Genomic DNA, 72,089 nt, shown 5'->3' on the forward strand with positions numbered 1-72,089 from the left:
GAATATTCCATTTATGACATTGCAGACCCTGTAACTGTAATCCTCAATTCCAAGTCTTAATGTGCTTGAGATCATAAATCCTTTTGTTTGTTATTTCTGTTCAACCCCTATGCACGTATTTTGCGGGAAAAGCTACTCTTGTTCTAATCCCACAACATGCGTACAAGAGGGTGAAACAGTACTCAGCATGGCTAGTCTTCTCATTGTACAGATACTGAAGCTTCTCTGCAGCACTGGAAGATGGTCTATTTGTCTTGATGCAGGCACTGAAGAATTGTTTTAATCCCATATCCACCAAACCTTACATTGTTTTGCAATGTTTTTGACATTTGACTCATTTGAAGTTATATGCTTTTAGAATCCATGGACAGTTTTTTGATGAAACTATTAAAAAGTTTGTAAAACTAAAATTTATTAGAATCAAATATAATATTTCGAATTACATACTTATATAAAAAGGAATTAATTTCCGAGATCATAAACATAAATCTATAGTGCATTAAAAGCTGCAATACATGATTATAATTTTGATTTTATTCTTCACAAGTAACATGAAGACATACTTCAATATCACGGTCTTAGAAAAATTATCACATTAATAATTCATCACAGTAGAAAAACATGTTTTAATACCATAATTTCAAATGTATGCTATTTATGTTGCTTAGTTTTAGTAAATTCTCAGGAGAAAAAAAAATTAAATATATATACAGGGTTGCCACGCTACCTGGAGAACCGGGAAAAGTCAGGGAATTCGAAAATTGACCAAAATATTCAGGGAATTTAAGTATTTTTGTCAAAATCTGGAAAAGTCAGGGAAGTTCATACAACGATCCCGCCAAAAAAAGCGATTTTTGCGCCGACGTCGGAAGAGATAACTTTTTTGGCGAGTTATGTATCACGTGAGTGTCATTCGGGTAGCTGGCATAGAGCCAATTTTCGCAGCTCCAATTTGATTGTCTTTTAGAAAGGCAAAGTAATTTTCCCGCAAGTTTTGGTTTCCAGTATTCTCGAGAATCTCATGTGCAGTGCATGAATTAAAGAAAGTACCTGTTCTCGTATAAAACAAAATGGGTTTAATCCTAGTATACGGTACCATGGAGGTTAGAATCAAAGAACATGTATTGTAAAGAAGGAAAACCTCTCTGCAACAGACGTGGCTGTGGCTCCGTTCCATCATAGAGGGAAACAGCTGTGCATGTCTGATATATCTGTTGCCAAAGCTCGAAACCGGTGTCGAAGTTCGAAGGTCACGTTATCAAGAGTTCATAAAATGAATATCGTTTAAAATTTCTTTAACCACTTGCGCTAAAAAGACGTGCCACGCACGTCGAGATGCTTTTGTCTCAAACCGCGAGCGACGTGAACACCACGTCGATAAGCATTTATCGCGAAAATGAAAATAACGTGGTGCACACGTCGCCTAACAATGAGATTGTTTATTTCTCGAGTTACAGCTCTGGATTGCACTCGCAGATGCGGAGCGGCGTAAATAAGACACTTTACCGCTTGTTATATTGTAGCGCATGGCACCGCAACCGTGAAGTTTAGTCTTAGCGCAAGTGGTTAAACTGTAAAGGAAAAGAAAATATTTTTTGGTGCAAGTAAATTAATTCATGGATTAGTTATTTTCAGGAAAAAAAAAAACTACGAAAATCCGTTTTTAAAATTATTGCGAAAAATCCAAGAAGAAACGCCCTTTGATAAAACATTTCTTCTTGGATTTTTCGCAATAATTTAAAAACGAATTTTCGTAGTTTTCTTTTTGTCAAAGAGCGTTTCTTCTTAACACGTGTTTCTCAATTTCCTGTACACATCGTGGAGAGGGAAATTCTGGCCGCCAGGTTCCGTCGCAAATCCCTTGGCAAATTTTCCCTCCGCATTCTAGCGGCGTAATAGCATTTTACTTGTATGGAACCTTTTCTTCTTTACATAGACGTTCTTTGGTTAGAATAATAATAAGATTTGGCGACATCATGATGCGCAGTAAACGGGTAATTTTTTCTTGGCGACAATTTTCAAAATCGTGCCAAAGCCTTACCATATACTAGAATTTTACCGCAAAATCTTTTTAAACCTTGTTTTTTTTTTTTTTTTTTTAATAAATACCTTGCCATTTTGCAGTAAAATAAAAAAATAGTAATCAGTCATCTAGGCTAGTCATGTAATATAACTATATTCGCTAAAATATAGATGATTATTCTAATTCAATTTTTAAGTAATTATTTTTATGTTATTCATATAATTTAATGTTGCTTCTTCCCTCTAAATTTATTTATTATTAGTAAATAATATTTTCAAATTTCAGGAAATTTTCTCTGGCATAATCCTGAAATTAATTATAGCAGTATGATGACATACCATCACAAAATTTAATGCACATATTTTTTCCTTATGTATGCTGCGAAATTAATATAAAATACCTCAATTTATTAAAATAGATTTCTTTCTTTCGTTTAGCTGCAGAATGTCTGCAAAAAAAGCCTTATTTTATTCCAGATTGGGAAGATTCTAATCTCAATCTTCAGTGGAGAAAACAAAAACTATTATAATTATATTTGTGTTTTCAAGTGTTAAGGTGCCTTTTAAGAACATACCTCACACAAATTAAATTTACCTAAAATCTAACCTAACTATTTAGCATTGCGTTGTGATTTATAAGGACCGGATTAGCCTTGTGTTGAACTGGTGATGATCATGAGTATTAATTAAATAAAACATACATTTGTTATCCAATGTATATATCTTAAATTTTATTAAGTTCCTTAAGTGGAAAACTAAACAAAATTATCAAAGTATACCAAGAATACTTAAGAATAAATGTCCTGGGATTTATTGAATAATTAAGTGAATTTGCTACACAGTACAAGTAATACCATAATTAATTTACCTCTTAGCACAGCCAACATACATTATGCGGATAGACTGGAATTTTCTTGAAACACACCTGGAAAACCTGGAAAAGTCAGGGAATTTCATTCTCCTGTTTGAGTGGCAACCCTGTATATACTATTTTTTTTTTTTTTTTTTCCCCCGTGCTGTAATTCAGCAATGAGAAGAAAAACTCAATTATAATTAATATTGCCTTTATCCAATTATAAGACATCTTCCCTTAATATGTTCGCTTGTTTAAAAAAGAAAGAAAAAATCTTTGCAGCCAATCCATTCACCGGAATATGAACTACCAGCATTCAGTGGTGATATTCATTCAGTTATTTCACTTGAAATACTTTCCTGAAAATCATATCATCAATCATACTCATCTTACACAAAGCTGCATTGCATCGCAGTAATATTTAACGAAAGAAAAAGACAAAACTTCATCTGGCCATTTCCGAGTTACTAGAAATTTGTGGACATATGTTTTATTAAGTTTAAATGGGACAGAAATCATTAAATGAACACAGACACATTCTCACTATTTGGATATATGGCTGTAAAGATACTAGTTGCACTTAATTGTGAATCTAATTAAGCTACACATCAATACTGACCTTTCCTCTGGTGCCCACTTGACATGTTCACCAGCTCATTAATTTCCCACCACCAAGGATAATCTGCTAAACATACCTGAAATTTCAACCAGTGTGAAATGTGTGTTGTCATTCACTCAATATCTAATTTTGAAATTCTCTACTTATATATACAGAGTCTTATGAAGTAGCTTCAACAGCATTATGGCATAATAAACATGTAACATTTTTATTGTTATCACAGAAGCTGTATGCTATTTGGTTTACTAAGAATAAATACTGTGTGGTATAATGGCCAAAACCACTATGCAAACCCTGGGTTGTGACACAGGGTTGAAATGAACTTCTAACTCAAGTTTTAACAATAAAATGAATTTTAATAAGATGAAAACTTAACAGTTGCATATCTTGACAGTATGGGTCTTGGATAAATTTAGTCCCGTAATTTCAGAATTTTGTTTCAGTAAAAATGCTCTAATGCATTATACACGAGGAATGATCGTTCTTCGCAGGCCAACATGCCCATAGCTCTAAACAGAAAAGTTTTTTTAATGCATTATACACGAGGAATGATCGTTCTTAGCAGGCTAACATGTCCATAGCTCTAAACAGGAAAGACTGTTCCCTCTTCTCAGGAAACCACTTTATATATCTCCCTCTGTTTACTTGCGCTGAACTCCCAAGGGGGAAAGATTCTTTCACTTGTACATAACAAAGTGTCCATCTCCTGACCCTGATGAAAAGACTCTTTGTCTCTTTGTCCACTGGAGCGACCTTCGAGGCTGCAACCGGAATCATTAACAAAGGCACAGGATTACATCCCAGATATGAAACTATTGCACTCTGAAAACTCATCCTAGACAAAGAACCTTTATGCCACCTTATCACAAATGGTTTGGACAAATATGAAATGAAATTTATATCCACACATTTGCTGATGGATTCTAATTCAATTGTAATTTTCATATTCACCATATTTTCTTGACATTGTGAGGAAATTTCAGTATCTCCTAACATTAAATCCAGCTGACATGCAGTTATTTAAATCCAACATAAAAATACAGGATGTATTATATGGCATAGTGTGTGCTGCATTGTGAATATAGGTAACAAATGTAAGCCCCATATTAAGTTTTTTACAACATTCAATATGCTACATAATAATCAACTTAATATTCAAGAAATTAAAATTTAATTCATTAAGTAAATTTTAAAATTACACATGTCCAATTAGATTTATTTAAATTAACTAATGCAAGAGAAATATGAATTAAATTACATAACATATAAAAAAAGAGAAAATGAAATCTTAGCAGTAGAAATACAACCAGTATTTGTATATTTCCAAAATTTACTTGCATATATATAGCAGTAGATATAGTGTAACTATACCAGTAGAGTAAATCACATAGTGTGTATCATAACTGACAAGTTATTATACTCACTCACTTTACAGATTCAACACTCATACTAATAAAAGAAATTCCACCCATGCTAAACTTTTCTAAAACAATTTAAATGCTGCTAAAGGTAAAAGAAATGATTATTCTTTTTTTCTGAAAATGAAACACTAAATACTTTATACATGTTAACTAAAATAGCATATAAAAAACAAACATTGGAGATATTGAAGCAAGAGGAAGCTGCTTAAATTTGCAGAATTAGTCTTGAAGGTTATTGAAGCAAAAGTAAGCTGCTTAAATTTGCAGAATTAGTCTTGAAGGTTTGAATAAAATCTTATTCTTCAGCTGTAGGAGTGAAAAAGACGAAGCCTGTACTCATATTATAGCAATAGATCAGCAAATTCGAGAATGCTCTAATTAAGGAAAGAAACGATGCTACTGGCGTGATCTATTGACAAAAAGTGAAAAACAACTGTGAAATAATTTTTTTTTAAGCTGAAGGTAAAAACAGATTAGAATTGGGATCATTAACTAAAACTAGAAGATTTTTATGAATGTGGAATGCCAATAGAATTTTTTTGAATAATTTTGGCTGCAGAAAAATGGAAGATAAACTTTTTTGACCAACTGTGCTAATCAATAGAAGGTTTATGTGTTTCTTAAGATATGCCTCATACTCCTTAGAGTGAACTTTCATGTATTTTATGGAGTTTAACATTTGCATTGTATTTTTTCCTCCTATCAATAAAATTTATAGTTTCAATCTTAAAGACCCATTCCAGATGAACTCCTGAACGATATACAGCATTCCATGACAGTGTGATTTCATATATATTGGACAAAATAAGAATGTAAGATCTAGTTTTCTTTGCTAACATAAACTGCTACTAGACCTACTTAAAAGTCTATTTTATGACTTCTTGCTAAGACTAGAAGATGAATAAAACACAGGAAGGGTGTAAAAGACCCTTTTATTGAGCTCAATTGTTTACACACAGCAGTCTTGCATGCTTACAACTTCAGCATCCACTTGTGGTGAGAAACTTAATCGTAACCAACTAAATTTAAGAGCTAAGCTAGTAGTTCAACACTAGCCAAATTAATTTAACCTAGCAGGTTTACTCAGAAACCTACAGTGGAGTGATACTAAATTCGGAGGCAAGAATGTAGAGCCAAGATCCAAATTTCAAATAGCAAGTAGAAATAACAAGCGCACTCAATAGCAAAAGCATGCTCTGACTGACCTCTTGCAACATCAGTTTAAATACACTCTTGTTCACTCATGTATTCTCCACACACACACACACACTCAAAAAAAAGGGGGGGAGGACAGTTCTACATGTCTCTTTCTACTGGACCGATTAATGAAATTCAAATTGCATTTTTAATATATATCTTAGAATATATATTAGAATTATATATAGCATTATTCTAACATAGGTATTTTGACACAAAAGGGGACTTTTTCTGAAATAATATAATAAATTTTTTCCATACTTCGATTCTACGACTCAAATTATGACTAGATATTAAATTGTGTAATTTTTGGTGAGAAATTTAAATATTTATCTTGCCCATTTTTTTCAGTCGCGCCAAGAATAATTCACTTGGCGGAATTCTTAATTTAGAGTAACCTACTTACTTTCCTTTTTTCCATTGATGGAGGAGAGGATAAAAGATCCATCGTTCATTCCTTCAAATACTGTTAACCAAGTGCGTAAACTGGATTTTCGTTATTAGCGCTTATATTAAATATGCCAAATTTCAAAACGCACCAAAATGTAAATTCACTTATATCTTAGGAAATTTTAAATTAAAAAACTCTTCATTTTTTGCAGGTATGCTTAGAAATACATCTACTTTAAGATGATGGTAAAAACTTTACAGGTTATAATAAAAAAAAAATTTCAAAAAATTTATAAAATTTTTTTTAAATACAAATTTTAAAAATAAATCATAAAAAATGTGCAAGTTATATTTGGAATGAGTTTAAATTTCGAATTCTGGAAGGAATTATATTTAATTAAAAAGAGAGATTAATAAATATATCAAATTCAATTAACATTGAGGAGCTAATATTTTGAGAGTTAATTCTTTAAAAACTACTCTTGCGATTTTTACAAAACTCGGCACTTTGGCATAATTTGAGTGGCAGAATTGAAATATGGAAAAATATTGGCATGCTATTTCAGAAAAAGTCCGATTTTGTGTCAAAATACCTATATTAGAAAAATGCTATATATATAAATCTAATATATATCCTAAGTCGCACTTTCAAAACATAAAAAATGCAAGTGGAATTTCGCCAATTGGCCCAGTAGAACAGGAGATATCGAACTGTCCAGCCCCCCCCCTTTTTTTTGCGCAGTGTACATCCTGGTGAGGAAATACAAGGGAAACAAGGAGTAACAGAAAAGGCTAACAAATTAAAATAACTATTGGTAAAAACCATATAAATCTTAATAAGAGTGTCTTGAAATTTAACACTAAGGAACATGAAGCATAGGCTAAGAAAAAAGAAATATACAAATCCTCTATTGATTTAGGAAAAAAAAAAAACACTTTCCAGTCTTCTGCAGCAAAAAATATTTTTAAAAAACCTTCTGTTGGGGAATCAGAATTTCTAGCACCATTCCACATTCATAAATATCTTCCAGTTTTAGTTCTAAAGAAGCAGCTATTAATCCATATTTACCTTCAGCTTTTAAAGAAATTTTTTAATAGTTGCTTTCACTTTTTATCAATAAATGGTGTCAGTAGCTTTGTTTTTTTTCTTAACCAAAATCTTGAATTTTATAGTCTATTATTATATAGTGAGCACATGTTTCCTCTTCATCACTTTTACTCCTGTAGCAGAAAACATTTTTATTTTAATCTTTGAAACTAGCCCTGCAAAGTTATACAACTTGTGTTGAATCTTGTTGCTTCAGTATCTCCAAAACTTATAGATATATCAAAACTCTTATTAAATCAAATTAATAGCATAGATTCCATATATCTAAAAGAGGTATTAGAATTTGATTTACAAAATGATGGCAACTTCAGAAGGAACTCACAAAAGAGAATTATTACACAGGTCATCAAAATAAAATGATGGATTTAAAAACATATTTAAATATTAAATTTCAAAGAAATATTCCAAGTTTTCTTCATACCTCTATAGGTTTTTGATGTCTCGTCAATCTGTCACATGTCATTAAAAACCTACACCTTGACCTTGAACCAAGTCTGCTGAGTTATGGAGGGAACAGTTGTGATGGATGTAGCAGTCCTCTCTATGATCAGATCACAAATCATTTGTTATTTCTGTTTTACCCCTTTGGACGTATTCTGCGGGAATGATGCTCATGTCCTAATCCCGCAACATACGTACAACAGGGTTAAACAGCATTCTCTTAAACATTGCATTGCTCCACAGCCCATGCAACAGATACTGAGGCTTTTCTGTACCACTGGAAAATTAGGGTTGTCTATCCACCTTGATTCAGATACTAAAGACTTTGATATTCACCAATAGTTAGTTACTTTGTTTCATCATATTTTAACACTTAATTCATTTGATGTTAATATGCTTTTATAAACCAAGCATTCTTTTTATTGACTCTGGTTTCAAATAGAAATTTAACAGAATAAGAAAATAATTCAGTTTTCAGAAATTACTTCACAAGCTTTTCAGGCAATCATTATCAAAAATGTGTTTGTATATTATAAATAAGTCTAAAACAAAAATATATTAAAATCAACTTTAATACTTCATATTTAAATTACATATTTATAAAAAGGGATATTTTTTGAGATCACAGACATAAAAATGTAGTACAATTGTAGCTGCAAAGTATGCTTGCAGTTTTGATTTTTTTTACACATGCACAGGTAGGCAGAAGTAATAGTACCTCTTTACATGAACTTACAGTCAACTTCAAATCTTTTATTACAGGATCAAAATTGTAGATTTCTTACAGATAATACTGAGCATTTAACAATTAAGTATGTCATGATATTATATGAAAAAATGTTCAAAAATGCCCATCTTGTTTGACTATACTACTTAAAAATAGTGTATTACCTCTGCTGAATTTTGTAAAACAAGATTCCTCAAACAATGATACATTACATTATTTTTGATGATACAATTTTTCCCTAATTCCATTTAAAATGCATTGATTTTTAATTGGAAAAATGCTTTCATGATAATAAATATATTTTTTATCCTTATTTATGTGGTATATAATTAAAAAAGTTTCAAAACCCCTGCTACCTAACATGAGAACATTTTGATATAGTCATAGAAAAATGATTGTTGGGTGCTTGGATATAAAATAATCAATACTGGAAAACAATTTTATTGCATTGTTTTTAAAAGTATTTAATTAGTTATGTGACCTAAATGCTTCACAAATTATGTACTTTTTAAACTTAGAAAAACTTATTTATATTTTGCTTATTTCAAAAGTACCATATATGTTCCTGAATTTTTAAAGTAGTATATAAATATAAATATTTAAGTAAATTACAACACAGTATCATCAGTATATTATTCTAGAAAAAAATTTTATATGAATTTAAAATTTATATTTTGCAAATTAATTTCTACAATAAAATATACAGCATGAGATTTGACTAGATATTAGTACATCATTTTATGTAATATATTTTTCAAAGTTAAAAGAGAGCATATTTTTTAAATCAAATAATTCAATTCTACTTTGTCTTAAATTTGAAATAAAGTTCTTAGGAACAGTTTACTCATACATAACATATAAACAAAAATTGTGGAAAAAAAATTAATTGTGACCTATCTTAAATATAATAGTGGCGTTTTCATAACATAATGCAAATCATATGAAATCTGATAAAATCTTCATCATAAAGAAAAATATTCAGCAAATAAATAAAGTAATACACTACACACATAAAAATTAATATATAACAGGTTAAAAAAGTTGCAACATATCTAACAAATACAACCTATAAGCTTTTTAAGTTTTTGCTAAATGACTAAAGCATGAAAACTAATTTTTCAAACAACCTACTTAGCAGTATATGTAAAAAGGGGGAAAAAATAGTCACACTTAACATCATAATAAGTATATAACTTTTTTCTGTTACAAGAGCCTAATATTTATTTATATGGAATATAAAAGGAAAATCACATTAAAATATGCAGAGATAATTTAAAATATTTTTTCTACTTTAATATATACATATATATGTATCTATCTATAATTTATTCATTAGTAAATGGTATATTTCACAAGAAAATAAAATTATGATGACAGAATTATATGAATTATTTTTAAAAATAATTTTACATTTTTTAAATATGAAAAATATTATTCTTTGGTTCCTAAAAAATCTCTTTTCATAGTATTAGCTAGTGTGGCTCTCTCCTTTTAAGAGTAATTTGACAGGACTAGGAGTGCCACGATAAATAAGTACTTGAAGTAATATTAAAAAATCAATAAACACTTGAAGTATACCGCACATCCAAAACTGAACAGGAGCTTCTCGGACAACAAAGTACACAGTCTTGAAAATATCACCAAAAGTCCAGAGAAAAACCATTTTTTTGCTAATATCAAAAATAAAGAAATATAAATTTTTTGTACTTCTTATGCATAATTTCTTTATATAAATATTAATTTTTAAAAGTACTAATATTATAAATTATTGTGAGAGAAAATGTGACTAATTTTTTCCATTATGGAAAACAGACACTAAACTGTTCTTAGCACTAGGCCAAATTATTTCTCATGTCAGGCAGAAGCATATGTGGCCTTGACAAAATCTTTAGTTATATGATATAGTAATTCATAAAATATTCTTATAATAAAGTACGGTTATTTTTAATATTCACTTTAACATCAATGGCTTATAGCTAATGGTAAATTTATATTAAATTGTCCATTATGCCACATTTTTCAAGGCTATTATTTGCCACTTACTGTGTCCCAATTTTTTTGTGTTCAATCATATCCATTCAAAAGCATTTTATAGTGTACTGATAAAAAAATTAAAGGACTGCTTGTTTTGTTGAAGATATCAGTAATTTACAAAAATTGTACTCATAATAAACAACAGCTTTTTTTTAATTTCTAGTTTGGAAATTTCAGAATTATTTTATCTCATTTTTAATAACTTAGGGTTATTAGAGCTTTCCTGAAATAAATTCATAAATGGTATGATTTTTTTAATGCTACAAAACTAATCTATAAATGCTATGAAAAATTTTAAACTAAGGTAAAATTTCATTAAAAGCGCTTAATAGTTAATAGTATGTTCTAGTTTAAATGTTACAGTCAAATCCCGAAAATCCGTCGACCTGAAATCCGCGTTGCCTCTCAAAATATAAATATTCAGTTTATAGGTTCTGGAAACCGCAACACTGAGTACGAAATATTGAAGAAAAAATACTTACCGAATAATGACGTCATAATTACCAAGTAATAATGAGTCATAATGAAAATACCAAATTATTGACATCATGATAAAAGTTTTTCCCCTCTAACCTGCATCGAGGTAAAAAAGCAGACAATCCACTCAGCTCTTCTTTCAAGTTCACGATTCCCATTGTTGTAATTTCTGAGCTTTTTTATTTCATGAGATTATTTAGTGCTGCTTTTTTTTTTATCCGGATATTTTGTAGATAAATTAAGAATATTTTAAATTTCAGCCCTTTTTAATACAATTACAGATTAGATATGCACTCATGATTTTACTGCTTGCAACATTGAAAAACGTAAACATGTTGCATTGACGGTAATGTGAAAAGTGCAAATTCTGCAAAAGATGGAGACAGGTGCTACTCCTCGGTTTATAGCAGAATCTTATAGAATTGTGATACGATTGTGTATGATATACGGAAAAATAAAGAAAAGCTGTTGAAATTTTACAGCAACAGTGATTCTAACACCGGAATCCGAAAGCAGAAATCTTTGCATGAGGCGAAATCGGCAAACCTTGATGCCGTGTATATATAATATAATGAATAATATAATCAATTTATATATGTAATAATAATTTAATGCTTATAATAAGTTATTGCAATAATGTATATAATAATTTAATTAAATGTATCCAATACACCTTATTTATTTTGCACTTTTAGTCTGAATATTACGATTTAACTTTTCTGTCCTAAAATCCGCACAACCTCTGGTCCCAAGCTTTGATGATTTCTGGAATTCTACTGTACTAATTACATTGAAGTATGAAAAACTGCTTTTTTAAATAGCTTGACCTTTTTTTTTTATTATTATTTTGTAAAATTTTCAGATTTATTAAAAATGTTTATTTTCTATTGTTATTTTCATTACACTACAGCTTAAATTAAATCTTCAAAATGGCAAACCATAACTTTTGAAATTATTTGCATTTTAAAAACATGCACAAAACCCATTTATCCTTTCATGTAAAATCATTCAATTTCAGTCAGTATCCTTGATATTGTATTATTAGTCATTAGATATTGTCTATGTAGTTGTAATAGCATATTAAAAGTGTCTATTGGCTATTAAATACTTTTAATATACCAACACAACACTATGAAATACAAGAGTTATCAGTGTCATGTTTAGTATATGAACAGCTATGGTACAGGGTAATTAAAACAAATAGCTATGGTACAAGCATAGGTAAACGACTAAAATTACAATTTTGTTTTAACTAAAAAAACATAAAAAATTAATCTGCTGTACAGGCTATGGATAACCTAAGCTGTACTAGGTTGATCACAGGCCAGATATCTTTAATAGATGAGAGATCCAGTAAACATACTAAAAGCCCGTCTACACGAAGCGATTTTCTCGGCCGACTTTCTCGTAGAGCAACAATTTTAAGGATCTTCGATCATGTTCTCTGCCGCGATTTCAGAACTGGTGTTCACTGCTCACTAGCGTACAATAAAATTGGAGTCTCTAGCCAATAAGATTGCTTTGAGTGATCACGTGCTTTTCTCCTCATTTGGAATAATAAACATGGCTGCATTTCGTTAGAGCGAAACTCAACTAACAGAATTCTATAGAGAAAATGTTGTGTTGTGGAACACGAGTAATGTAAATTTTAAAAATAAAAAATTAAAGGATTCTCTTATTTTGATAAGATTTGTCTTCCCCATTACTTTATATATTCAAATATTTTCTAACTCCGGGTGAAAATGATTTTAACTCCCCCAAGAAAAGTTGCAAAAACTATTAATGATGCCATGTCATGGGTACTAGATGAAAATATTCAGGAACTACTTGAAACTGTGGTCGCACTTATTGAAAAAATTCAAAAAGCAAAATCTCCATTCGAGAATAAAGCAGCACAAAGACTCAATTGACTTTGCCGAAAATGTGAGTTAATCAGGTGCCGAAGTACTACATAGCTTTTGCGACAGCTCCTACACGAGCTATCATAGCCTAACGTTAAAGAGTAGACTAGGTTTTTTTCCGTACGTCAAGATCATGGGTTCGATCCCCCACCTTAATTTTGGACTTTCTGCGCCTGGAAAAACTTTTTAATTTAGTTTCTCCATCACTAAATTCGAACTGCATGACTTAAAAGTCATGTTTTATTTTTTCACCTATGGGTGGGGGTGTTTATTGAATTTTAACGTCTTTCTTTTTATTCTTCGAATGGCCGTTGGCATGTGTTTTAGATCTACTGGTCAAAAGTCACAAACTCAGTTTTGTGTTAATTGAATTTTGTGAAAGCAAATTACAGCCCAATTTAATTCAATATTGATTGCTAAATTTTATTCGCTGATTAACTGATAGAGTCATATAATCATAGTTTTCAGACTGTATTAGTTATTTAATTATGCTGATATTAGTTTTTTAATGTTCAATAAATATACTACTTAAGACTTTGAACTTTTATGATACTTCTTATTTAAAATTTTTGCACTGAAATTACACTGTTGCTTTGTAATGTAGTAATCTTTATTCTTTATTAATACTTTTTACTCATATTGGTTTGATATTCATGATATTATTGTCTATTTATTCATTAATAAAGGTTTTGATTTAAAGCACAGTACTTACTTATTTTTTCTGAAACATGGTTATTTTAAATGCATAAATAGGAGTGCCCAAAAGTGAAATTTAAAAATAAATAAACTAAAAAAGGAGTAATCTGTGTACTCAGTACACACAAAAAAAGCTTTTTTATTATTATTATTTTCCTGCGAACTAAATTTAGCAAAAAATCAAAATCACGCGGCATCATCCGTAAATACTTTCCGAATGGTACTGTGTCTTCAATACGCAACTTCCGGAGCAGGGAATTATGAAGGCACTATGAATTTCTCGTTGTTTGACCCGATTTCTGGTCCAAACGCATTTTTTCCCCTTCTGTAGCAGTAGCTAAGTTCAAAATTGTAGCAGTATCTATAGTAGCAATTTAAAATAGTCACCCATTATTTTGACTATTTGACAACACCGTAAGCTCTGTTTACAAATCGTAGACAGTGTGATGCTGTAGAGGGCGGGAACACTTCCTTTCATAATGATTGGCTGAATGAATTCCTGTACTAACAAGAAAATCGTTCCATGTGGACAGGCGAGCTATCTCAGATATTGTCAGCCAGATAAGTAGGCCAAGAAAATTGCTACATGTAGACGGGCCTTAAGAAACAGATGATGCGTCCCTCCTCCCCAAGAATTGTTTAATGTTACATGTGCAATCACTCATTGTCAATTATAACTGGCCCCAGCTGGACCTCAAGATAACTTCCTTTACATTTTCTTTATTGTGGTACCATTAGACATGAATACAAATACCAAGTGCTACAGACAAATAGTTGAAAATATGATAATGTGCTGTTTGCTCTTCTACCCCATCTGCAACATTTCAGACACTAACACAGCTGCAAATACCTGTATTGCATAATAACCAAAGACAGAGTACCTTGCTTAAAACTTCCTGATACAACATACAAAATTTAAATGCATATGTGAAGACAGATTGCTGTGCATTACACTCTAATTCTCATTAAGATTGTTGGCCATATCATGCATATGATAAGGCAGGTACGCTGCACGAAAAAAAAGGGACAGTTCTATATCTACCATTCTATTGGGCCGATTGACGAAATTCAAATTGCATTTTTCATGTCTCGAAAGCACAACTCAGGATATATATTAGATTTATATATAGCACTGTTCTAACATAGATATTCCGACACAAAAATCGGACTTTTTTCTAAAATAACATTTTTTCCCATATTTTGATTCTATGATTCAGATTATGCCTAGATGTTAAATTTTGTAAAATTTGGTGTGAAATTTAGGGAGAAACTCAAAAATTTATCTGTCACATATCTTTCAGTTTGCACCAAGAATAATTCACTTGGCAAACTTAATATATGGCAACCTATTTTCCTTTGCCTTTTTACTTTGTGCATGACAGAAAAAAATTCACATCTTTCCTACTTTCAAATAATTTTAACAATGTGCCTAAACCACATTTGATGTTACTATAGCTTTCAAGAAATTTGTCAAATTTCAAAATGCACCAATATATAAATTAACATATATCTTCGGAAATTTTGAATAAAAATCTGTAATTTTTTGCAGGTATGCTTAGAAATACATCTACTTTAAGGAGATGGTACAAATTTCATAGATTATAATTCAAATTTTTTTTGAAAAATTTATATAAATTATTTAAAAATACAAATTTTAAAAATTAATCATAAAAAATGGGTGAATTTTATTTGGAATGAACCTGAATTTTGAAATGCAAAAGGAAGAATTAAGAAAGTTTAATAAAAAAAAGAGAGTTTAATAAATATATACCAAACTCAGTTGACATTAAGGAGCCAAAAGTTTGAGAGCTAATTCTTTAAAAACTACTCTTGCAACTTTTACAAAACTTAGCACTTTGGCATAGTTTGAGTCGTAGAATCAAAATACGGAAAAATATTGGCATGTCATTTCAGAAAATGTCTGATTTTGTGTCAAAATACCTATATTAGAAAAATGCTATATATAAATCTAATATATATCCTAAGTCGCACTTCCGAGACATGAAAAACGCAAGTTGAATTTTGTCTATCGGCCTAATAGTACGGGAGATGTAGTAGTATATCTCCTGTACACCCCCCCTTTTTTTTTTTGGCGTAGTGTACATAAAGATGTCCTCTTAGGAAATGTTTTTATACTTCATATTATAGGGATTTCATGTTCTTTTCAGGAGCATTCACAGTAGACCCCTATGTAAAAAGACTTTGTAACGAATTCTCGCCATGCCTTTGAAGAACAGATATTGCAGAAGTAAACCTTTTTATTTGAACATTTTTTTTAAATTTTTTCTTAACCCTTTTATTTGAACATTTTTTTAAAATTTTTTCTTAACTCTTTTATTTGAACTAAACAAAGGTTGCACTCTCTTGGTGTTCACAATTACCATCACTTGTGGCTAAATAACTTGAACAGAAAATAAAAATGTAAAATCACAATAAATTAAGATGGCTAAATAACTGGCTCCTTATTTCTAGAATATCAATATAATCTGAAGAGGATGGCTAACACCAACTATACAGCTATTTCAAAACATGCAGCATGAAATTGGAACTAAATCTGCTACTACTCCTCACGAACTCTTAAAACCACTGCTTAAGTACTGATTCTGGACTCACTTAGATTTGGATACTACGTCATTAAAATTTACATTTTGGCAGGAAACTGAAATCAGAAGGGAAGGGAATGATTCTCAACTTAAAATAATTGGTTAGAATAAAATAAGCTCTTTACAAAATCAGCTAGTTTATCGCTTCCTGACTCACGGAATTCAATATTCGTAATTTTTATAAATGAAAAATAAAATTCAAAATATTTTTACAATTAACATATTTTTCAGCAGATGGGAATTAAATAGTATCAATAAGATAAATATAAATAAATATATAAATTTAATTTCTGATAAAATTATGTTCTTATATTTATTATAAATACAATTATACACATTAAAGTATATTTACTTTTTAATAAATTTGAAGCCTAGGAATAAAAATGGAATAACTCATAAAGTTTTATAAACAAATTCCTAATAATTATTAAGTAACTCATTAATTTCTGTAAAAACTGTTTTTATAACGAATAAACTCCAAAAAATAGATTGTAATTTTCTAGACTTACCTCATACCAAAAGTTGACTTTTTCCTAAGGTTTCGGTAAAATTGAGGTGCTCCTAGCATAGCTTCAATAAAAACAGCAAGAAATCCTATAGTTTCTACTATGATAAATATTTCTATACAAAAATATATCAGTATTCCCATCATGGCAGTAAAGGTAGCCATAAATTCTAAGTAGCTTAAAAAATCTGTCCATTCCCAAAAATATCTTGCATCAAAATCTGAAAGAAGAAATATATAAATACTATTTTGTAGCATGAAAACAGTCCTAAAGCAGAGGTTAGGAAACATTTTACACTAAGAGGTATATTTTATTTAACCAAAATATTAGGTAGCAATGTGCAAATAAAAAAACTTATGTAATTCTTCACGGCAAACTAACTTACACACCAAAGGAGAATGATATATGGGAAAGAGACACAATTAACAATTTTTAAGTTTGGTAGTAAGAGTATAAGATACATTTTGCATTCAAAGAAACAAATAACAGCTCTCAGATGTTCCTTAGAGGAAGCAGATTTCATATGCCTATTTTAAAGGATATAATAATTTTAAGAAATCTTAACCCTTTGCATGTGAGCAATTCAGCTAAATCTTACAGCAAGAATAAATTTTTGAGCCTCTTAAGTAATATATAATTTATTATTTAAAAACAAAAATTATAATTAAAATTTAAAAGCCTACAGTTTTTAAGGTTTATTCTCAATATGATAATTTATTAATATAACTTTCAGTCATAAATTATTTATAATTTTCAAGTGTATGATACTTTTTATAACATGTTGTATACATAAATGCATTTCCTAGCTGTCTATTAAATTACTCGTAAAAATTAACTAAACTACTCATATGTGATACAGAAGTATTAGATCAAACTGACAAACAAGACTGATCAGGCATGCTGTCTTTCTCAAGAATTTGTTAGGAATTACTTAATGAAAGATTTTTCACAATTAGCTGCAGTTTAATTAATACTCATATGTATTAATTATACTCATATATATTTAATTAATACTCATATATTCTGCAGAGTAATCAATTAAATTTTGCCTATTTAATGAATGAATTACAAGACATACAGCACTTATTATACATTATGCCACATGTGAAGCACCTGATATTGCTAACTGGCATTGTAACATTCATTTTTATAGCCTCTAGTTATGCAGATTATTTGTACACACTTTAAGATATTCCCTCAATAAGAAAAAAAAACTGATGGCAGGCTTTCTCTTTTAGTTTAAAGAACTGCTGGTGTTTAATGCTGAGTGTGAAAATGTTATAGAACAAATAAAACAAACAAAAGATTTACACACACACGTTTTATTTTAAATTTGATTTATTATATTTATTCATTCAAAATTATCCTGTGTAAAATTGGTTGATGATATAAGAAATAAGATGCATAATTTAAGATGTCTGCAATTATATTCCTAGTAAATGATAAATCTGTAAAAGAATTGCCAGGTATACTTGGATTGTTACTTAATACTTGGATAGTTATTCATTGAGAATAAAATGTTTCATAAAATCTAATGCGTATTTTTTTCATTAGATGTCTACATTGAAATCCCTCATCATAATAATAGGAATGTCTGTACCTAAGTATCTCTTCATCGATCTATAAAGTTGTCTCAGAATATTTCATCAATGCAATAAACAAGACCATCTTCAAATCTCCTGAACTGACAGCTGGATGAATATATACAGATGTTAAAATAAATCTTGATTGTCCATTTACAATTACAGAAACCTTACAAATATCGCCTGCTTCTGAATCTTGCAATCATTAAATTGTGTAATGATGTCTTGGTATTTACAATATTCCTGTTATTTCAAATACTATTAAGTAACAAAATACTGTTCAGCAATGAAAATCCATTACTTTTAGGAAAACAATATGTCAGCCAAGCAACACAGACACAGCTCTGAGGTTGATGTCATATGACTTTTAAACAGCAGATGGGATGCGAATTCCCTTCAGTATTCCAAAAATACCATAGATCTGTGCTTCTCAACCACCTGTCGCAAGAAATATTTGCCGGTCGGGGAAATATCCAGCTATCTGTCCAAAACCCGAAGCATCATCAGCCGACAACTGATATTACAACAGCACCTACATTACAATAACAATAGTTTACTAGTTTAGAAAATAAAATGATTGATGATGAAAAATATAACAAACTGGCAACTATGTACCTAACCGCTTTTCATAAATTGCCGTGTCGTACACTTAGTAATTGTTAGTGTGTTTCTCTGTCTGCCTTGAGTATTGCTGATTCCTTGAACGCTGAATATCTATTGTAGCGTTTAAAGCATCTTAGGTTAGGTTTCGCTTTTTATCTAGCTTACATTCTTCTGCACGCTTGAACAAGTGCATAAGTCATATCATAATCAGCATAAGTTCTTAATAACCACTGAATTTAATACTGTGCTATAACTACTATTTTTTTAACTTTAGGTAGATTAAAAATCAATAACCATGATGAGTAAGAAGGAAACGAAAGGCACATTACTAAATTTTGTGCGAAGAAAGGTTTCTCCAAAGCCAAGTCCATCCCTTCGAATACAGACGAAGGTGAATTTAGTCCACAATCTCCCAAAAAAAGAAAAAGCTTTGTAAGGCACTATATTGCTGACTATTTGAAATATGATTTTGTCCTTTGGCCAGAATCAGAATAAAATTGTCTAAAATCTGAATGTGTTGTTTGTAGAGATGTTCTTTCCAATGAAAGCATGAAACTTTCCAAGCTTTTGCCGCATTTACAAACGAAGCAAAAACAAATGGAAAGCAAACCCCTGGACTTTTTCCAGAGAAAAAGTTTGGAGATGAAAATTCAAAAGGATGCTTTTAAAAAATGTTTCTTAGTTGATAAATCGCTCTGTCAAACTGTATTATGAAGTGTTGGGCCAATCTGCTGCAGATAAAATGAAAACTTTGTCCAGTGATACTATTGGACGAAGAATATGTGAGTTATCATACAACATAGAAAGTCACTACTGCACTTCGTAAATCGAAATGGTTTGCTTCCAAATGGATGAATCAATTGACCTCTCAAATAGTGCCATATTATTATGTTATGTTTGTTATATTGACTATAATATAACAAACATAACATAATAATATGGATATGACTCCAATCAATTATATTAGAGAAAAATTGATGTGCTGTATCAAACTACCATCCCAAACAACCAGTGTTGAAATATTTAAGACAGTTAACAATTACATTGAAAGTAACTCCACTGACTGGAAAAAATGCATCGGTTTTGTGTACTGATGGCACTGCTGCTATGACTGGAAGACATACAGGTGCTGCAAAGAGAATAACAGACGTAGCATCAGAAGAATTAATAGTCACTCACTGCATTATTCATCATGAACATTTAGCAGCAAAGAAGTTGTCCCCACAACTAAATGACATTCTTCTGGAATCGGTAAAAATTGTAAATTTTATCAGAAGAAACGCCTTAATTCAAGATTGTTTACAACTTTATGTCAAAAAATGAGATCAGATCATGTACAATTATTGTTGCATGCTGAAATACGCTGGCTATCCAGAGGAAAAGTCCTTAACCGGTTGCATGAGTTGAGAAATGAGGTACAATTATTTTTAAACAAGAAGAGACCATCATTGAGCAGACACAGATTGAGCAGCCTTGCTTTCATGCCTATCAAGACATATTTTCACTGATAAACTAATTTAAGTCTTCAAAGTAAAAATAATACCATTTTCAACTTCTACAATAAGATTAATGCTTTCAAGAAGAAATTGAAACTCTGATACGCACGTGCAGAAGAAAACACTTTTGATATGCTTGCTTCTTTCTTTGATTACATTAATGCTAATGACATAGATCAGAAGAACGTTACCAGCATAATTTTGGAACATTTAAATGAACTTTCTATGGCTTTTGATCAGTATTGTCCCCCAGAAGAAGATGTGTGTTCAGGTAATGTGTGGATAATCAATCCATTTACTGATAATTACAATAACAATCTTACTACAGTCGAGGAAGCAGAACTTATTGAACTATCTTCAAATCTAGGACTTAAATCACAGTTCAGTTCAGTAAATATATATCAGTTCTGGATAAAGACTGCAACAGAATACCCCAATCTTCATGCAAAGGCGTTGAAGATTTTATTGCCTTTTCCTTCAACTCATTTGTGTGAAACTACATTTTCGGCTATGACTGTTATTAAAACGAAACATCAAAATTGACTTGCTCTTGTGTCTGCTCTACGTATTGCTGTAACTGGTTTAATGCCTAAGATTGACACTTTAGTCAGCAACAGAGACCAGCAGCAATTTGATTGATTTTATTTTTCATTTCCTTTAATATGGTAAATTATTTTTTGCTTAATTTATATCTACCTATGCTGTTTACATTTCGATTCATTGTTGTTTTTGCTAATATATTAATTAAAAAAAATAAATACATCATTCATATTGGAATTTAAGTTAAGTTTTGGTAGTTTTATTCTCAATGCAATATTTTAAGTAAGTTGAATGTACATATATAAATTATAACAAAATGCTTTTAAAATTATTTTTGTCTTCATGATTTATTTATGTGGAAAAAAAAATGTGCCAATGGGTCGAATTATTAAACTTACCGGTCTATGAGAACGTACTGAAATATTTTACCGGTCCTTGGAGTAAATCCAGTTGAGAAAACTGCCATAGATGATATAATTATCACAAATGCAATTTAACTTAGAATTTACCCATTGCATATAACTTTACAATCACTCCCAATGTTCTGTTACTCTGAATGACCATAGGCTTTCCTGATTATTACTGAAGCTACTTGAGTGCTTTTTTTCCTTCACTGTTAGAGAATAACATATAACTCTCATCTATAATGCAATTTCAGCATCAGAATCACAACATACTTTTCAAAAAATCACTTCCTGAATCATTTTCCCATCAGTCAAAAATAATTTATGTTCCATCATTGCTCTTATCTTGAGGCAAATTATTTGCAATTACATTTTTCTTATCCAATTATTTTAAGGTAATTTTTGATTATCTGAAACCTCAACAAAAAGTCATGAACTTGTTGCCAACTCGTTTTTTTCTTTTCTTTTTTTTCTTTCTTTTTTCTTTTTTTTTTTTTTTTTCCAAGCTATTGTGTAAAAGGCCACAACCATTTTCAAAATGGCAGCACACTAAGAAATTCATACAAGAATAATAAATCAACAAAATTAAAATTGAAAGAAACATTAGCAATAGTGCACTTTTTGAGAAATACATAATTTTTGCATGATTGTTTTCCTCAAGAATGCAAAGTTTTTCCTTAACCCTTCGCGGCTCAGTGTTCCACTACATGGAACACCCAAATTGAATCGCTTCTGAAACCTTTAAATACAACCGTAAATAGATAAAAATGCCTTTATAATATACTTTGAACTTTTTTTTTAAACAGTAGATAGCAGCATATCACTAGGAGACACAGAATTTTCATTTATTATGTGTTATTAAAATCCACTTTTTTTTCAAGTAATTTTCTCTATTTTTTTAATGATATAAAAAATTTTATTTGGAAAAAAAAAATTAGGCATAATTTTTCTGGCTCTACTCCAAATTATTTGTTCTATATTTTTTTAAATCTTTCACACAAAAACCATACACAGAATCATTGAATGAACCCGGGTGTTCCATTAGCGGGAACACTGAGTCTTTAGCAATCTCATGCTGTTACGAATCAGAACATCTGTGCTTAGGAGAGAACATCTGTTGTTTACGTTTTCTGTTTCCGTTGTTTTGGGGGGAATGAATTCAAACAAAGCAGTGTTGAGGGGTGATGTGTGTTTTGTGTTATGAAAGCCAGGAAGGCCCTAATATTGGCATCTCAAATTTTTTGGGAGTTGTTTTTAGGCGGGAATTTTATTAGTAGCTTGACTCATCTTTACTTAGACCTGCGCGAATTTTTTGCTGTCGCTTTTTAGTCTCATTCCCGTTTATTTTCATTAATTGTGTAGATATTTTTCGTGTATGTATATATTATAGGCTTATTTTCTTTATTGTTAATATTAATCATAGTTAATTTTTTTATTATTAATTTTCCATAAATGGCGCGGAGAGGTCTAACTTTCCGAAGCGCTAAAAGTGTTTCATGAATTACCCTCGGATTACAGCCCAAAGATTTCCGTTTAAATTTGCTGGGTTCCCTCTGTGCCATGAAAGCATCAGAGATAACTCTGAAGAGGCGACTTCCTTCAAGACCTGAAGATACTCCCAGGCATAAAGTAAAGGTTTCCGGGGGAAAACGCTACAGTAGTGTTGAACACATACCGTTGAAGGGTACACGTAGACGATGTGCACATTGTAGCACAAAGCAGAAGCCGCACAAAACAAGTTTTATGGGCAAAACCCGCAAAGTTGGTTTGTGCTTCCATCAAAAGGTGTGACTTGCTTTGAACAATTTTACGAAGCTAAGAAATAGGAAAATTTGTAAATATTTTTGTATATAGGACTTGTGTATATAGATATTTATCTCATTCATCCGTATATATTCAAGAATATTGTGTATATCCAGGAAACCATATATACAGCCATAATATACAGTTTTTTCATTCTTATACAAACGCTTCTACTCATTTTCGTGCTTCACTGCAATGCTTGCTTAGTCGCACTTTTAAAAGCTCTGGCCGCGCAGTGTTCCACCTCATGGAACACCCACAGAATTAAAACGGTAAGTGCAATTTTTACAAAATTTTACCTGTATACTCCTTTAAGACTAAATAGACTACTGCATACAACTTTTTTTGTTGAAATTCCGACGTTAACGTATAGTGCGCCGCAAAAGGTTAAAAAGAAATGCCAGATAACTGCTGAACAGATTCCAAAACAAACATGTGTTATGCATATACCTGGTTTGCCACATAAGTACTTTTCGGTTACATTGAGCATTGTCAAATAACTACTTTAGTGACATATTGCTTCGCCTCATGAATACATTTTTGCAACTTTTTGATGGGGGATGTGGATAACCAGAAAATATCTATTTTAATTTTTCAATGCAATATACTGTTAGTGCATTTGAGAGGCACATTTGAAGTATATTGCCAAATTTCATGCATCAGAGAAATACTCTGGCTACAGTATCAACTTTGATAAATGATTGATAGGAGCAGCAGTAAGGAAAATAATATATAGAAAGGAACTGTACCATAAAATTACAATAAAGAACAACATAACAACAATAAGGCAAAATATAAAATCTTGCATATAAAGCATAATAAATCAGTAATGAACTCTACAACAATAACAATAACCAAAAAAGGGATAAATTCTATAGCTGAACAAAGGAAATACACATTTGCATATTCAGTACTCTAAATCTCTGACGAGCTGCTTTAGCTGATGACTGTGAAGTTTAGTTCGTATTCTCATGCAAGACATAGTAGTTACAGACGAAAAACCATAATGATACTGATATATCCGCAAAAAATTTTAGACTCACTTAACAAGTTAAAAAAAATACAGTTGGTAAACAATTTTTAAATAATGCAACTGAGTATAATGCTTTGAAATATGACATATAAAAGAAAATATATATCTTATTCATAATTATATGCAATCTATTTTACATTGCTTTAAGGTATTTTATGTTCAGCATAAGGTTCATACAGTAAAAACTCTGAAATCTAAATATCCAACACCCAGAATGATTCAATATCAACACCTCTGAATCATCAGCAATTTTTTTTTTTTTTCTTTCAAAATGGAAGAAAAAAATAAGATTCTGAGAGTATCATATGCTTAATGCTTTACACATGCAGAGTAGGCATTTTTTCATAATAAAGCATGCAGAGGATCCTGATTCACAATTTCATTTCAGCACTTAATAAAATATCTCCATGTTGAAAAAACACAATATTTATTAGCATAAATTTGTATGATCAACAATTTGGCTCCATAGCACCTTATATTTGGCACTCTAAAACAAATATTCATTTAGAGATTTAGATATCAGTAACTAAGTTTCAAACAGCATAGTAACCCTTTATTTTATGCTTGGTGACAATTACAGACTTTAGCCAACTGCTTTGCTTTAGACCAAAGGATTACATTTAGTGCTGTCTAAATTAAAATTAATTGATCTGTTGTTCCTATAAGACTTAAGGATACTTTTCCATTACTTCCACACTTTTTGGCACGTGGCAGGAAATGATTTATTGGCTAACATTTGCCATGTAGTATTTGTGTGTTTTCCATCTATAAACATTTCTTTTAACTAGAAACTGTTTATGATTAAAAAAAACCTCTCAAAATGTGTAGCAGGTGTATAAGAAAAGAGTACTGCCTTAAGTATATAATGGAAATTTATTTCATCAAATCTCAGAAATGCCTTAAGGATATGTGGGAAATACATGTAACTATAATAAATAACAAAACTAATATAATTCAGGCTTAACTTCCTCAGCATGTGATAGCAGCAAAGCAAAACTTTAACGTAACATACCTTTAGTTACAAATCATATGATACGTCGCCAATAGTGTATAGCAGATGTTTGTTAAGTTTTATGCCATTAATTTGACAGTTTTGTGATATCACATACAAAATACAAAATTTTCCACAAGTGGCAATAATTGAAGTGACATACCCAAAATATTCTATTCTGATGACAAATCTCTAGTAATCAATCAACTAACTGCAAAATCCGTAAGTTTGTTCTAAATCCAGAAATACTGGTATTGTTAGTGAAGAAAGTGACAGAGAGGTTGTTGAAAATGAAAAAAAAAAAAAAAAATCATTTGAAAATTTAGTAGCCATTCTCAACAAGGTAATTACAGGACTTCGTAAGTTAATAGGAAATTATGTCTATCTATAAAATTAAACTGAAGGTATTAGCACAAAAAATTAAGCAACTTAAACAACTTACAATGAAATAATAAATCAATAATAATATTAATAGAACAAACAAATAAAAATTGAGGTTTTTCTTTTAATTTTGATTTTTTAAGGATGTTTCATTATTCATAAATACTTCATTATTTGATAAACAAATATCTCAGATTTTTTTATAATTTTATACCTTCTAGATTTAAACTGATGATCTAAAATCTGGAAAACTTCATAATCCAGAATACCTGAAGTTTTGACAAGTCTGGATTTCAGACTTTGTAATGTATATATATCCCAGGAATGTTAATTTTAGTAATAAATTCTGAATCACAGAATTTAAAAATTACAAAATTCTTTGTAGCTTCTAAGTTTGCCTTGTGTGTGTGTGTTATTATGGCAAAGCAGCTTCTAAGTTTGCCTTGTGTGTGTGTGATTATGGCAAAGCAGCTTCTAAGTTTGCCTTGTGTGTGTGTGTGTGTGATTATGGCAAAGCCTCAAGGGCTATCTGCCTAAGGGGAGGGATGCCTTCGTGGAGGATTTTCTAAGGAAATCTGGCTCGTATACACATTACACATGGGGAAAACCACGAAAACGGCCATGCAGCCAGCCCATTCGCGGGGTTCAAACCTCGGACCAAACCACCAGTGTTCAGCGACTTTACTGCTCGGTTGCTGGTGGGCCTAAGTTTATCTTGTAATAAGCACATTTTGTATTAACAAACTTGTAAAAAACAAAAAATTAAAAGTTTTATCTGATATATAGTTTTCTGTCATTTAAATTTTGATTTATTGTTGGCCAGCATATAGAATTTGATTCTGTTAAAAGTCTTTTTATTATTATTATTATTTAAATGAGAAAAAATACTTTAATTCATTTTATATGAAAATTTCGCATTTGCAAACATTCTGAATATTCTTCAGAAGTAACTAAAAGATTGAATATAAATTAGAGTAGATTTCATTTAAAGAAGTAAATTGTTCCATTGTCCAAACATTTTAATGTTTGATACATTCAGAACATAACAGTATAATGACCATATCAATAATGTGAAAACAATCAGTACTGAAATATAACAATCCAAAAAGCTCGTTTAAATTTGGACTTTTAACTAAACAAACAACATTTTAAATAAACTTTTTAATTAAAAAAATTTATCAAGTGAGTAAACACTGGAAAACTGATAAAAATAACAACAAATTGGTAAAATACTAATGAAAATGTGATAAATGAATTGGTACTTCTATGTTAAAGTGGCTTTGGTATAGTTTTAACAACTGTAACTTTGCTAAATGTCCTAAATTGAAATATATATTTTTTAGCTGAAAGAAATGTGGAAATATTTAATAAATAAATTAACAATAAATATAAAAATAATAACAAAAAATTGATACATACAGAAAAAGATAGAAAAATGCAACAGATTTGAGAGACTTCTGTCACATGAAATTAAGCGAAGAAATACTTAACGTCATATTTACTCACACAAAATTTTCCAAACTTTTCCTATTTTTAACAGAAAGATTTTCATTTAGGACAGAGAGGGGAAAAAATGGCATTTACATACTTTCCCATCAACCAGTTTAGATAAACAAAAACTGCTACCAAACAGGTATAAATTAGTGCCATAAATGGACAAGCATGATGTCACAATACACTCTTTAGATTTCTGCCTTAATTTTTTATAACCTTGTTTAATGCTCAAGTTTTAAATTTAGTTTTTATTAAAGAAAGCTGTTATTGCTTAATTTCATGATTATTTATTACTATATAGCTTATATTAATTTAAGTTTCTCGTATGTTACATCCCTAACTTGCATCCATTGATTATCTAATTAAACTAAGAGCAATTTCTTCTTTCAAATTCTGCTGGAATGACTGACAGAAATTTAAGAGGATTTCCATCAACTTTCATGGTTGACATTAAAGTACGAATCTACCAAAAAAATACTAATCAAAAAGGATCAATATTAATTATGGGGAAAATACAAGAACTGATTAATTGATCAGATATTTTAGATGAGATTTTTAAAAATTTACAATCATTTGGTTGTTTAAAATAATGTGTAATCATATTAGGAGATCATAAAGTTTGGAAATGATATATTCTGCATTTTGGGAACACACCGAGTTGAAACTGTGGCAGATTTAGGGATATTTGAAAATGTCTCTTTTTTTAACAGCAACTACATAACTGTAACAAACTATATTTAATTTATGTTCATGTGCCATAATACCAATTAATTTTTGAAAGTATTAAAAATTATACATATCAGAAGTTTTCAAAATATATAAAAATCTACTTTACAGAAATTATGCAGAAATAAAAGAAATGTTTTAATATATGTTTTAAAATATATTAAATCAATTTCAATAATGTTTATAATAAAACACACTATCATAATTTATTCATTACTTTATACAATAAAATTAGCGATGAAATGGACATTTTTTATGGCAGCAAGCAACAGAATTTAATTGCAGCTCCATGCATATCTTCGAAAAACAAACTCAATGAAACTCAGCTTAAAAGCAAAGTAAAAAGAACAATAAACTATTTAGAAAAATTAAAATAAAGGTCATTCAACAATTAAAACAAGAAAAGCAAAATGCATATCTGAATATTCAACCTTGACTATTCATATTTGTGTCTGGGATTATCAGGATTAGAAAATTCATAGTTGAAACATATGGTTTATTGCAACTATGTCAGTATAATTTGGCAGCTTTTTTAAAAAGACAAAGAATGATGACTTAAAAGCACATACACAAAAAAAATATTTCTTAAATGCATATTTTATTTCAGTTTGGTATTAATTCTGCAAATCCATCAAAAATCCCCAAAAAATGTTATATTTCTATAAAAATTTTGCCACATTTTCTTTTACTGCAAGTAAATCTCAGCAGCACATATTTTAAAATTTAATTTACAGAAAAACATAACATGATTTGTCTATAGAAACCATTGGAACTTAGAGTGCAACAAAATGGAAACATAAAAAAGTGGCAGTATTATTTATTAAAAGTGCAGAATAACCATGCATTTAATTGCCAAAGTTTAGTGCATTCTGAAATTTTGGTGACTTATTCGCAAAAATACATAAGTACCAATAAAAATTTATCATATCTTATAATGATAATATACAAAAATTTATATATTTTTATAATTTATGTAAATGTTTACAACTAAAATTATGGTCTACATCAAAACACTTATAAAATTAAACTGTGTTTGCCCAATAACACACGACAAAGCAACAGGTCATTATTTTCCATACTTCTTTAATATGATTGTCATGTTCCAGATAATCAAAATTGATAAGCTAATAATACCAATAAACACCGTGCATATATCATTCTCCATACTCACCAATCACAACATATTTTTCTTAATTCTTCACATCAGTGCAAAGCTATGTGGGCATCAATTTCAGATTATTATTGCTATAAAAAGGAAGTCATACAGGTCATTCTCACAAACAGCTTTCAACAGTGCCTTCAGCATCAATTCATTATACTCAATATCCATAAAAGTCTTAATGAAGCCTTTATTTTTTCAACCATTGGTCACAGAAATATATACTTTATAATAGTTTTAAATCGTGCCAATTCATGTTTTGGCATTTCTAAATTAAAAAAATCAGTTTTGTAAAAAAGCTTGAAATCTACCTTTCATTATGGTCTCCCAATTTCTGTAGACATACCTGGTGTTTTAGGTGTTTAAAAAAATGTTTGATTCCAATACAACAAAAACACCTGATCAATAAATTTTTATGCTTGGAATTTTTAGAGATTTTACAGTACCAGTAAATTCGGCTTATTGTTTTCCTTGAAGGGTCAGATAAAAAAAAAAGGTTACTTCTGATTATCCACAACCCTCACTAAAAAGCTGCTAACTCAATGCTGACTTTGGACAGCATTTATGAACTCGCTGGTGACCAATTTTATGCTAAAATAATGCACAAAAAGCAATAGCCACTTTCAAAATAGCAGCTCAGTAACAATTCCCTGTAAAAGAAATCAATCAACACAATTTGAATAGAAACAAACTTCAGAAACAGAATTAGAAAAACGATATTTTAGAATTGCATAAACCTGGTATCATACATACAGCACTGGCATTGTGGACCAGCCAAAGAGGACATGTGTAACATGCATACCTGGGTTGTCACATAAATATATTTTGGCAACACTATGAACTGCCACATAATTATTTTGGCGACATACTGCCGTGCCTTAAGTATTTTTTCACGACTTTTCAGTGGAGGTGCAGATAGACAGAAAGTAACAAAATAACAAATACAGAAATTAAAAAATAAATAAAATAGTAACAAAATTGATCCCCACCACTTAAATGACATTCCTTTATGATTAATAGTGTGCACCATCCTTTAATTTATAATTTTATTACATTATGATTAGCCGAAACCATTTTCCCATACGTAATTTTCAAATTCTAAAACTGCATTGATGATATTCAGACATAGTTTTATTATTTTAGAATCATAATCTAAATAATCACACACAAAAATACATTACACAAGAAATATTTTTAAATTTATGCCAATAAAGATTTGAGTTGGTTATGAGCTAATACTTGAAGCCTACCACTATTTTCTAGAACGCAAATTATATTCAGTGTCGGTGAACAATAGCTCCTTTTTGGGGAGGAAAAAATATGCTATCTACATTTTTCATGAATATTTGCATGTCAATACTCATTAATTAATTTACGGATATCAGAAACTTTTTATTAAACTGATGCTTCATTTTTAGTAAAAAAAATTATCATATTTCATTCTTCAAAATAACCATTTGACTACTACACAGCGCAAAAGCGCTGTGTTAATTTGTCTTGAAAACCGCAATGTAGTGCAAAAGTACTGCAAGTTTCAGTGTATCTTTGTTGCTCCCCGTGGGTGTGAAGATACTCTGACCTCACGCGTACTTTGTAACACGAGTGCATTCTAAAATAACTAACTGTGTCGCGGTTTTCGAGACAAATTAACACAGCGATTTTGCGCCACGTAGCAGTCACACAGTTAAGTACAACTCAACATTTTAGAAATCATAAAATTTTAAATGTTGGTTATTTTTTTATACAAGAATCAAACTTAATTTTAACTTAATATAACTACAGAAGCCAGGGGATCATAGAAAAGGTTAAGATATGGTAATTTTTATAAAATTGATTCTATAATTTTTTTAAAAAAAAATCTGAAAGGTTTCAGATTTTAAATTACATCCATAGGTTTTTTTTTTTTTTTTTTTTTTTTTTAACGTTTTGTGTGTTACCTTTATTTATTAAATATCATGTTCTTTGCACTTAAACCATAAAATTCAGTTCAGTAGCAATGTCGCAAAATAATTTTTAAATGAGCATATCTTTAGGATTTCCGATACACAGTTTCGCACCCGTAGGAGATAAAAAGGTCCCCCCTCTAGAGTGTTGCCATCGCTCGCTTTTAAATCGTTGAGTTTGTTACTCAAAAATGCATTAAAGTTTTACAAAATATGAAACCAATAATAAAACAAATTCTAAATTTCAGTCTTTTACATGCCCATATTCGTAGGAAGATTACGTCATTCAAAATTGGATGATTTTAGTACCATTGTTTTATCCCAATGCGAGAATAATACATACATTCATGCAGATTTTTCATTATTTAATTTCTTCAAATATAACGCAGGACTCTAACATTTGGTGGCAACAGTTTGAAAAGTTAAATGGACATTTATAGTGATTCAATGCAAAATCGCAAAACAAAAACAATAGTCCTTCAGGGACAAAGCCACTTTGGACTAAAAATTCTAGAAAAAAAAAAAACATTTGCATCATTTAAAACATTTCTATAATACGAAGCACAAGTCTTTGACCTATACCTACAAAAATAACGGCTGCATAAAAACTTTTACGGACATGGTACATATTTGTAAATTGTGATAAGGTTGTTTAGAGGTTCTTTGTCTAGTTTTCCCAGGATGATTGATTTCTAAATGCAATGGTACCTGTACCTCTTTCTTACCAGAGAAGAAATCTCATTGCTACGAGGTACCTTTCATTAATGATTGTTTTCATCCTCGAACGTCACTCCAAGGGACAAATGGATAAATGAAGTTTTTTCATTAGGGTCAGAAGGTGTACACCTTTGTTATGTGCGAGGGATGATATTCTCTCCCCCCCCCTTCCTAGAGTTCAGCACAGGTAAAGACACCACGAGTTAGAAACAATTTTGGCAGTGAGAAAGTGAGCTGGTTTACTGAGAAGAGTCAGGACTTTCCTGCTGGAGCTATGGGCATATTGGCTCCTCATGTATAAGTTAATAGCAACAGCACATTTTCCTGTTTCACAAATTTCTGAAACTACGGGTCTGAATATATCCAAGTCCAACATCGGCATGAACTCCAACTGTTAATGTTTTTATTTTAATAAAATTCCAGTTATTGTTAGAACTTGAGTTCGAAGTTCATTTCAACCCTGTATCATAAACCAGGTTTTGCGTAGCTGTTTCGGCCATTACACTACAAGATGTTCATAGCAGCAAAGTGTTACTCTTTATACAATTATATGTAAATGCTTATTAACGAAACAAAAACATGATCTCACAAAATTGACAGCTCAATTATTACATATCTATATCTACATATGAGTATGAAATAAACAAATTATTTTCTATGTCTACATACACATATATATATGATATACACATCTATATCTACATACACATATAAGAATGAAAACTACAAAATTTGACCTATAGTCATGATTTTAGTTTTAAAGAAATATTAATAGTTTTAATTTTTAAAATAACAAAGGTATGAGATAAAGATCAGAGTTAATTGTGTGAGTATATATGATAAGAGATATTATGATAAAAAAAGAAATGATAGAACAGGAATGAGGTTAGGGAGTAGTAGACGTACCCCAGTAAGACCGAGGAGTAGATGAAGAAGAGTAGAAAAGTTTGATCTCTGTTTGTTTATCTTCATCCTCATTTGCTGCACAAGAAAAGAGAGCAGAATATAGCTAACATGCAAAGACTTCAATTTAAACCATATACATCACACTTATGGCAAACGTAATCACATGCGTTTATTAAAAGTAATTGAAAATCCATAAACATCAAATTGAATAATGAGAAAATAATTCAATTAATCATGATGCATTACAAATGCATAGTAATATAATATTTTTATATAATTTGCTTTTGGTAATACAAAAATCTTAGAAAAAACTTTTACATTGAAGAAATAAATAAATAAAATAATTTACATAGTAACGTAATACATGATTATAAGCTATGCCTCTTTATTATACACACACCTGCAAAGAGACGAGATTTAGCAGGAACAATCACTGTTTTATTTCTTACTTTGATACATAAATGCATCATTGCTAACATGGCAATAATCATTGTGATACTTTGAAAAAGTAGAGGAAATTCATAAGGATGTCCAAACCTAAAATAAAAGTATATGCCCATTATTTTAAATTAGAAAGAAGATAAAAGAGAACATGCAAAAAATGTACATTAAGTATTAAACACATATTACAGATCTAAACCCATGCTATTAATAATATTTAATTTCTAGAGTTTTTAGTTAAAAATATTATAAAAATAATACCGCTTGCGTCAAAGGGTTTAAAAAAAAACTAGCTGTCTGTGCAGCCAGGTGCCTTAAATTGTTAGTATAAAAAAGAAAAATTATATATAATAATTTAAGGAGTCCAGCTAGTAATTAATAATATTAGAAATAAAGTGCTATGTTAATTGCTTTTAAATCACTTAATTTTTTAAAAGATTCGAGAGCACACCAAGTTGGCGATTTTGAAAAATGTGACAGCAGTGGGTGATTCCGATTCTTTCATGGCATAGAAAACGGCAATAAATAATTGCTAACAACTAAACAGGTGTTTCAGCCTTAAAATTAAATTGACTTACAATATTTAAGAATATAAAATCATCAGAAACTAAATACGATACAATGATGCAATAATATAAATCCATATATTAAAACTTAATTATAGAACACAAATGCAAATGGAATGAAAAAATATAAATCCAAAAACAGTAGCATGTAAAAAATAAATAAATAAATAAATAAAATGAAGAACAGCATAAAAAGACAGTGCAACAAAAGACAACATTTATTGTCAAAAACAGTATGTCAGACGTTAAAAAAAATTCTAAGATAAACACTATATCAGTACTTTACTTTCCATTTTGAAAAAAAAAAAAAAAAAAAAAGAGTAGTGGGAAATTCCTAACTCACTAATATTTCTCTTCCCGGTTAATTTAAATAAACTTTATATTAAATCTCTGTATCATAATAAATGCAGAAAAAAAAATACAATGTTAAGGAATGCTAACTGATATTTTAATATTTCAGGATTTTAATTACTTACATAACTAACCTATTTTAAATACAAATTTTTAACTTCTGCCTAATATCTAAACTAATACATAATACTTAAATGATTACATAATGCCTAAAAAATAATTTTAAATAAGTTACATTATTATGGCCATTCATATATCATATATGAGAATGTATTAGAACATTACTCACCAAAACACAATTCTTAAAGTATTGGCAATTAGTAAAACTAAGCAAACATATGATGAAAACCCATCAGCATTATCTGTTTTCCAGATTTCTCGATATTGTGGAATGTAGGGTACAACACCCCCAAATATCATTGCACTTGAACATATCCAGGTAGCAAGGTTTTTTAAATTCAAAGCTTCGAAGACAGATGATGTGTCTATTGTCCAATCAACAAACATGTCTCCTATAGAAAGCAGCACTTTTCTTCTTTTTCATATTACCTAGAATATCCCATATTCTATACATGTAAATAAATACAATATAAAATTAAGAGCTTTATTGATTTAGATGTAATACCATAAACAATAAAAGTTTTAAAATTACAATTTAGAAATATACATTGTACATTTTCTAATTTAAATTATATCAGAGTTAAGTTTTAAATATAATTTAACAACAAAATCTAATACTTTTTGGAGGGGTTAAAAAAAAAAGTCAATTTTTACATTCATTTCTGAAACGGAAAATTTTATTATATGCAAAAAAAAAAAAAAAAAAAACCTATTTAAGATTTTTCCCTGTGCAAAACAAAACTAGATGGTTATGTAATGAAAGCAACAAATATAATTTTGTCACTAAACAATTATTCAAATATGATTTTATTGTGTGCATAAAAATTTAAATTGTAAATGGTTACTATGAAGAATTCATTTCTTAAATTTTTATTTTAAAATTTATTTTTAATGTAGATAGCAAGAAACTATAAAAATAGAAATGTAGCCCTGTTATGCTATTAGGCAGGATAAAATTACAGGAATTTACCAGTGTTCAAGAATCTTACCTTGTCAGTCATTAGTGGACTAGAAAAAAAAAGTGCGAGAAATTTATTAATAAAATGTGTGGAAGCTAATTTTACATACATACATATTGATACAATACAAATAATGAAAGGAATTTTAAATGTGTCATGGAATTATTATGCAAATAAATTTCATCTCAAACTGAAATTTTTGCTTCCTAAAGCATATTTGTGTAATACCAGAGATCAAATATTATGTCTTCAAAAAATTAAAAATTTGGGATCATTAAAAAAAGGATCAAAATGGTACTCGGCGTTAACATACGGTTCATTTTTTACCTTATCATACTTGTGTCAGAATCTTCAGCAAAATAATATGATAAATAGCAAAATAATCCACCATTTAAAAAATAAATTTTTAAGTATTCCGAAATTAGTCCATTAATGAGAAAATCTAAGACAGATATTTAAAAAAAAGAAAAAAAAATCTTTACGGATAGCTTAGTAAATGTCAAAGAAATCACAATCTAAATTCTCAATCTAATAATAAATAATTTGAATATACATTTCATCCGTTAGTTAAGATTACAGGCGCATTATTTTTCAAACGTACAATTTTACCAAACAGTTACTGAAATTTTCGTGAAACAGGTAGTACTAGTACCGCCTTTCTCCATCGTAGGTGGAACATGTAAACATAAAATCCTACTGCAGAGATTTTAACTCAGACGACGTTACAAACTTGATGTTGCCATTATTTAAGAAAATTAAAATAAAAAAAAAAAAAAAAGGATGTTTTCATACACAATGCTGAATCTTTCGAATTTATACTAAATATGCTTTCAGTATAAATATATATATAAAGTTCTTACCCTTTGTAAAGAATTTTCTACCTTAGTGAATTTAACATCCCATGATTTTTACCTTATACACAACACTAACGAACTGTTCTAAATCACTAATTAATATAAAGATTTCTTCATTATTTCTCAAAATTTAACTCAACCATATGCCTCCTTGCAAGCCCCTGACAAGATATGACCTGCGCAATGAAGCACATCCTAAGAGAAATTCTGAAAAGCAAAAATTGAGGGCACAAAAAGCAAAACGGGGTAATGCGCAGATTTCTGAATTTATCAATATTGCCGCTAGACGTCATCATCTAGTACTGCCTTCTTCTCTCTCTCTCTTTTTTTTTTTTTTTTTTTTTTTTTTTTTTTTTTTTTTTTAACGGATCCTAGAGTCAAAAAAAGGCACTGGCATCATACAAACAGAATGAGGAATAATCACAAGAAAGGCCAACAAAAAATGCTTATTTATAATCAATCATCCCATAGTAATAGAACTCATATAAAAATTTAGCCCACTTATTAGATGAGAACCGTATTTCGCCACGATGTATTCTAAATATTCTAATGACAAACACATTTTACATTGCCTTTTGGCCTTTCTACACTTTATGAAACTTTTCACATTCCATAACATAGTGTTACGAATTTGGTATTTAAAAAGCTAATGTTAATTCAGAAGTCAAACAACAAAAATCAGCGTTAATTTACAAAATTTTCACAGGACTAGTTTCGATGGTTTTACCGAACCATCATCTTCAGCTGCAAAACCGCAAAAGCGGTTTTGCGGTTTTGCAGCTGAAGATGATGGTTCGGTAAAACCATCGAAACTAGTCCTGTGAAAATTTTGTAAATTAACGCTGATTTTTGTTGTTTGACTCCTGAATTAGTATTTATTCGGCGTGTTATTGTGTCTTAATTAAGCTAATGTTAGTTCAATTATAAATTAAATGGTTTTATTTCTCGCGCAATGCAGCGCGTGACGAATATTAAAAGAAAGCTAGTACACAAGTCGCTGAAGCCAGCCAGCACCTGACGCTGACTTGCATAAAGGTGCAAGTTACGCAAGCCGCCGACTTGCGTAAAGGTGCTGACTAGCCTTTTATGACGGGATACCCGTATTAAGGTATTCCGCTTTCAGATTTTTTGAGGACCCTTGAGGTTTCTTTTGATGGTAATCTAAGCGTACGAATTGATAATTACTTATATATATATTATCCAACTGCTCTTGTTGATTGTAGCGAATTCGCGGCTTAGCTTTCTTTAGCTGTTTTGAATTACGTTCTATTGGACATTTGAGTAGTTAAAAGATAACTACTGTGATATATTGTGATATTGCACGATTATTTGAGGACATTTAATCATATTTGTTGTTATAATAATAAATTTTTGTTCATTTTTCATCGGACTTGTGCATTCATTTCGTAACGAACCCGTACGCACGCAACAATAATTTTATATCACAAATTAACACAGCTTTTACTATTTCATGATTTCATTTCTTAACCTAATGTTACGTAATGGCGTCAATAAACTTCAGGAGATATCCACGAGACCTTGTTTTATGAATAACTTTATTGAATGAACACGAGACTTTTAATGTATTAATAAAATCATGACGCGAGTTCAGTGGCGTAACAAGCATAACCGGCGCCCGGGGCAAAATACCTTTTTGGCGCCCCCCTACACACACAAAAAAAAAGAACTTTTAGTAATGCAATGTATAGAATATATTCGTAATAAGAAAATAATGCAAATAATAGTAAAATGCTGAATCTGCCATAAAATACCCAAAAATATATTAAGAATAATCACTACCTAACTACACTAGCCTTGGATTCGGAATTGCATCTATGTCGGTGGAAAAATCAGACATACGATGATCTAGAATTAGTTAAAAAGGTGTTATTTATTTTGCATATTTATATAAGTGTTTTTAAAAAGTACAGTTTTTAAACAATTAAAAGTTTAATATACAGATATGTGGGAACTTGCCTACTACAACTCACCTCTGCCAGTCTGTTAACCCATAGCAACCAAAAACAAAATAATATTTATTCTATTCAATTGTTATAATTATTTAACGATATGTCTCAAAAACTGTAATTTCATAATTGGTGACCGGGATTTATTACGAATAGCAACCTTCAATGTTGCACGAATATGAAGTTTATATGTCAAAATTGTGAGCAGCAGTAAGTTATCCAGTGTCATGAGATGCAAGTAAGACATTTCACCTGTCATTTCAAGCGTTGTGCCGCATTCCGGCGAGAAACATAGTATGTCTGTCATAATTTCAGCGGATATATGTATCGTCTGCTGCATTTGAGCCTCCAATTTCTCTGATTTCAAGTACCAAAAAACTGTGTCACTATATGAGATTATTTTTCGATACATATTATTATTGTGCATATTCTATACATATTACTGTTGTGCATATTTGATTGATCTAAAGTGGTTGACAACGATGCTGCTTCACAATTGGCGCGAGTGGCAGTTAAGCCACTGCCTTTTTGTCGCCGAGACCCATCGTTATGGTTCATTCAATTGTATGTGCACTTTAAATTAAGTCACATTACTCAGTTTTATACAGCGATCGCCGCGTTTGAATCAGAGGTACTGCAATCAGCTCATGAAATAATTTTGAATCCACCGGCGACCGACAAATGCAAATCTTTTTAAAAAAAGATTCATTTCTATTTATGAAGAATCCGAGACAGTTAAAATCAAACAGCTGTTGCACAATTTACGGTTGGGTGATATGAGGACTTTTCAATTGCTGTCTAAAATGTCAGACGTAGCCGCCGGTAACCTAACGGACAACATTCTGAAAACCTTATGGATGGATGGAACTCTCATCTAACATGCAAACCATTTTAGCGGCCAGTAGCGAACCACATAAAAATCTTCCCAAAATTGCTGATAAAATTCACGAGCTGGCCATTCCAGCGCAATGCAGGCTTCTGGTCCAGGTATTGTGGCGTTACAGGCTCAAATTGATGATTTGTCCAAACAGGTTGCTCAGTTAGTAGCCATCCAAGCTGAACCTTTTCAGCGCAACCGCTCCATATCCACGTGGTCGAAATACACGTCGTAGCAAACTGAGGAAATGTTATGAAAGCTCTCCTCAAGGTATTTGTGTTTACCGCCACAAATTTGGAAACAAGGCAAACAAATATCGCCCACCGTATCGTTATAACGACCAGGGAAACGAAAAGGACCGCTGCTCGAAGTCGTGAACGACAGCGGCCGGAATTTTGCACGCCTTTTCGTTATCGAAAAGAATTTGGGCTTAACCTTTCTTGTAGACACTGGGGCTGATGTTTCTATCGTTCCACCACATTTTCACGAACAAAACGCCTTGCCAAGTTACAACTTTATGTAGCAAATGGAACTCTTATTCAAACTTTTGGTGAATTCCCGATACCTGTTGATTTAGGATTTCGCCGCAACTTCCAATGGCCATTCATTATTGCTACTGTTTCAAGTCCTATTATTGTCGCTGACTTTTTACAAAAATTTTCTTTGCTTGTCGATCTTAAGAATCGCCGTTTGATAGGTTTCACAGTGCTACTTTGGTAGACGGTTGCACGGATTTTTGGCGATTTACGTTGGCGCAATTGTTGGCGCGATTTCTACAAACGTCAGCCATCTTGAAAAACGCTGTTTTTACGCATAGTAAAGTATTCGAAACTTAAAAAAAAAAATAAATAAATAAATATCCTTAGAAATAATGGATTAATTTTTTTGTTGAAAATGTCGTTTTTTAAGATGGCAGGCAAGTGTAAATAAATACATTTACTATGAGTATAAAATACTAAAGTAAGGTTATTATTACTTTCATATAGCAAAGAAGAGAATAAAAACACCGCTATAAAAACATTGTGCCAACGTTTAATTAGATTAAAATATTACTGAAATTGAATATCGAAATAAAAAACATCATCCAACATTTAAAAGAATTAGAATATTATTAAATTTAAATACTTTAAAATACGTTATATATAATATAATATATATATATATATATATATATATATATTATATAGAATAAATACATTTACTACGAGTATAAAATACTAAAGAAAGGTTAAATTATTACTTTCATATAGCATAGAAATAGAATAAAAATACCACTATAAAAACATTGCGCCAACGTTTAAACTGGATTAAAATATTACGTAAATTGAATATCGAATTAAAAACCATCATACCAACGTTTAAAAGAATTAAAATATTACTTAAATACTTTAAAATGTGTAAATAAGAACGCTTCGTACACTAGAGCTAAAATGACAGCAATTAGTTTATTGTTGGTAAAAAAGGAGGAATGTCTAATAATTTTCTTACCGTTACAGCGGTTATTTCTTCCAACATGACCACAATATCATATACGGCCGTCTCAGAATCGGCTCTTCTAACGGTCTTCATCTGTGATCTACATTTTCGCACTTCATTGAAGAAACAATTAGCGACGTTCCTTCAAAAATTTAAAATAAATTTCCTCTGACCCTTGTTAGAATTTATAAATAAATCTTTGATTAGGAAAGCCAGGCTGGCGAAAATAAGGTCTCAAAGGACAATTTTTTGATTCCGAAACCAAAAATTCTTGGTACTTATCAAAAACAACATTCATCTTTGAAGGAGACATTTTTGAAGGAATTCGAAGATATGAATTAAATTTTAAAATGGCGCGGTAATGCACAAATTTTCAGCAACCTATCAGGGAGCTGATTACAGCTCATTAATGCACAAATATTCTATAACCAATCAGAGAGCTGATTACATCACGCCTAGAACTAAAATTATTTAAATAATCATACATAATAAAATCATTTTAAAAAAGAAATGCAAAATTAAATTGTATTTTAATATTTAACAGCCATAAATAATGTTTAAAACATTAGATTAAATTTATAGATATTAAAACCAATTACTTTTAAAGTAAGGTGACGTCACTGATTACATCATCCACAGCATAAAATTTCATAAAATATGATAAAGAATAAAATTTTTATTTCAAATAAAAATGCAAAATTAAATTGATTTTTAATATTTAGAAGCCATAAATAATATTTAAAACACGGAATTTATGCATAATAACACGCATTATTTTTTAAATAAAATGTCAACAAAGTATCGGTTACCATAAATAACTTATCCAGCAATGGGTTTACAATAAGTCGTATTACTCGCCAAAAGAAAAATTGCCAAAAACTCGCCAAAATCCGTGCAACCGTCTACCAAAGTAGCACCGGTTTCACAACTAACTTGACTTATCCGGGAGTAATTCGCAGTAGTCAAGATTTGAGCATTAAATTGATTTCGGGTAACTCCCCATGGCATCAACTTCTCAGAGAATCAATCACGCGGCCAGTTATGGCTATTTCTGAACCCAAGCACGATGTACTGCATTATATTGAAACTACCGGACCTCCGATTGCCGCTAAGACGCTTACCTCCAGACAATCTTAAAACCGCTAAAAAGGAATTTCAATACATGATGGAACAGGAAATTTGCCGTCCTTAGAAAAGTTCATGGGCCAGTCCTCTCCGTCTAGTGTTCGGAAACGAAATGATAAGTGGCGATTATTGCCGGTTAAATGCAGCTACAATTCCTGATCGTTACCCAGTCCCGCACATTCAAGACTGTATGCAAGTTTTAGAGGGAAATGCTATTTTTACAACCCTTGATCTTGAGCGGGCGTATCACCAAGTGCCGTTAACCCAGCTGATATTCCAAAAACTGTGGTTATTACGCCTTTTGCACTATTTGAATTTCCGGTCATGACTTTCGGCTTATGGAATGCTGCTCAAACGTTCCAACGCTTCATGAATGAAGTGTTAAACGGCCTAGACTTTTGTGTACCTTATTTTGATGACGTCTTAATCGACTCCTCTTCAAAGCAAGAACACCTATCACATTTGAGAACAGTTTCTTGAACTTTTTCAAAGGTACGGTGTCAGTCTTAATCCTTCCAAATGCGGTTTTGGCCAACCAAGCGTATTCTTACTTGGTCATAAAATTTCCGCTGATGGCGTTCGACACCTTACAGATAGTCACCGCTATCCGCGATATGCCCGAACCATCTACAGTGAAGGACTTAAGATTTCTTGCTATGCTCAGCCTTTATCGACGTTTCATACCTCATGCAGCAACCATACAAGCACCTCTAAATTCTTTTTTGGTTGGAAGCAAGAAAAGCGATAAACGTGTTATATAACCTGGACCACAGAATCTCGCGAAGCGTTCCAAAAATGCAAAAATGATTTAATTTCGGCAACAAATTTGCAGTATCCTTCCGCATCTAAATCGTTATACCCTACGTTTATAAGGTATTCCTCCCACTTTCCAAGCGTGTCTTTGTGGTGTGGTGGTTCTGCACGCTAGGACGGTACTCCAGAGGTCCGCGGTACGATTCCCGGCGAAAGCATTGCATAATTTTCATCTCTTCTGCTTCCAAAAAATAACTTGATGTCTCTACACGTTGGCGCATCAACAACAGGTATAGGAGCAGTTTTACAACAGAAAGATCAAGAATTATGGAGACCCACTTTCATATTTTCTAAAAAACTCTCACCAGCGCAAACAAGATACAGCACTTACGATCGCGAATTATTAGGAATTTATGCAGCTGTCAAATAATTTCGACATATGCTAGAGAGACGCGTTTTCATGATCTTCACAGATCACAAACCCTTAATCTATGATTTTCAACAGCGTTCGGATAAAACTTCTCCTCGTCAAATGAGACTCCTAGATTTCATAGGGCAATTTTCAACAGATAGAAGAGAAACACGCTAATGTGACAATCAAAATCGTAAAAACAACCTTGTATTTAGCGTAAGTATATAGCAACACTCAATCGATTTCTAGGGCAGCTAAAGGTCCCTCCTCTTCAGGAGAAAGAAATACATAGAAAGAAGAAAAATAAAGGGGAAGAAGACTCAGAAACACGTGGTCCTTATCAGCATTGCACGTGGTTATAACCGGATTTTTAATCAGAGTTATACTGGCCGCCTACTTTTACTGAGCCAGGCTATCTGATCAAACATGTAACACAAAGGAGAAGAAAAATTAGCGAAGTTAAAATTAGGGAGCAAGGGGCAACTGCTCCTTCAAGCTCAAAATCTGAACTTCGAATAATGGAAAGCAAGGTAGGTAACGCCATCTATCCGCAAAAATAACTGAATTAAGATAGTATAATTTTAAAGGCATTAGGAAAGACTGGATTGGACTTCAAATCATTAACTAAACCTGCTAAATCTTTGTGAATATGAAAAGCCTCAAGGAAATCCAATTCACCTATGGAAGAAGCCTTTTGGATAATTTTTGCAGACCCAAAGTCAAAATTATGGTTAAATGTCCAACTATGATACGCAATTGAAGATTTGTTAATTTCGCCTTTTCTGACATAAGATTCATGTTCCTTGATACGAAACTTCAACGCTCTTTTTGTTTGGCCAATATATCTTAAACCACACTGACACGATATACTATAAATTGAATTTTTGGAGAATCCGTGCAATTTTATAGCGAACAGAAGGATAAAATGGAAGCACGACAAGCTCATTAATATTATTTCTAACAGTGGAATGTCTTCTTTGATGGGAATCTGAAAAATTTTTAACGGCTTTATCAATAATCACGGGAGGAAATCCACGGTCAATCGCAACTGCTCTCAAATAATTCAATTCATTGGTAAGCAAAGATTCAGAGGAACAAACTTTAAGCGCGCGGAATACATAATAGTAAAAAGAAGCCATTTTTTGCTTAAGAGGGTGGCATGACTTGGCATGGGGTGGTAAACAAACTGCAAAGGGTTTACGGTACACAGTAGTGCTAAAATCAGTTTCATTGCGGATTATAAGAATATCAAGGAAGGGAAGGGAATTGTTGGATTCAATTTCAAGAGTGAATTGGATGGCTGGATCAATTGAATTCATAATAGATAGAATCTCGGATAAATCCTCTTTATAACCGTCAAAATGTGCGAAAGTGTCTTCAACATACCGAATCCAAAGACGAAAAGATAGTTTATCAAATAATTTCCTCTCAAAATAGTGCATATAAATGTTAGCAAGTACCGGACTGAGAGGATTACCCATAGCCAATTCTTTAACTTGACGAAAATATGCTAATTGGTTTTCAGTATTGGATGTTTCTGTCCTTTTGGAATGTTTTTGTCATATGTTGATAAAAATTGCCTTCATTATTTATTGGTGTTTTTTCATATTATAAGTAATTCCTTTTTTGGACTTTCGGAATTATATTTCTTTTGTTCACTTGTTTCTTGCTTGTACCCTTTTCACAATATGTCCACTGACAAGAACCGATTTTGTAAGTTACGCCTTAAGCGTACGAAATTCTTGAATCATCTACAGTTTCTACTTAAATGCAAACATCAAAATATCATTCCCAAATTTATACATGTGGAAATGTAGCCTTAAAGCTTCCGTTCACATTTCAAAAATTTTGCATAAATTCAAATTGGCACTTCTTCGTCATATTATAAGGGACACGCGCAAACGTTTATCTAAAATTGAATTTGAATTATATTACCTCCATTTAAAAATTGCAAATTCAACTGAAAATTTTTTCTCATTTGAACATACATCCTGGTCTAGAACCGATACCGTTTGTCAACGGCATAAAAATGTGCTTATTTCTAAATTCCTTAAACTCACACACCAGTCGGATAGTCTCACCTATCTAGCTGATCTTCTCACTGTAAACGTTAACCCCATCCTTAATATCTCCAATAGGAATCTTTCGGAGGATCAGTTAAAAGTATTAAAATATAATTTCAACTTTTCAAAGACATCTAAACCTTCAATTCCTCAAATCATCGCCCCTATAGAGAAAGCCTTTAAATTCTCCAAAATTTCGGAAACGCAGTAGGATACAATCCGCCACCTAATTACTCATAACGTTAATTTTAACAACAAATCTTTGGGTTCGAATATTAGCAAAAAGGAAAATGAGATCTTACGTGAAATTCATTCTGATACTAATATCATTATCTCTAAAGCTGATAAGGGCGGACAGATCGTTGTTATGGACAAACACACATATATTACTGGAGTCTCTAAACTGATAAATGAAGGCCCATACTGCTCGATCCCTAAAGATCCTTCAACTTCGGACCTCACGAAAGTTAAAAGTGCTATCAAAGCTTCTCATATTCTGCCAGCTCAGTTGAAGAAATCACTTATTCCACCTATTACTAATTGCGCTAGGCTTTATGCTCTTCCAAAAGTCCACAAAACCGGTATTCCTTTTCGACCAATTGTTTCCAACATAAGTACTGCTTCATATCCTTTGGCCAAATATTTAGTTTCCAGATTTTCTCCTCTACTTGCTAACAATATTCACACTGTAAAAAATTCTGTTGAAGTCATTGATAAACTTAAAAATATTTCTCCACTTCGTTCCATTATGGATTCTTTTGATGTCAAATCACTGTTTACTAATGTTCCGGTCGAAGGAGCACTAAATTGTCTTGAAACTAAGCTTCGGGAATTTCACTTCACACATACTGAAATTAATGAGTTGGTTTCGCTTGCTAAAGTCTCTCTAAGTCAAACTCACTTTGTTTTCCAAAATGCATATTTTCGTCAAGTTGAAGGATTGGCTATGGGTAATCCTTTCAGTTCGGTACTTGCTGACATTTATAAGCACTATTTTGAGATGAAATTATTTGATAAACTATCTTTTCGTCTTTGGATTCGGTATGTTGACGACACTTTCGCACTTTTTGACGGTTATAAAGAGGATTTATCCGAGATTCTATCTATTATGAATTCAATTGATCCAGCCATCCAATTCACTCTTGAAATTGAATCCAACAATTCCCTCCCCTTCCTTGATATTCTTATAATCCGCAATGAAACTGATTTTAGCACTACTGTGTACCGTAAACCGTTTGCAGTTTGTTTACCACCCCATGCCAAGTCATGCCACCCTCTTAAGCAAAAAATGGCTTCTTTTTACTATTATGTATTCCGCGCGCTTAAAGTTTGTTCCTCTGAATCTTCGATTACCAATGAACTGAATTATTTGAGACCAGTTGCGATTGACCGTGGATTTTCTCCCGTGATTATTGATAAAGCCGTTAAAAAATTTTCAGATTTCCATCAAAGAAGACATTCCACTGTTAGAAATAATATTAATGAGCTTGTCGTGCATCCATTTTATCCTTCTGTTCGCTATAAAATTGCACGGATTCTCCAGAAATTCAATTTTCAAGTCGGTTTCTCCCCTACTAATAAAATTCACCCTTCGATTCTAAAAGATTGCGTTTCTGTCTTGAATTCTTGGGGAATTTATAGTATATCGTGTCAGTGTGGTTTAAGATATATTGGCCAAACATAAAGAGCGTTTAAGTTTCGTATCAAGGAACATGAATCTTATGTCAAAAAAGGCGAAATTAGCAAATCTTCAATTGCGTATCATAGTTGGACATTTAACCATAATTTTGACTTTGGGTCTGCAAAAATTATCCAAAAGGCTTCTTCCGTAGGTGAATTGGATTTTCTTGAGGCTTTTCATATGCACAAAGATTTAGCAGGTTTAGTTAATGATTTGAAGTCCAATCCAGTCTTTCCTAATGCCTTTAAAATTCTACTATCTTAATTCAGTTATTTTTGCCGATAGATGACGTTACCTCCTCGCGTTTGGTACTACCAGAGGGTATAAAAATCCGTTCTGTGGTTGCTTTCCATTATTCGAAGTTCAGATTTTGAGCGTGAAGGAGCAGTTGCTCCTCGCTCCCTAATTTTAACTTCGCTAATTTTTCTTCTCCTTTGTGTTACATATTTGATCAGATAGCCTGGCTCAGTAAAAGTAGGCGGCCAGTATAACTCTGATTAAAAATCCGGTTATAACCACGTGCAGTGCTGATAAGGACCACGTGTTTCTGTGTCTTCTTCCCCTTTATTTTTCTTCCTTCTATGTATTTCTTTCTTTTGAAGAGGAGGGACCTTTAGCAGCTCTCGAAATCGATTGAGTGTTTCTATATACTTACGCTAAATACAAGGTTGTTTTTACGATTTTGAGATATCCGTTATATTGAAAGTTCGCAGAATATTGTTGCAGACACCTTGTCTCGTACTGAAGAACTAGCCGTTCCTTCGCCAATAAACTTTGTTGCCCTTGCAGATGAACAACACCGGGATTCAGAACTACAAACCCTCTTGAAAAGCAAATCTTCTACCAATCTCAATTTGCAGCCTATGCAGCTGTCACTTTGAAAATCACTTTATTGTGATGTTCAGGATTCAAGATTTCGACCTTATGTTCCCTCTGGGTTTCGCCATGCCATATTTAGTCAGTTACATCGTCTGTCACATTCTGGCAAGGCTTCGAAGAAACTGATACAGCAACATTTCGTATGGCTTAGCATGCAAAAGGACATAGCCAACTGGACACGTTCGTACTTGGAGTGCCAAATATCTAAAATTGTCAGACACACCACCAGCCAACTTAAAAATTTTAATTTGCCCTCATCTCGCTTCAATCACGTGCACCTCAACTTGGTCGGGCATTTATATTTGTTAATAATAATATAATACATGAATAAATTAATTACTATGTATACATTTTTTTTACCTTCGATGAAGCAAATTTATCATTTACTTCATCGAAGTCGATCCTTTCAAATTTTTCTCTTTCCACACTTAAAAATGCTAGATGACTTAGGGGATATTGTCCCATCGTTAATTGTAAATATGTGAAAATTTATTTTAATTGCTGAACAACATTTGATAATGGAATAGTAAGTAGTATTTGAAGTGCGATTCTTAGGTTTGAAAAAACATATTCTCTATAGATCTGTAGAGGAGTTTTAGGTTCCGTTTTTTTTCTACTGCGGAGTAACGTCATGCAGTCGCACTCACTGCTTAAAACAATTAGGGGATATTGTGGGTTCGGTATGAAATAACCATATAATCGATAACCTTTTTGAACAAAAGGAAGTAGAAGGGATTATAAAGGAAAATTATAACGTTTACAAAGTTGGGAATATGCAAATATAGTTTGTGACGTCGAAAACTATAAGATACTAACTATAAAACTATAAGATTTTAGATAAAGAGCGACCTACAGTATTCCTTTTGTAATAGGAGATTAAAAATAATTGACATGCGTTGAATGCTTCGTAGCAGTGAATATACGATGTCTCAGCAAGATGACTTAGTTGAATCGGTAGCCAGGAAGGCCATCAGTCGTTTACAGGAGAGTCAAACGCAATCCATTGTACCGGAAGCGTTATGATTTTCCCAAAATGTCATTTCCAGATGATGGAACCGAATTTTGGAAACTGGATATGTTTGAGAAATTCGGGACAAGGTCGTGTTATCGTTTTAAAAATAAAAAGCGGGAGATATACGTGCATTTCGTTTTAAAAAATAAAAATATATCTCTACTTTGGAGAAATAAAGTGGTCAGAAAGAACGTTTTGGTTAATGTACTGCAAACATTTTATTACACATTTTATCAGACAAATCAAGAAAATAAATAATTAATTATATTACAATAGTTATTAATTTTAAATATATTTTTCCAGAAATCGATCAAAATAAAAACTGAAATTTTCCGGAAAATCTTGTTTGGAAACCATTTGGCGCCCCTCTACTAGCGGCGCCCGGGGCATCATGCACCCCCTTGCCCCCCCTCGCTACGCCACTACGCGAGTTTTATATATCCTTTTTTTTGTGGGTGGCAACAGTTTTCGGCGTTGCCATGCACATTCTGATCCGTGTTTCCTTAGTGATATAAGTGTTCTATGAATTTAATGTTGATATGAATTGAATTGAATTATATATATTGTATTTTTGTTCTGTTTATTGAATAATATCCTAGTTCCTGCTTTAATATATAGAAACTGTGAAAATGCTGATGTCAAGTATTAATAAAATTGTTTATTCGTCTAGAAGCATGTGCAGAATTCAAGTAGATAAGATTTATTTCTTTTTCTATGAATATTGAAATTGTAAACAGATATTCTAATAGTGGACTCAACGTGTCTAATTATTATTAATGTTTATATACGTATATTAAGAACCTGTGCAGAACAACCGTTGACGGCTAGTCTCTGCGTAGTTCTGATTTTTTGGTGTTTTTGATAAAATTTACGTTACACCTAGGTGTCTTTGACCATCGTGCTCGCAACAGAAAATATGTTTCTAACATTTCAGGAATATTTTAATATCAATTCTTTTAAGTGGTTAAGACTTCAGTAAAAGTTTTAACTAATTTGTGAGACATGAAATATTTTCTTTACACTAGGCATTCAGTTGCCTCTTAAATCTTATGATGCTTTGAATACTGCCGATATCAATACTAATCGAACAAATCCTGAAGATATTAAAGTAACAAGAATCACACAAATTACTTAAATTTTCAGGACTAGGCACGAAGGTTTAAATAGAACCTTGCTTTTTAGCTGCAGTAATGAAAATGACGAAAGAAAAACAAATGCTCCGCAAAAGGTTCGAGAGAGTAGAAGATAATGAATAAAATAAAACTACCGGTATAACCTATTGACTAAAAGCGAAATAAGCTATGAGATAAGTTTCTTTGGCTGAAGGAAAAGACGGATTGGAATCTGCATATTAACTAGTAACTATGAAGCATATCATGGAAAATACATAAATGTCATTTGTCTAGTCAGAGCATTGTTTTGTTTTACTTCTTAGCGTTTCATGCACTCCAAGTTTGCTTTTCCAAGACGGCTTCTGATTAAGAATACAACTACTTAAGAGCAGGTGCAACTGATAAAAGCTTTCTACTTAATATATTGACAAAACGTTTAAAAAATATTTATTTCAAAGTAATTAAAAGTATTCTTCTGTTTTGACAGATAAGTCATTCCTTCTTTTTCATGGATTAATTATAAAATTGCTCGTGTTTTACAGAAGTTAAGCCTTCTTGCCATTTTTTCCCTTATGAATAAAATTCGCAGTTCCATCTTAAAGGCTAGTTAGATTATGAAATCTTGGGGAACGTATAGTATTCCTTGCCATCTGGACATAACACATTAATTGAACTGGGAGAGATATAAATTTTCCCCTTAAACTCCATGAGACGCATATTAGCAGAAAAAAAAAAGGACACATAAATCCTCTATGGCCTAATATAGCTATTTCTCTGCAGCCAAAGTTATTAAAAAATATCTTCTGTTGGAGATTTCCTATACGTTTTTCACCAATAAAATAAAAATAATTCTTAAAGTTTTCAGGTTTTGTATTAAGACCAAAGGGGCGGGTTTTTTTTTCCCCCGTTTACACACACATACACGTTTCGAAAGCCGCTTCGAGAGCATTCGGTTTGGGTTAAAAATATTTACAACAGCATATCTTTAGAATTTCCGACAGATAGTCTGGCTGCGCTGTAGATAAAAATGTTTTATTCCGCACAGTTTTACCACTATTCGCTTTGAAACTGTTGAGTTTTTTAATCAAAAATTCGTTCAAAGCGTTACAAAATACGAAAAAAAATAACCATACGAATAGGAATTCTAAATTCGGGCTTCCAGATGTATATTTTCGGGTGGAGGACTGCATGTTATTCAAAATTTCATGGTTCTAGGTACAGTTGTTTTTTCACAATGCCACAAACAGGTATACTTTCATGCAGATTCTTCATTGTTTAATTTCTTTAAGTATAATACAGGGCGATAATGTTTGGTGCCAACAATCTGAAATCTGATTCAGCGCTTCTAGTGATTCGATGCAAAATGCTGTTTCGAGATTAATAGTCCTTCTGGGGTAACGCCTCTTTGGCAGTGGCGTAGCGAAGGGGGGGGGCAAGAGGGTGTATGATGCTCCGGGCGCCGCTCGCAGAGGGGCGCCAAATGGTCTCCAAACATGATTTTCCAGAAAATTTCAGTTTTTATTTCGATCGATTCCTGGAAAATATATTTTAAATTAATAATTATTGTAATATAATTAATTACTTATTTTCTTGATTTGTCTTATAAAATGTGTAATAAAATGTTTGCAGTACATCAACCAAATATCTCAGCGTACAAAACGTTCTTTCTGACCGCTTTATTTTTCTAAAACAGATATACGAAATGCACGTATAACTCCCGTTTTTTTTATTTTCAAACGATAACACGACCTTGTCCCGAATTTTTCAAACATATCCAGTTTCCAAAAACCGATTCCATAGGCTGGAAATGACCATTTTGGGAAACTCCTAACGCTTCCGATACAATGGATTGCGTTTGACTCTCCTGTAAACCACTGATGACCTTCCTGGCTACCGATTCAACTTAGTCATCTTGCTGAGACATCGTATATTCACTGCTACAAAGCATTAAATGTGTGTCACTTGTTTTTTAGTCTCCTACTAAAAAGGAATACTGCAGGTCGCTCCTTACTCCTTATCTAAAACGCATAGTCCCGACGTCACAGACTAAATTTCCATATTCCCAACTTTGTAAACGTTATAATTTTCCTTTATAATCTCTTTGTTCTTAAACTTTAATATGTTTTACAAACAATAATCAATCAACAAATGGACTGTATTCCTACACTTTTATTTTATTACACTTGTCAGCTATGCGAAATAATTGAATACAAAATAAGCGAGCCATTCTACATGGCTGTCACAAACACAATTCTATCAATCAATTATCTTGTTGCCACACATAACGTTCAAAACTAAAAGAAGAAAAACAAAAGGAATTTACGCTGTTTGCAACAATAAAATGAAGCAAACGATACTCACATAAACATCCTGGCCCTCGTTGAAATCCCAGGGGATTTCAACAGTTGGAGCATTTTGAAACTTCTTAGTCTGTAATAAAGATAAACATAAGAATAATAATACAAAATATTATATGCGAAGCAGTTCATAGTTTTTTAGTTTGAATAGGAAGAGGACACAATTTCACAACTGGTCGTTTTATGACACCATGACCAGTTTTAATACTAGCAACTCTGACTCTTTGATCTGAGCCCGGATGAACAGCAATTATTCTCCCTAACCTCCATTTAAGAGGCGGAAGGTTGTCTTCTTTGATGAGGACTAAGTCATTGACTTCTAAATTGTTTTGACTTTTTTGCCATTTAGGTCTTTGTTGAAGCTGAGACAGGTATTCTCGACTCCATCTTTTCCAGAAGTGCTGAAAAATAAACTATCTCACATGCCATCTGTCAATGTGATTGAAGGAACTATAATTTAGGTCTGGTTCAGGTATGGCAGTTAAAGACGTTCCTATTAGGAAATGACCAGGTGTTAATGCAGTTAAATCATTTGGATCAGCCGATGTTGGACACAATGGCCTAGAGTTGAGACAAGCCTTAACCTGCTATCAAGGTCTGAAATTCCGGATAGGTCAGCACAGTATCACCAACAGTCCTTTTTAGATGTAATTTCATTGACTTTACTGCCGATTCCCATAGTCCACCAAAATGGGGAGATGATGGCGGGTTGAATATCCATTTTATTTCCTCTAAAGACAAAAATTTGTGAATTTCTTGATTTTGCTTACATTGCAAAAAACATTTTCTGATTTCTTTGTCTGCACCTTTAAAGTTAGTACCGCAGTCACTATAAATCTCAAATGGTTTCCCTCTTCTCGCAATAAATCGTTTCAATGCACTTAAAAATGCCTTTGTTGACAAATCTTCTACCACTTCAAGATGTACTGCCTTGATTACAAAACACACAAATAAGCATACGTAATATTTAAATGATTTTTGTCCACGTCCTGCACGATGTTTAATCATGAACGGTCCAGAAAAATCTATTCCAGTTCGATGAAATGGTCGTGATTGTGTTACTCTAGATTCCGGTAGATCAGCCATTATTTGACTTGCAGTTTTAGCTCTAAGTTTGCAACACGTGATACAAGATCTTACTACTTTTCGGATAGCAGATCTAGCAGCTATGATCCAAAATTGCTGTCTAATTAAAGATAGAAGAAGTTCCGGTGCTGCATGCAGATATTTGACATGACAGTGTCTAATTATGATTTCTGTCAGATTGTGTTTTGAAGATAATAAGATTGGATGTTTTTCATTTTCTGATAGTTGCGCATTTTTCAGTCTTCCTCCTACACGTAACACTTTGTTGTCATCTAAAATTGGACACAAGCTAAGGAGGTTGCTGTTTGTAGGTAAGTCCTTTCCCAACTCCAAACATTGAATTTCTTTGAAAAAGTGAAATCGCTGTATTATTCGAACAATACAGAAAGTTGCAGCTTTTACAGACTGAATCAAGCGTGCCAATAACACTGCTGCACATAATTCCAGTCTTGCAATCGTAATAGATTTTAATGGTCCTACACAAGTTTTAGCTGTTACGAATTTAACATTAATGTCAGAGTTATTGCAAGTTTTGATATAAATAACTGCTGCATAACCTCTTTCAGACGCATCACAAAATCCGTGAATTTCACATCGAAAATAATCAGGTAGCAGAATTTTCCTAGGTATATTTATAGAATTCAAAAGTTTAACTTCTCTACATAGATTTCTCCAATTTCGATCAATCTCTTCTGTTACAGGATCATCCCATGATAACTGTAATTTCCACAATTGCTGAAGGATCATTTTAGCGAGAATTACAAACGGAGCTATCCACCCCAATGGATCGAATAGTTTTGCTACGAATGACAAAATAATTCTTTTAGTCGGAACACTTTGATACTCTATTACACCGACATTACATTTGAATTCATCATTGTCCGGATGCCATTCCAATCCCAGAACTTTCAATGGTTTGTCTTCTATTACACGATGAATATTGTCACTATCTGTGTTTGTTAAGCCAGAGGTTTTTAACAACGACGGTTCACTTGTCGACCATTTGTGAAGCTCAAAGCCACCACTTTTTAGCAGATGTTGCAATTCGTCTATCAATGCAATACCTTCCGAACTATCTTTTACACCAGCTAACATATCATCAACATAAAAATCTCTTAAAACTATATTCTTTGCCTTTGGAAAGTTCAATCCTTCATCAATCGCTAACTGACTCAAAACTTTGGTTGCAAGATATGGAGCAGTTGCAGTTCCATATGTAACTGTTTTCAAATGACAAACTTGTATTTGCTTATACGGGCTATCTCTCCATAATATTCTCTGAAAATCTCTATCTTTTTCATGAACCTTTATCTGTCTGTACATCATTTTAATACCAGCGGTTATTGCAATGTTATGAAGTCTAAATCTTAGTAAAATACAAATTAAGTCATCTTGTATTTTTGGGCCTATCATTAGTGTATCATTTAAAGAAACACCTGTGGTTGTATTAGCGCTCGCATCGAAAACAACTCTCAATTTTGTTGTTAAGCTAGAGTCCTTCAACACGAAGTGATGTGGGATATAATAGTGTTTATTCTCTCTAATTCATAATCTGTGTCTGGCACTAATTCTACGTGTTCTAGTGAAAAGTACTCTTTCATAAACTGAATATACTGGTTGTAAATTTCTTTCATAGATAACAGTCTCTTCTCCAAGTATTGAAATCTTCTGTACGCCATTTCACGGGAGTCACCTAGAATATCTCTATTATGTTTGAATGGTAATGCAACTGAATAACGACCTGATGTGTCTCTAAAATGCGAGTTTTTAAAATGTTCTTCACAAAGTTTTTCTTCATTTGTTAAAGGTTGTACATTTGGAAACTTTTCTAACTCCCAGAAAGAATTTACTAACTCATCTGTGTTTGTATTCAAATGATTTACATATACTGGCTCAAAATTTGTAGATTCAAAATTTGTAGTACCCGAAATTATCCATCCCAACCTCGAATTTAGAGCAAATGGTAGATCAGGACCACGTTTGATAATTTCTCCCGTCATTAAATGCAGAAATACATTTACTCCAAATAAAATGTCAAATGGTTGTGACTTGTAAAATAATGGATCAGCTAATTGTAAATCACTGAAATTATCGAAGATGATTGATGGCAAAGATACATAGGGAATGTTATCTGTCACCTTGTCTAGTACAAACGCTGATGTTAATACACGAATATCACTTTTAAAATGAGAAGTGAATACTAAATCGACTTCCCCATTACTTATAGTATTAAATTCTCCTAGACATGACACAGAAATGGAATTATCTTTTACTCGTAATCCTAATTTCTTCACACAATCCCTTGAAATAAATGATCTCTGAGATACAGTGTCACATAAACATCTACACTTCACAAACTGTTGTTCAGAATTTTGAACTTTTATTAAAGCAGTACACAATAAAATGTGACTGGTTTGATTACCTTTTGCATTCGAATCATAATGAGAGGCACAAACTGTGGCTGAAACATCCTTAGGACTCGTTAATTCATCTCTTTTAATGATAGATTGTGTAGGCGGAGATATACTGTTTAATTGAGTTTTTTTCTTTGAATTATTTACAATGTGCAAAATACTGTGATGCTTCTTAAGCAATGTTGACATGTATTTAAACTCTTGCATTTTTTGAGCAAGTGCATATTAGATAAACAATTAAAACAGTAACGAATAGATTTTACAAAATCTATCCTTTGCTGAACCGATAAATTTAGAAATTTCGAACATTTGGCTAAACTATGATCTTCACAATAACCACAACTCAAAGTAGCAACCAGAACATTATTCTTATTTTGAAACACAGATTTAGGTACCTTATTACTTGTTGATTTGCTATTTTGAAGTGTTCTTGCATAGGTTTTTAGGAATTCAATTAAAGTTTTGGAATTTTATTAGATTTTAACTGACGTTCCCACCATAATCTTGTAGAAGGGTCTAATTTTTGCAAAATGAAATAAGTCATTAAAGTGTCACCAAAATTATCAATGGTTTGATTCAATACTTCTAAAGAACGAATTACTTCATTAATATTGTCAACTAAATTTAAAATAGCAAATGCTGATTCATTTTGAATAGTTGGTAAACTTAAAAAACGTTTAATATATGCAAAAATTTGTTCTCTCTTATTTGAATATCTTTCGTCTAACAGATTCCATGCTATTTCAAAATTACAATCCGAAATTTGAATGGTTTGAATAATGCGATATGCTTCACCTTTCAACGAAGCCTTCAAATACTGCAATTTTTGAGCATTAGATAAATTTGTATTATCTCTTACACAAGCACTGAAAAGATCTTTAAAAGCTATCCATTCTGTAATATTACCACCAAAAGTCGGTAATGTTAACTTGGGTAATTTAATATTGTCAAGAACCTGTTCTGAAATTACACTATTAGAATTATTTTCATTATTTTGATTTTTTAACATTTTTTCACCTTTAAATTTCCACAAATAAATTTTATCTGTGTACTTCTGAACATTATCTATTTCGTTTTCTAATTCTTTAGTATCTGTAATTAAACTTTCGATTTCAGAATCAAGCTTCCTTAACTCAATTTCTTTTTGTGTCAATAATTCGACACATTCCTCTAGTTCTATTAAATTAATTTCATCTGCAGTTAAAATAGTTTCAATTTTCTATACATAATTAGTAACACTCCTGCGTAAGACCGCTCTTTTTGTTTTAAAAGTTATAAGTTCACTCATAACTGATCAATTCAAAAACAGAAATTGTTCTTAAATCACTTAACACTATTATTAAAATGAAATCGAATTCTATGTTGTATTACAACATTGTTCTTAAAATTTAACAACAAATTAAACAAATTTTTGTTCAAAATCCACTTACCTCACAAAGTGGATAATTTTCACCAACCATATGCAAATTTGCGTTGTTAGAATACACTTAGAACAGTCACTATCTTCACTAGCTCTCCGGCTAGACTTTTGACCAACAATAAATGGTCTTTACACTTAATATGTTTTACAAACAATAATCAATCAACAAATGGACTGTATTCCTACACTTTTATTTTATTACACTTGTCAGCGATGCGAAATAATTGAATACAAAATAAGCGAGCCATTCTACATGGCTGTCACAAACACAATTCTATCAATCAATTATCTTGTTGCCACACATAAAGTTCAAAACTAAAAGAAGAAAAACAAAAGGAATTTACGCTGTTTGCAACAATAAAATGAAGCAAACGATACTCACATAAACACTCTTCTATTTTCTTTTGTTAAAAAACTTGCTGATTATATGGCTATTTAATACCGAACTCGCAATGTCCCCTAAGTGTTTTGAGAGTTAATATCTGCAAGATGTTATTCCGCAGTAGAAAAGAAACTTAATCTAAAACTCCATTACAGATCTATGGAGAAAATGTTTTTCCAAACCAAAGAGTAGTACTTCAAATACTCCTTATTATTTCATTATCAAATGAACGTTCATTCAGCAAATTAAAATAAATTTAGACATATTTACAATCAACGATAGGACAAGATCCCTTAAGCGATCTAGCATTTTTAAATGTTGAAACAGAAAGATTTGAAATGACCAAATTTGATGAGGTAATAGATAAATTTGCTTCATCCAAGACAAGAAAAATGCATGCATAGTAATTAATTACATTAATGTATTATAATACTACATTGTTATTAATAAATGTATCTACTTATATATAATATATATTACACTTTTAATTGTTTAAAACTGCACTTTTTTAAAAACAGTTATATAACTATGTAAAATAAGTAATACTTTTTAACTAATTCTAGATCATCGAATGTCTGATTTTTCCGCCGACACAGATACATTACTGAATCCAGTACTAGTATAGTTAGGTAGTGACTATTCTTAACACATTTTAGAGTATTTTATGGCAGATTCAACATTTTATTATTATTCGCATTATTTTCTTATTACGAATATATTCTACACAATATATTACTGTAAGTTTTTTTGGGGGGGCGCCAAAAAGGTATTTTGCTCCGGGCACCAGTTATGCTCGCTACGCCACTGCTCTTTGGGCTAAGAAAAAGCTCAGTACTATTTGTTAATTCTCCCAATTCTTTGGAATCATTACCATCCTGAATTTTTTTGCCTTCCGTTTTAGGTCTTTATCTTTAGTTTTTAAGGAAATTATTTCATACTTGTTATCATTTTTTGCCAATATGGATTACAATTTTTTCTATGCCATTAGTGGCTTTCTCTCCTTAACTGAAACTTTCTCAAATTTTTTTATCTACTGCGGTCAATCGAGTACATGCTTCTGCTTTCCCATTTTCACTCCCGCACCTAAAGAAGGCTCTATTTACCTGCAAATATGTCCAACTTAGACTAATTCCTATTGCTTTAGTGTCTGCAGCATATCTTGTTCTGCTGTTTATTTTATTTAATACTAACCGATTAATGCAAATAACCCTAATCCACTGTTATTCTGACATTCATAGTTTTAACCATAATTTATGATTGCTTGGTAAAAGCAGCAGCTTTCATTCTTTAAAGCCATACCAGACATTTTGAATGCTATATTGGCAAATTTTACTTTATTCCCCCCCCCGTTTATTTCTTTGCCTTTATATTAGACCTTTCCCCCCAAAAGCCTAATGTGTTTCAATTTTTTTCCAAGTTTTGTCCCGTTTTTACTAAATTTTTGTTAGTAATTGATTTATTGTAAAATCTTTGTGTCCGACACTTTGAAAATCTGAAGATTTATAGCTATTACAGAGGCTGGAATATATAGCAGTTCCATACATATTATTCTCTTCTCTTACGGTTATGAAAGTTTGCACGGAAAGGCTTGGAACAGCACCAGGGAAACGGCACAGTCTCTTAAAAATCCCTTGCAGAAACTGATTAATTCTAGACTTCAGTAAAGTAGTAAAATTCCTTTTAAGGAATAAAAAATGAATAAAGTAATCGTAAGGAAGTAAAAAAGAAATGTGGGATCCAGCACACCGAATTTTGCGTTCGGACACATTTTTGTTCTGCATGAAAGAAGACTGCATAGCCATTTTGGTTTTGAGATAGGTTTAATTTTGTGATGTAGTTATTCAAACTCAGCCTTCTATGTGAAAAATCTCTTTTCTTGAAGAAATAGAATAGCTACGTTTCATCTTTCGGCAAATTCTAAATCGTGAAATCCATTGGAAAGAGAGAAATAAGTGACAAGATAGAAAACGTGTTTCCCTGAGATGTGGATATAAAGACAATTATAATCAGCAAAGAAGGTAAGCAAAAGTGGCGACACCTGAAGTCAAAAAAATATAACAAAATAAAAAGAAAAGTGCGCCAAGTAGTGAGATTTTAACGAAGAAGTATCATAAAAGCATACAGACCCTTTCCTCTTTAGAAACGTTTGCAGATAGGAACAAACCTGTTCCCAATAAGCCAAACTTTTTCCGAAGTGGAGAGAGTTCGAAGACTCACCTTTTTTTGAGAAATTTCCTGTGCAAGATGATATTCAGTGCTGTCGTTTTATTTATAATGAAAGAAACAGGAAACCTGTTCAAGAAAATTTAGATACATATTTATTAAGAACGATGTTTCAAAAATCGAAGTCTAACGTCCCAACTCCTTCCACATCTTATATAGCCTCTGCCAGTTATGGGGCATCTTCCATTCTAGTCGGCCAATTGATGAAATTCAGCTACAGTGTTTTATATCTCGAAAGTTCGACTTAAGAAATGTATTAGATTTATATATAGATTTAAGATATGTATTGACATAAAATCGGACCTTCTGAAATGAAATACTAATTTTTCTTCCATATTTCGAATCTGTGTCTCAAATATTCGGAAGTGCCAAGTTTTGTAAAAATCACAGATGCAGCACTCAATATTTTAACTCCTCAATATTAATTAACTTTGATATATTTTTAATAATATTGGTTTTATTTACACTTAATTAAATCATAATTCGAAATTAGGCTCACTCCAAATAAAATTCATACGTTTCTTATATTTTAAAAATTTGTGTTTTTAAATGACTTTTATGAAATTTTCAAAAAAAAAAAAATTTAAATTATAATCAATAAAACTTTTAGCATCAACTTAAAATAGATATTTTTCTCGGCAAACTTGCAAAAATTAGAAACTTTTTTATTCAAAAAATTCGAAAATATATGGGAATTTATATATTCGCAGAATTAGAGAGCTCGAAAAAATTTAACGATGGTTGAAAGAATCTCTGTGGTAAAAAGGCGTTGAAGAAGCGAAACTTTAAATAAAATAGTGTAATATTTCTTACTACTTTGTCTATACTTAACCTGGTAGAAACTTTTCTGAATTACATAGTAACTGATTGCTGAGTCCAAGTGTGCAAATGAAAAGTCCAGAGAAGGGTTAAACTCACGCTTTATTGCCTCAGACTAAGCCCCTTTCTCGGGCTTACAGAAAAGCCTCCACTTGGGCTTTAACTCAAGGTAACAAAATAATCTAATGTTAAACTAAACTAAGTCAAAGCTGTACAAAATTATCTAAGGTAGTTGGCCTTTAATTAAATTAGCCGGCAGTTATCAGCAGGCACATTCAATATGGTCGAGCGTTGTTAGGTTTAAACAACGAAGTGGCCTCACGGCAAACACGCGCCGGTTAGGATTCCTAAGCTCTTCTGCTGAGGTAAGCGAAACCATTCTTTAAACACTCTTTATACCTCATTTACATGCAACGCGATACTAAAAACATATTCTGTTAAGGAATAGTAAGTGGGAAACTAAAATAGACAGTAAAGCATGCTTATAAATTAAAATAACTGTTAGTAACTTAAAATAACCTCTGCAATATATAATTTATACGTCAGGCCAAATTTACTGTTGTTGTGAGGCCCTGATTACCTGCAGTAATACAAACATTTGAAAACTTGAAGCCTTTCAAAATCAGGCCCTGAGGCTTGTTACCGGGGATCATAGGTAATAAACTGTTGGAGGGAAAAACAGGAAAGATCTTTAATACTATGTGAGAAATTACTCGCATTGCCATCGACAGAGTCATGGAGGAAGATATCTCTTCGCGCCTGTGCACCTGTAATGTAATCCGCGCATGCGCATCTGTAATGTTGTGTTCAGACGAGTTAGAGAATTGCCATCGACGGTGTACGAGGGCTGGTCACAGCTATGAGTTGATAATGAGAGATTGTAATTAATTATAAGAATTAATAAAGTAAGAACCAGGAAAGTAAGAACCAGCGAATTTATTATAGTGTGTGTTATTTGGAATGAGACTCAAACATATGTGGTCGTAGTCGGCCGGAGGTTGAGTTTTGTGCTTGAAAACATAGTGTTTTGTTTTTGAGAACGCAGGAGTGTTTGTGTTTGCCAGTATTCCCAGCTTGTCCTTTTCAATGAAAATCGCTGATTTTGGATAAGGATATTCATCAAAAGTGAATCACTGCAGAGGTAAGTGATTCCTCTCTTGTTAATTCTGTACATTCTGTGCTTTGTTGTGTTATAAATAACAGTGTTATTTAAGGGTGCTAAAAAAGAAGATTTAAGGCTTATTGCCTTCGAAATAAATCTAAATGTTGACGAAAAAATTACTATAACAGATTTAACAGATATTATTGAGAGTAGTGAAATGTTTAAAACTAAACAAGATTTAGTAAAAGAGATAGCAAACTCTATCATCGAAAATAGGAAACAACAAGAGCAAAAACTGCAAAAATTTGTCGAGTTAGAACAAATAAAACTTGAGAGATCAAAGAATGAGTTAGAGTTGGCTAAGCTTAAAAAGCAGAAACAAAACTTGATGATGTAAGAGAAACCTAAACAAAATCAGAGTCACTAGATCAATTAATAAAAAGTATCAGGACCTTAACTGTAAAAATTCCTATACGGCCTGAGAGTTGGGGATTTTTTTTTTTTTCGTCATTAGAACGAGCGTTTATTACAAAAAAATGTTTCGGAGGATTATAAAGCAGAAATTCTGTTAAATCTGAGACAAAGCTTCGAATATAATAAACTATTTACATGATAAGGATATCGCTAATTATGAAAAAGTAAAAGAAGTAGTTCTGAAGGAGTTTCAGCCAACAGCATATTCATGTTTAGAAAACTTTAGAAAAACTGTTAAACAACCACATGAAACTCATGTGCAGTTTGCTTCACGCTTAGTAACTGCATGGGATTATTATTTAAAATTAAGGAAGGTAACTGACTTCGAGACCCTCAAACAACTCATAGTTTCAGACAGGTTATACCAATCTTTAGATACAGGAACAGCTTCTCACATTTCAGTGAGGCAAGGTGATTCATGGTTTTTACCTAGTGAGTTAGGTAAAGAAATAGATTTATATTTCACGTCACGAGGAAAACATCTTACTGAGAATTCTCATGTTAATCGTAAGTATAACAGCTCAAAAAGTGTAGCTAAAGTGTTTTAGTCAGATGTTAAAACAGAGAACTGTATTTTATACCATGGGAATCACGGTTTGGAAAAATGCCCATCGTATTTAAAATTATAGGTACAAGAAAGAGTACATGTTGTGAAATCTAACAAATTATGTTTTATCTGTCTACATATGCATTCGGTATCAAACTGCCCATCGAAATGTTCTTATTTTTGTCAAAAGCGGCACCACAAAACTATTCATTTTCCGAAAGCAAATATCGTAAAGGAGAAAGAATGTTCTTCATCGGTAAAATATAAAAACTAAACAAATATTTCTGACTGGAACATTCCCAAACGAGATGACTCATCGAACTTGAATGTTAATGCGCTGGAGTTCGTTCAAAAGGCATTTATTAGCAGCTATCCTAATAACAAACAGAATACAGTTTTGCTTTGAACCATCGTATGTTTTTTAATTGATAACGAGGGAAGAAAACACAGAGTGAAGGCGCTGGACGGCGGTAGTATGTCAAACTTCTTGACACGTAATTTTATTGAGCATTTGCAGTTAGAGAAAGAAAAAGCAAACATTTCGGTTTCGGGAATAAATGATGCTGCTTTGACAATAAAGCATAAAATTAATCCTTCGATAGGCAATAAAGAAGGAACTTTTATAAAGAATTTGGACTTTTTAGTAATTCCAAAAATAACTGCTGCTTTAAAACCTTCAAGCAAAATTAAAATTTAGGTGCAAGATCTTCCTAATTTAAATTTAGCAGATGAAGGATTTAATGTTCCAGAAAGGGCAGATATACTGTTGGGAGCGGGAGTTTTTATGAACTTTTGAAACCGAGTAAAATTCGAATGAATGATCCTGATCTTATTTTCCAAGATACAGTTTTTGGTTTTATCGTGTCTGGAAGTATTCCAACAGAGACTGAAAACAGAGTTGAATGTGGGTTGATAAAGAAAGAAGACAACTTAGATGAAACTCTTAGAAAATTTTGGGAATTAGAGAATATTGAAACTTGGGCCCGTCAATAGCTCAGTAAAACTCATAATTAAATAAATCATTTTACACAAAAACTCAAAAATGGACTGTATACTAAAATTTATTAATTACTCAGAAAGCCGCAGAGTTAGTTCAGATCTCTCGGCGGCGTCTCAGAACACATTCAAAGCTCAATACAAGTGGCCGCAAGATGGCGCTATAAAAACATCAGCGTCATCGTTTTAGAACACAAATATTACATATTTTTCACAGAGGGCGCCTCTGTGTCAACATCCAGCCCGGCCTTGAATGTTACATTCAACAATAAATTTAAAAACACAACACTGCAAGGTAATAATAATGATGGTTATACAATTATACAAACTCAAACTTGATAATTAACTACAAATAAAATTCAAGTAACTGAAACTTTCATTAACAAAAGGCAAGGTACAATTTTTGTCATTGGCCTTTTATAGGTTCCATTTTTATCTTTGTGTCACAACTCGTATAATATTACCTTGACCTGGATGGGTTTAATAATTCGTGCTAAATGCCACTTTAAAGGAAAGAAATTATTCGAATCCTTTACTAAAATTAAATCTCCTTCCTTCATTTCTACTTTTCCTTTATACCATTTAGGTCTATTTAAAAGTTTGTTTAAATATTCAGACGACCATTTTTTCCAAAAATTTTTATTTAATTTCTGAACCATTTGCCATCTAGTTATCCGATTTATAGAAATCTCTGTAAAATTAGGTTCAGGCAATGCAATTAAAGATGAACCAATAAGAAAGTGAGCAGGTTTCAATGCCTCTACATCATTTGGATCATTTGATATGGGACAAAGAGGGCAAGAATTAAGTACAGATTCAATTTGAACAATTACAGTAAAAAATTCTTCATAAGTTAGAATTGTTTTTCCCACCACACGTTTCAAGTGATATTTAAGGGATTTCACACTAGCTTCCCATAAACCACCAAAGTGAGGAGTAGAGGGAGGATTAAAATGCCAATTTATGTCTTCAGTGTAAGGATCTTAAGTTTTACTAACGTTTATTTTATTTTAAATCTTTACTATCACTTCTTATTTTCTACTTCCGGCCAGAATTATAAGCGTGAAGGAGTTTTATGCAAAGTTGTCTGGCGAACGCCAAGTATTTAAGTGTGGCCTTTTTGCCAAGCAGAAGAGAGGAAGCCGTGAGTTCGAAGCAGGCCGCTTACCTTAGAAGTTACGCAGTTGCTACTTTGCCTTCCAGGCCAGAGGTTTTAATCCTCTTGATAAATTAAACGTATTGTAGTGTTCACAGTCTCTGTGCTACATACGCTTTCTGTTATTATAAGGCCAATCTTATTCTAAAGTTAAATTAGAGTTTAGTTTTATTTTGATATCTTTTAAGTTAGACCCCGAGTGGAGGGTCATTGTATTCCGAAGTACGGAAGTCATTGTATATAAAGAAAAAAATAAAGGGTTTTGTATACCCTTCGTCTGTATCCTGTCTACTTACTACAATTAGTGAACATAGCTTTAGTAAGCTCTCTGTTCTAGTCAGGTCATTGTATGTTTCCGAAGAAGGTAAGAAGAAACATTGAACCTGATAGTGGCGCCCGACGAAGAATAACCATGGCCGAGTTTCAAGAAGAACCTGTGCTGCCTGCAGAAACAGCTCAGAATCCAGAAATGCCAGCTGCCGCCCTGGAAGGATTTGGGTATATTGTCCAGACCATGCGCGCTTCGATGAAACCGGAAGCAACGTTTAATGGAAACTCACAGGTAACCAGTTTTTTGGAAAAATTGGATGACCACTTCATGCTCTACCCCGTGCACGAGTTTCAAAAAGTTACCTTAGCTACCAGCGCTTTGAGGGGCCAAACGCTTAACTGGTTCAAATGTATCGGCAGAAGTCTCTTGGGTCAAGCAGGAAGTCCCACCTATACCTACGAAAATTTCAAGACTGCCCTACTAAAAGCCTTCCCTGTTGTAAGGGATCGTGCGAAATTAGAAACAGAACTGTTCAGTATATATCAACAAAGAATGGAAAACCTCTCCAGGTTTATTTTAAGAAAAATTCACGTTTTCAAGCTCTTGTATGGAAACCGTCCGGATCCTGAAATAATTCAAGTGATTTTGCCGAGGTTACTACCCCAAGTGCAAGACTTTATTGAATTGAGAAATCCGACTACACTGGAAAAATTATTTGAGCTAGCAATCCAGTTTGAAAGTAGAAGAACGGCGGACGTCGAAAGAAGACGCCAATATCAACAGCGAAACCAATTTGGTACGCCAAGACTACAGCAAACTCAAGCACATGGCTACGGAGAAAAAGCGAATCAGTGGGCAAGGAAACCCGAGCATTCAAAAACAGCCGGCGAACGTCGACAGTTCAATAGCAACCCAGGAAAAAAGTCTCAAGGCCAGTGGAGAAAGAAGGAAAGCACCGAAAGAAAAAATAATTTAAACTAAAACGGATTTCTGCTGACGAGAGGGTGCGGAAATCCGAAGGCCACGAAAACCCCTCTTCCTACAAGTTAAATACAGTAATGGTGAAAAATTTAACTCTTCCGAAGATTGAAGTCTTGGTAAATAATATCCCGGCCACCGCACTCCTGGATACCGGCGCGCAGTGTTCCTGTGTGGCAGAACTCTTTTTTAGAAAGTATTTTCGCAAATACCGCATATATAATGCGGATAATACAACAGTATTAGCGGCGCAAGGAGAACAATGTAAGTGCGTAGGTAAAGTACCTTTGTACATCCGTATCAAGGACGAACAAGTAAAGGTGATGTTTTTTATAGTAAAGAATTTGCAAGCACACTTAATACTAGGAATAGACTTTCTTTCAGACGCACAAGCTACACTGGATTTTAATGAAGCGTCTCTTAAACTGACGATGAAACCAGTGCGTGTAGAAAAGGTTGAACCGCCAAGGGTAAATCTCGACCACCTGCCTAATGACGAGCAAGATAGAATCCGACAAGTGGTAAGTGAATTTGCTTCCTTATTTAGTGATATTCCAGGATTTACCCAGGTTACTAACCATAGTATTGACACCGGAGATGCATTGCCGGTTCGTCAAAAACCATACCGGTATGATAAGAATAAGGAAAAAATTATAGAATGGCATATTACCGATATGCTACGTAAAAAGATCGTAACGCCTATCTCAAGTAGTTATGCTAGTCCGGTGGTTTTATGTAAGAAAAATAATGATTATCCTTTGGAGCATCCAAAAAGGTGGAGATTCGCTATTGATTACCGTAAATTAAATTCCATAACGAAATATCCGGTATATCCGTTACCGATTATAGAAGAAATTTTAAGGAACATAAAATCAACCAAATTTATGACAACTTTAGACTTAACGAATGGTTATTTTCAAATAGGGATCAGGCCTGAGGACGTGCCTAAGACTGCTTTTATAACCAAGTCTGGCACTTATGCATTTTTGCGAATGCCGTTTGGCCTTTCAGGCGCCCCAGCAACATTTCAGCGATGCATGGACATTGTGTTAAGACCTGTTCTCGGAAAGTCCACATTTATCTATTTAGACGATATCATTATTACTAGTGATAATCTAGACCAACATGTACAGGATTTAAGACAGGTGTTTTCTTTATTAAATGAGGCCGGTCTAAAAGTTAATGTCGAAAAATGCAAATTTGCAGCCCCTGAATTAAAATATTTAGGTTACAAAATATCGCAAAAAGGGATCGAGACAGATGAATCAAAAATAATCGCGGTACAAAAGTATCCCACTCCAAACACGGCAAAGAAGCTCTCTTCTTTTCTAGGACTTTGTTCATATTATAGGTCCTTTATAAAAGATTTTGCGGCTATCGCTGAGCCATTGTTAAAATTAAAAAGGAAAAAGGCAAGATTCTCGTGGACGGCCGAAGCCAATAGTGCTTTCGAAAAATTAAAACAAGCATTAACGCAAGCCCCTGTGTTGAAATTTCCTGAAAAGGATGAAAATTTAGAAATTTCAGCGGATGCTTCGGATTATGCGGTAGGAGCGGTACTTTCGCAAAATCAGCAGCCAGTAGCATTTTTTAGCCGAACTTTAAATCAAACACAAAGAAACTATTCCGCGACCGAGAGAGAGGCACTTGCAGTTCTGTTAGCAGTGCAAAAGTTCCGAGTCTATTTTGGAAAGGCGCCGATAACAGTATATTCTGATCATGCGGCGGTAACTAGATTGTACTCTGGAAAAAATTTATCCCCAAGGTTAATAAGATGGGCACTCAAGCTGCAAGAATATAATCTGGTAATCAAGCATACCCCCGGAAAGGAAAATATCGTAGCAGATGCCCTGTCACGAATTAAATTAGACGAACAGGGTAATACCGTAAAAGTTGCAATGCTGACAGCGTGTACAATAAATTCCCGAGAAACTGTAATAACCGAACTGGGTAAGGATCCTGAGTTTGGAAGTATTTATGAGTATTTGAAGGATCCTGAAAATTTTAGCCACCAAGATATTGTGGCGATAAGAAATAGGGCGGCCCATTACGAACTAATAGATGGTCTATTATTTTATACAAAAACTACGAATTCCAACAACGAATTTCGACCTGTTATCCCAGCTAGTCTTAGATTAAATATCCTGCAAGAGCTCCATGACAGCCCTTTAGCTTCTCATGCTGGTATTCGAAAAACTACTCAACGCGTACGCGAGGCAGTCTACTTTCCTGAACTGCAAAAGTTAACAAGGGCGTATGTCCAGTCCTGCCCAACATGTCAAGCCGTTAATTATATTAATTTCCGCCCGGCCGGGTTTCTAAATAGTATTAAATCCGAATTTCCAAATGAAATAATCGGTATCGATTTATTGGGCCCTTTCCCAAAAAGTCAGTTAAACAAAAGTCGCTATCTCCTTGTTATAGTTGATCATTTTAGTAAATGGACCGAAATTGTTCCCTTAAAACGAGCCTCCGCGAAATTAGTTACCGATTCTATTTTAAATAAATATATTTTAAAATACGGGGCGCCCCTAAAAGTTATATCGGATAATGGTCCTCAATTTGTAAGTAATATATTTGAAGACATGTGCCAAAAACTGGGCATACGTCATTTAAAAATGGTCCCGTATCGGCCGCAATCAAATATAGCGGAACGGGTCAACAGAAATATAGTGAAAATTATCCGTAGTTATGTTAAAAATTTTCATAAAAGCTGGGATAACTATGTCAATGAATTTGCTTTCGCCCTTAGGACCGCAAAACATGATACAACGGGCAAAACTCCTGCTGAGTTATTTCTAGGCAGAAAGATTATAACACCGTTAGATAAATTATTTTATGTGCAACAAAGAGCCCCAGAATTTAAAATGGGTGATATAGAAAAACTAATTAAGGAAGCAAAGAAGAATACGGAAGTAGCACAAAGAAAACAGAAGCTCTATTATGATTTGAAACGACGGGGAGTAACTTATAAAGTAGGGGATGAAGTACTAAAAATTAAGCATTCACTTTCTTCAGCACCAGAAGATAAAACTGCCAAATTTTTCCCACGCTTTGAAGGACCATATGTTATAGAAAAAATAACTCACGCTGTTGTAGTATTAAAGGCAAGAAATGGCGAAACCTGTTCCGCAAACATTGACCAGATAAAACCATTCTATGACCGTAATAAAATGCAAATCTTTTCAGATCTTTTGCAGGATCCGGTACGGCAGACACCGCAGGTACAAGTTCCAGAGGTGGGAAAACGACAAGTACAAGGGCAAGCCAATGAGAGACAGAAGCAAGTGAAAAGAAAATTGCCCCGCGGAAAAATTGAAGGTACAAAGAAAAAGAAGTCGTTCCACCGTCCAAAAAACAGAGTTCACGAACACCCCCAGAATGAAGAAGGGAGAAGGACGACGTATGTGGAAAAGACCGGGAGAAAGGACGGCAACTATAACCCGGCTGTGAAACGGAAGATTGACTCATCCGACAGAACTCTCCGCAGCAAAAGTCGCCGAACTGCGGAAGGGCCATCAGCGGCGGAGGAAAAAGTACAAGAAAAATTTGAACGGCCAACAACGAGGTCCAAGCAGGATCACGACAGAAGTTTCCCGGTTCCACCAAGACCAGCTGCCTTCAAACGGCCAAGACCACAAGCAGAGGACAGAAGGAAGATGTTCAAGGGTGGCCGTAGTGGTGAAAAACGGAAGCTTCCAGAGGAAAGCACTGAAGGGCGAGCCCGTACAAGAAGGAGGATCAACCAAGCTACGGTTTGCAGCACCTTTAAAGACTGGGCCCAGAAAAGGATGTCTGAATATTACAAAGATAAGTAAAATTTTGTGTTACTTTACAAACTTAAGTTAATCTTTCATTCTTACTGCAAGTGGCAGATTTGAAGAAGTTTTACCTCATGCGAGGTCTACCTTTATCGCCAAAAGGGCGAGAAATGAGTTGTGACCGATTTTCTTATTATGTTTTTCAATTACTCGCGCGTAAAACTAAAGTTGATGTATAATAGCGTTGTATAAAGACTTAAATATTGTAAAAAGTTATTGTATAAATTTTATTTAAAACATTCTAACAAGAAAGAAGTTTTAGTCTGAAAGACTTTTTGAAATGTACTATTATTTCAATGTAGAAAGAATTGGCACTTGCTTTGAAAAGAATAGAAGTTAACAATGTACTACTAATGTATGTTTTCAAATGTGTAAAATTAACGGCATCTTGATATGTTCTTGTATACATGTGAACTGTTATTTTGAATGTTTAGAAATACCGTGATATGGTAAAAGTGAAAGTAATGTTAAAAAATTTGTTATTCGTGTGACTGTAAAGATTAAATCATGGTGAATATGTGTTAAAGGTTGAATGATGTAGTTAGGCTCTCTGACGCTACACTTTAGAGTTAGCCACTTTCAGAATAGTACCTCAGGGTCTAGAGTTGAAATTAGGGTGTGTTAAGAGGTCTCGTATGTTGAATTTTAACACATTAGTGTTTTGATTGTAGGAGGAAGTGTTGAACACATAGACAGAAACACATTCGTGTTTGGTGTTTTTACAACACATGTCAGAGAGCACGGGGAGAGATAATTAAAATAGTCATGAATGAAATAAGAATGTTAAGAAAAGTATATTCTATATGTTATTTACAATGTCATTCTGTAACATTTCATTAAACTAGTTTTCCTTCCAGATCTCTGGAAGGAACCAGAATTGAATAAAGCTCCTGTTTTGATGCAGTACAGATGAAAAAGAAAAAAGATTGTTGTATATTCCGGGAGCTGCTATTGTAACAAATTTCTTTCTTTTAAAATTTTCTAGTTTCTAGCTAAGTTATGTTTGTAAAAGGTTGGTCTCGCGTTAGTTTCTAGAGCTAAAAGTTTTCAACAAGGTCGTTTTAGACCTCAGTTTCAAACTAATTAACTCTGGCGGGAAGTATGTAAGGATCTTAAGTTTTACTAACGTTTATTTTATTTTAAATCTTTACTATCACTTCTTATTTTCTACTTCCGGCCAGAATTATAAGCGTGAAGGAGTTTTATGCAAAGTTGTCTGGCGAACGCCAAGTATTTAAGTGTGGCCTTTTTGCCAAGCAGAAGAGAGGAAGCCGTGAGTTCGAAGCAGGCCGCTTACCTTAGAAGTTACGCAGTTGCTACTTTGCCTTCCAGGCCAGAGGTTTTAATCCTCTTGATAAATTAAACGTATTGTAGTGTTCACAGTCTCTGTGCTACATACGCTTTCTGTTATTATAAGGCCAATCTTATTCTAAAGTTAAATTAGAGTTTAGTTTTATTTTGATATCTTTTAAGTTAGACCCCGAGTGGAGGGTCATTGTATTCCGAAGTACGGAAGTCATTGTATATAAAGAAAAAAATAAAGGGTTTTGTATACCCTTCGTCTGTATCCTGTCTACTTACTACAATTAGTGAACATAGCTTTAGTAAGCTCTCTGTTCTAGTCAGGTCATTGTATGTTTCCGAAGAAGGTAAGAAGAAACATTGAACCTGATATCAGTACCCAAATAACCTTTGATTTCTTCCTCACTTTTATCCTTAAATAAAGATTTTAAAATCGCTCTTAATTCTCTATGAGCACCCACAAAATTTCTGCCATTATCACTGAAAATATCTGAGGGTTTACCTCGCCTGGCAATAAAGCGTTTAAGTGCTGCTATAAATGCGGCACTTGTTAAATCATTTACAATTTCAAAGTGCAAGGCCTTCGAAGTGAAACATACAAAAATACATACAAATACTTTTCTTACCTGTTTACTTCTACCTACAAAATTTTTTACCACAAATGGACCACAGAAATCGAGTCCTGTTTTAGCAAAAACTCTTGATATGGTCACTCTCGCAGCTGGTAAATCAGCCATCTGTTGCTGTACAGACCTAGAATTTACTTTTTTACAAATCATACAATTAAATACAATTTTCTAATTAAATTTCTTGCAGAAGCAATCCAAAATATACTCCTTATAAGTGATAGGGTTGTTTCAGCACCTGCATGAAAATAAAGAACATGAAAATGATTAATCACAATTACAGTAAAATTATGTTTAGTTGGCAGAATCATAGGACGTTTTCTCATTTCACTTAAGTCACTGTTTTTCAGTCTGCCACCCACTCTGAGTACTCCATCATAATCTAAAAATGGACACAAATTCAATAGTTTACTATTATTAGGAATAGGAGCACTCTTTTCTAAGCACTGGATTTTTGTCACTAATAAAGTCCTTTGAATATTTTTCACAATACAGAATAATGCACTAGAAAGTTCACTGGTTGTTAACGTTCCGCGTGTAGCATGCAATGGATGCCTGGTGTTATGCAAGAATCTCTTACACCAAGCCACTACTCTTAGCAATTTGTTGTAAGATGAACAATTATTGATGACATCTAATGGCTCATAAGTGTTAATAAGTGATTTACATATTTCACTTAGTGCTGGTGGTTTT

The 72,089-nt window shown here is 32.4% G+C and overlaps 1 protein-coding gene across 8 annotated transcripts; it reads right to left on the reverse strand.

Annotated features, from left to right (window-relative positions):
* Window positions 1–8,605: 8,605 nt before the first annotated feature.
* LOC118193803 (solute carrier family 66 member 2) lies at window positions 8,606–36,220 on the reverse strand. 8 transcript variants are annotated; one of them, XM_035364949.2, is made up of 7 exons: window positions 36,072–36,209; window positions 35,242–35,260; window positions 34,422–34,681; window positions 33,175–33,311; window positions 32,775–32,849; window positions 16,999–17,215; window positions 8,606–10,448 (listed from the first exon to the last, which is right to left on the reverse strand). In XM_035364949.2, the coding sequence occupies exons 3-7, from the start codon at window positions 34,637–34,639 to the stop codon at window positions 10,247–10,249; spliced, it is 849 nt and encodes a 282-aa protein (XP_035220840.1). In that variant the 5' UTR covers window positions 34,640–34,681; window positions 35,242–35,260; window positions 36,072–36,209; the 3' UTR covers window positions 8,606–10,246. The 8 variants fall into 8 exon arrangements, with proteins under 8 accessions (XP_035220840.1, XP_035220843.1, XP_035220839.1 ...); XM_035364952.2 differs by lacking the exon at window positions 35,242–35,260 and having other exon boundaries at window positions 36,072–36,220; XM_035364948.2 differs by lacking the exons at window positions 35,242–35,260; window positions 36,072–36,209 and adding an exon at window positions 35,813–35,963.
* Window positions 36,221–72,089: the final 35,869 nt, after the last annotated feature.

This window comes from Stegodyphus dumicola, chromosome 4, assembly GCF_044657685.1.
Source record: "Stegodyphus dumicola isolate Sdum_Otavi_A_Nest chromosome 4, ASM4465768v1".
Taxonomy (NCBI): Eukaryota; Metazoa; Arthropoda; class Arachnida; order Araneae; family Eresidae; genus Stegodyphus; species Stegodyphus dumicola.

Bases quoted from the DNA above. Each gene is read 5' to 3' on its own strand.
- LOC118193803 (XM_035364952.2), bottom strand. From the start codon at position 34,639: ATGTTTGTTGATTGGACAATAGACACATCATCTGTCTTCGAAGCTTTG. The intron at 32,850-33,174 runs GTGTGTGTATAA...TTTCTTGTGCAG, and splicing joins TAAATCTCGTCTCTTTGCAG to CAAATGAGGATGAAGATAAA. The intron at 17,216-32,774 runs GTACGTCTACTA...TTCTTCTTTCAG, and splicing joins TACTCCTCGGTCTTACTGGG to ATTTTGATGCAAGATATTTT.